The sequence below is a fragment of the Haliotis rufescens genome, unplaced genomic scaffold (genome assembly GCF_023055435.1).
Source record: "Haliotis rufescens isolate VD_foot unplaced genomic scaffold, xgHalRufe1.0.p SCAF_45, whole genome shotgun sequence".
Taxonomy (NCBI): domain Eukaryota; kingdom Metazoa; phylum Mollusca; class Gastropoda; order Lepetellida; family Haliotidae; genus Haliotis; species Haliotis rufescens.
The window spans coordinates 3,446,996-3,519,084 of record NW_025964168.1 but is presented as its reverse complement, the minus strand read 5'-3'; the positions used below and the strand labels follow the sequence as shown (position 1 = coordinate 3,519,084).

Below are 72,089 nucleotides of genomic sequence, written 5' to 3'. Positions count from 1 at the left end.
ATCTCAAAATTCCCAAATTCTATATAAGCAACCCCTAAAACCTCCCTCTTGGGTTGCACAGACCACTTTCGCCCCTTTCGGAAACACATTAAATGGCCTGGCCGGGCCCGTGTGCGAAATACGTATCAGTCGGAAAGCGCACGTTAAAACTCCAAAGTAAGTAAGGTTACGCAAAAATGCTATTGTGATACATGCCAAAAGCGTCATGGACATTTCTTGAATGAATTTTGAGATATTCTGATGAAACGACATGGTTAGATTGTGTCTGAGGGAGTGTTGATCACCATGCAATTTGTTGGCTAATCGCTGCTTTATATTCTTGTAGACCCTTCACACAGGCCCCAATTCTACAAAGCGATCTTAGCGCAACGATGGATCGTAACTCCCATACTCTTACACCGTCGTAGTTTTTCTTTCCTTGCCATAGCTTTACTGTAATTGTGACAACAGTGAGTCAATGGGCAACATATTCCGCCATTTCACGATTTTTTTTTAACTCAGTTTCTCCGCAAAACCAGGGAACATTATATATGGTCTCTGGCGAACTGTAGCAAGTCTATGAAACCCAAACCAGATTGGTAAACCGAAACTGGTTTTCACCGCTAGGTGGCGTGGAATCAACGGGATTTCCCCGTTTGACAAGTTCGGTTGCACAATCAACGAAAGAACAGTACGTCAGCTGAGGCACAGGAAGAGGAGCCTACACATTTCTCTGACTCAAAGATGTAAATATACCTCATAAATTGAACACTTACTTGTCATAAACTTACCGATCGAACTTTAATTTTGATGCGATCAGGGAAACGACTCCAGTGAAAGGCAACGACCACATGCTCGATTTTGATCGTTTGTGTATTGTTACACAACCAACAACAGTTAATTGATAATAAGTATGACTAAAATCACGTGACATTGACTTTATCTTAAAAATGTACAGTCTTCGTATCAATTTACACAGCCACTCACAGATACAGGCGTATGACTTAAAATTATGAATCCATTCAAATTCATATGGTTTCGTAACATGGAACCCATAATTCAGTGTTGAGGGTAAACAGCGACGAATAAGGATAGAAAACATTACGGATCCCGTGGCGTGTAGTTGCTCTTCTATATACTGTATAAATATTTAACCAACAGAAAGTAAACGAGAATTTATGGACACAAAAACATGTAAATACAGAAAGCAGTATTCGGATGTCCTACGAACATGATCAGCTATACATGTCAGTTTGTTTTTGTTACAGGGGCCTTTTCTAGAGACATATAGAAGCTAGGTAGCAGAAGAGAAAGCTTCAAATATGGGGAAATTCTCCTTCAAAGAACGACAACAGAGAGGGGAAGATTTCATTCGGTTTCTCAAAACTGAAAACATAACCATTCATGGCATGCACAAGAAAGAGGTTCGTAACATGTACAACACGCGATACAAAAACTACCTCTCTCAGTTAACACCAGGAGAGCATATACCAAGCTTCAGCAGTATTTTACAACCATTATATATCACAAAAACTCTCCATGTTCGAGCTGACAAATTCTATAATGGACCAGCCCCCCATAGCAGTGGCAAAGACCGCAGTGTTGATGATGTTGATAGTGATAGTGATGACAGCATTGTTTCGCTAGATGTCAGAGAAGAGGCATTTTCAAATCCTGTTCACAATATGCACGCAGCCAATCTTAACTCTGTTCGGGGGAACATAAGGTTTCAGAGAAAGTTTGCTGTAGACCAACACAGACATTTCAACAAAGCACCAATAGCAGAACAAACCATGTCCAAAAATGTTCCCAAGGCGGATTGTTTGCCCGAGTTTGTTCAGAAGAGCGGACATATATTCCGGTGTACACTGTGTGCCGCTCCATGTACGTCAGAAGCTGAAGTTACCAAGCATGTAGATGGTCGCAGGCATAGAGTCGCAGTCCTCATGAATGGTTTGCGGACAAAGAGGTATGTCATTTTTTTTTTTTGTTGTTGTTTAAAGCCACACACTTGTAGATAATCCAGTCTGGACCAGACAATCCAGTGAATTATTTCATGAGCATCCATCCACACAATTGGGATACAATGACATGCATCAACCAAGTCAGTGAGTCTGATCCTATTACTCGCCTCTTTTTCGACAAGCATGGGTTGCTGAAGACCTATTCTACCCCGGAGCTGCACGGGTTGTATATCAACATTGATTGAATGACAAGTATTCTATGAAAACTGTTTTTACACAATCAGGTACTCTCCAATAATTTTTTAATTTTTCATTTCTCATGCAGATTTCTTTCTAATGCTGATTATGTGGAATATAGTTAGCTGGAGAAGGGTTTTCATAAAGTAAATTTATTCCGAAATTTGCCTGTCAATGTGTCATGCTCCTGACTTGACCACGTCAACACTGAATGATAACCATAAACTGTTCAGAGAACATTAGTTATAAAATCATTGATGCATATTTTTTTATGATATGTCATATTTATCTCAAATCATCCTTTTGGATAAAATAAATAAATAAAATACCACTTAAATATATATACCATGTTTACTTACATACAACATGTACAATGCACATGTATTAGTTTCTTCAATGTTTGAACTGTTTATTTTTCTACCTCTCAATCTCTGAAAATAAAGTTAAACTAATTGTTTATAATTTTGATAAGTGCCCCAAATGTCAATTTTCTAAGTGCCCAGGCTACTTGGCACTACTTGGCTACTATAAATACGGCAGATACAATGTAATGTATTAGACTTGGTTGTTCTATGTCCATACATGACCGACAGCACACATGGTGTACAAACATTCAAAACAAGCATCCCAAATCTTTTCAGTACATCCAAGCAGAACATGCAGAGATAGGCATTTCAATATTTTGGAAATGATTTAACTGAAGAAACCTGTTATCAGCAAGATCAGTCATTTACTTATTCTAACATGATGTTTGAGAATTTACCAAATCAATCTTCAAATCTTCAACTGTTTTTGTTTGTTTTTTTCATTTCAGAGATGACCTCATCAAAGACAAGTTTGGAATCCAGTTATCAGCGACAGTGACGGGGGAAGGGGAGACATTTGTGATTCCGCTAATGGAGGGTGTGTCGGAGTCTGTGACACTGACTATCCATAATACCAACACTAGACACAGCGTGACGCTGCTCAGTTGTGAACTGCTGAAACGGATTCGTGTGTTCCAGCTGGATGATGCCAAGAAGGTGACGGAATCCCAGGGCCATGCCACGATCCCTCCTGGTAGGTTGAGCATGTCAAGTAACTATACCGTTTTCCACGTAATAGGCGCCCCGCTCTAGTAAGCGCCCACAGCGATATTTGCTAATGTATTGGCTTTTGAACAATCCCAATTTGCACCCTTTCCGTTTGAGCAATGTACACAAGACTTATTTATTTGTGTATAATAGGCACTTGTGTGTTATATGCACCCTTAATTATGGGCAATTAAACTCTGGAAAAATATATCTGTCGTATATAAACATTTCAGGCTGTCAGAATAAACCACGAAATTTCCGATCTTTCAACTTTTTTTTTTCACCGAAATAATTTTGTAATAAGAGCCCCCAATTTCTAATTTTGAGAGGGCCCTTGGCGCTTATTACGTCGAATGCGGTATGTTGTTTGAGCAAATTTCCAGTGAGCATGGTGATTGAGTTGGGTTTTACATCACTTTAGTATAAACAGTATCTCAGTCATAATTATCATTACATATCAGCTTTATCATGTGTTAACTCAAAAAAAAATCAAAATGACACAGGTAATAGATGTTTACCTTGATAGCAGACAAACAGCCATTATTATCTTGGACCATCAGCACATGGGTCAGTCGGTCCTAAGACATAGGAGAACTCCGTTCTGAAACGGGGGCCATGAGCTTTGAGAAACCGTGCTCGCCCTTCCTATAGGTGATCAGGTACTGACACAAGCTCCTCACAGCGATGTCACATACGCAGAGCTCTCTATACTATCGCTGCAACCAGTCAAAGCTCCCCGCTGTGATAGGTGGTCACAACCATGCTTGGAGTTGAACTTGCAATTGACTGACCATTATGTTCACAAACAAGTGATGACGGTGATGCCGAAAACTCTTACCCCAGCTAAATATTTTCTTTGTGTGTTGATTTGAATTTTTATTTCATTTCAACTATCATGTAATTGGTATAGTAAGAATGTAAGGGGGAAGTTGGGTGATATTCTGTTCGTCTGTAATCTCAAACCAATCTAAACAAATAAAAAGGAAAATTCATCTGTGAAATATGGTCAGTTGTAAGCCTTTTCAAAATACACTATAGCATTCCCAAGGGTATAAACATTACCACATTTGGGGTGAGAGGGCAAATTTCAAGCTTTTTGTAATAGCCTGGTGGCAGCGATGTTACCAAGAAGTGTTACGTAGGTGTCATTCGCTGGAAAGGAGCTTGGTCCTGACACAGCTAAGGGAGATAACCCACAATGAGATGTTGCATCTTAGACCATGAGTCACTTTTGTTTTTTTTCTGATATAATGCAACTTTTTTACGCAGTATGGACCATGTACATTATGTATGTTGTGCATTCTGATACAAATATTTGTATTTGAGACTTATTGTCATGACTCAAAGTCAGAGATTTAGGGAGCCCTAAATTCAAATACTATCATGACTATAGCACCAGGAACAAACCTCAAGGAACCCCCTTAATTTTAAACACTGTAAATAAACTGCCTGTTGACCGGCAAATAGGGGAACTTTAATTTGAAAAATCTTTAAGGTTGAACAAAACATTGGCGATATTCATATTAGAATCTTTTTAGAACAAAGTCTGCTTTTCTGTCACCATCAGGATTTGCCCTTGTTTATTTTTAGTGCAAGGAAATAACATTTTGCCTTGCTTCAAGGTTAAATATATATTTGTAGTGACCAAAAGATTCTTTAAAAAAAGAGAAAATTGTGACTGAACTTTGTGTGAATGACGTGTAGATCTAACTAAGTTACAGCAGAGATGACATCATTGCATTGAACATGATATTGAAGAAATTAAAACCAGGTATTTTTCATACATTTTTTTATTTGTTGAAAGTTGGGACTGACAAATATTAAGGGGGGCTGGTAGTTTTTAGAGTTGCCAGTCCACCAGGACTGTCAGTTTCACAAGCCCGCGGGAACACTGACAACTGGCTGTAATTTGCCTGTTCCTTTTGTGTTGCAGGGGAATCATATCACATAAAAATCAAGGTACAAGCTCGTAATGTCGGGAGCTTCCACTCCCCCCTGGCGCTGCTGTTCTGCTTGAGCCATGACAGTCATGTGATGTTCCACATTGTGCGGTATCTCCACGCCAAGTGCCGGAATGACATCATCGAGCAGATGAAACCAACACAGGGAACAAAGATGGACAAGAGACCGAAGACAAGGAAGCACGCTCGGGTTTCTAAAGTTGTGGATGGCCTGCCACTGCCCAGGTATAAGATGTAGTTCTTTGTTTAATGTCGCACTCAGCAGTATTCCGGCTGTGGAACATATGACATCAGCCTGTAAATAATAGAGCATGGTGAGAGTCTGGACCAGACAATTCAGTGATTGATATTGTGAGCAACAATTCAACTAAGTCAACGAGTGACTGATTGCACACAAATATTAAGAAACTGATATTTAGGCTCTTGTTTTAACTATTTAGTTGATGGAGTGTGTCCTCCAAAGCAAGGCACTGATAGGCATGACCGAGTTGGAGGTCAAAATGAACAAAAGCAAAGTTCACGTAAATATACAAAAAATGTTTATAACATGGATTCATCAATGAACACCTGTTTTAAACTTTTGGCGTGAAGTATTCTAGTTGATGGGTGATAAAAAACTGAATAAGTACGACTCTTGAAATCTTTAAAAAAAAATTTATTCAAAACATTATCTGAATATGTTGGTTATGCCAGTTTGTTTTTTCTTGCCAGTTTAGTTTGGACATTTATTTTGTATTGGGTGGAATGAAACACAGTGCTTTCTGAAAAATATACTCACTTTCATTTTTATAGGGTTGGCATAATGTAAACCAATGTTTGAAACAGTTTTAAGAAGTCAACTTGTCCAAGGTTGACGACGATTATTGTATGTGTGTTTTCCAGGGTGGGGAATGACCGTCTCGAGGTTAAGATACCACTTGGTCTCTACCGAATTCCTGACAGTCTGAGAAGAATCATCAACAACGGCCTCACGGACAAACAGGGTCTGAAAACATTCGAAGTGATAGAGATGACGACCCTCAAGTATGTACACAGAAACAAACAGCACATACACACTTCTTCTTGTGACGTGGGGCGGTTGGGTAGCCTAGTGGTTAAAGCGTTCGCTTGTCATGCCAAAGACCCGGGTTCCATTCCCAACATGGGTACATTGTGTGAAGCCTATTTCACGGCGGGTGACACCAGAAATGGGCTTCACACATTGTACCCATGTCGGGAATGAAACCTAGGTCTTCGGCATGATGAGCGAATGCTTTAACCACTAGGCTTACGGCTTAAGTCTACTGTAGTCAGGGGTGTTTAACTATTGAGACAAAATTACTACTCAAAATAAGTTACAGAACACCTGATTTTTTCATAATACTATAGTTAATATTTCATGGCATGACAGATTAATTATAGAAAACTGAAAGAATTGGGTATTCTTTAACTTAGAATATTTAAGAAATATATGTCAGAATTTTTGTTAAGAATTTATACATTTTTGTAAAAGTAATTAAATGAGAAATATTATACTGGGGTGTTTTCGAGTCTGATTTTATTTGAATCTGCTCAAGAAATCTTTTTCGAAAGGACCATTGCAATTCTGTAACATTGTAACATTGCCGTCAGGACGATGCTGGATCAGTCGATGATGATGTCGGAGTATGCCCGCCGACTGACAACACTGATGTATTTTGAAGAGATTCAGATGGAGGTGGACATTCGACAGTACGACATCCCAGACTCATCTATGACCAAATATTCTAATAACCCTCGCCTGCTCTTGCTCAAGGTAGTGTATTCTTTAAAACCCTGTGCCGGCTCTTGCTGTGAAAAAAAAGGGGAAAACCTGACAGATTGTTTCAAGTTCCTTTGCCAGATATTTGGGAAAAGACTGTAATGTCCATAATTTTAACAGTGTCTTATGGACATGTCATTCTATCGACGTTTTGTGGATCAGTGTGTGCACATCGGCTGCCTCATATAAGACTAGGTTATGCTTCTTCAGTGATATGGTCGAGATATAGCGTTAATAACTAGCACTCACAATTTCTCCTGATCTAAAGGTGCAGACAGACATACTAAGATTTGCTCTTGACTGTTTCATTAATGATTCACACTGTCAAAGATGTTGTGCTTGTTTGTATTTTAAGGATAAAACACGACTCTGAAGTTTTGGTTGAAACCGTGATCGAGGAAAAAGCCTGATGGCATTTCCCAAGCTAGAGGTTTTAATTTTTAACCAAAATGAGTGTTTTATCCGACAGCAAGAAATACCAGAAAAAATAAGAAAACATTGCGATACCTTATAGTGAAACAATACAGTATGTTGAGGTATAAAAGGAATTCGATGAAAGCATGTGAGAGAAAGACAACATGCATGAACATAAACTGAAGTTGTGACGAGTAAGATTGAACAACCTTTCATCACCTTCCCCGATGGCTAAGTGGAAAACAATCTCATTAAAATCAGATCTAAGTTCTCGCTGCCGCTCAACAAAGATTTGAGGACATCCCATTACGGGTCACGTCAGAACTACCTTTTGCGAATTGTGACCGACCACTGAAATGACTAACAAGAAGTCGACATCAGCCAATAAGAAAGCAGCTTTCTCGAGCTTTACGGCACTCGTTTCAACCTGGCGACTTCCATTACAGACTACGCTTGAAAAATATATATACACAGTTCTCGATTAAAATTTTGAAAACTGAACAAACGAACATTCCTGAATGTCTAAAACAGTAGAACACGGATATAACTAACTATTAGGGACCAGAGAAATCAGTTCGTTATACACGTTTTCGCTTGGAAATGTCCGCCATCTTGGATAAGACAAAACACAATACACACGTAACTGCGGCATTGAATTGTATTGGCAGTGATGATTCAATTGATATCAATTTACAACATTCATTTAATAACATTAAATTCATAACATTTTCTGAAGATTGTTATCAAATACATGTACAAAATTTAAACATATTCATCATTTTTCAATTTACATACGAGATGTGTAGTCTGTGATTTTACTTTGGCCTCGTTTCACTGACTGCAATCGGGGATTTTTTAACAGTTCGTTGTATCCGTTTGTTCGCTATATCCGTGTTCGTTATATCCGTGTTCTTATGTATATAGTTGAGATTGTATGGCAGGGCGTCCCACATAGTGTGCAACGCCTCCTCCGTTCAAATGTTTATCCCACGGAAGCGAGAGATAGGCGATTCGGGCCGTAACTGTCGTTCGGAATACACTGTTAACATTTTCGAGGTTGCATGATTAGAAAACACATTCCGACTGTCACTTTCATGATCTGGTAAGCGACGCTTTGATTGGTCAGATGAAAGGTCGTTCTAACGTGACCTGTAATGGGATGTCCTCAGATCTTTGTTTAGCGATAGCATTGGTTGGTTTGTTGTTTAACGCCGCACTCAGCAATATTCCAGCTATATGACGGCGGTCTGTAAATAATCGAGTCTGGACCAGACAATCCAGTGATTGATATCATGAGCATCGATCCACGCCATTGGGACTCGATGACATGCATCAACCAAGTCAGCAAGCCTGACCACCCGATCCTGTTAGTCACCTTTTACGACAAGCATAGTCACCATTTACGGCAAGCATGGGTTGCTGAAGACCTATTCTATCCCGGAATATTCACGGGTCTTTAGCGATAGCGAGAACTAAGATCTGATTTTAATGAGATTGAGTGGAAAACCATGGGTTACAAAATGTAACACAATGTGTGAGGTTGCAGGTTCGATTCCCATCAACCATAATCAAAACGTTTAAATTCTACTCTTCAATTTTAGAACACTAAACGTTTGAAACACCAAGTCGTATACCCAAAACTCATCAGGTCTTACCAGGTAAAAGTAAAACCTCATGCCAAGTCTTACCAGGAAAAAGTAAAACCTCATGCCAGGTCTTACCAGGAAAAAGTAAAACCCCATACCCAGGATAAGGTCTTACCAGGAAAAAGTAAAACCTCATGCCAGGTCTTACCAGGAAAAAGTAAAACCTCATGCCAAGTCTTACCAGGAAAAAGTAAAACCTCATGCCAAGTCTTACCAGGAAAAAGTAAAACCTCATGCCAAGTCTTACCAGGAAAAAGTAAAACCCCATACCCAGGATAAGGTCTTACTAGGAAAAGTAAAACCTCATGCCAGGTCTTACCAGGAAAAAGTAAAACCTCATGCCAGGTCTTACCAGGAAAAAGTAAAACCTCATACCAAGTCTTACCAGGAAAAAGTAAAACCTCATACCAAGGATAAGGTCTTACCAGGAAAAAGTAAAACCTCATGCCAAGTCTTACCAGGAAAAAGTAAAACCCCATACCCAGGATAAGGTCTTACTAGGAAAAGTAAAACCTCATGCCAGGTCTTACCAGGAAAAAGTAAAACCTCATGCCAGGTCTTACCAGGAAAAAGTAAAACCTCATACCAAGTCTTACCAGGAAAAAGTAAAACCCCATACCAAGGATAAGGTCTTACCAGGAAAAAGTAAAACCTCATGCCAGGTCTTACCAGGAAAAAGTAAAACCTCCCAAGAGGTTATTACTTAATAACAAGTACCGTCCAAAACAATGGTCTATATCAATTATAGGTTTATGAATGGCGAACATTCTCAAGATGTTGTGCTTGTTTGTATATGGGTGACTTTTTCAAAGATGTTGTGCTTGTTTGTATATGGCTGACTTTCTCAAAGATGTTGTGCTTGTTTGTATATGGCTGACACACTTGTTTCGTGGCCAGGTGCCGGGTCTAGCCGAGAACCGCCCATCCGTCCTGAAGGGGGACTGTCTGTACGTGCGGATACTGGACAGTGAGGGCGTGGCCGGAGACCATGAGTACCAGGGGTATGTCCATGAAGTGTTGCAGAACGAGGTCGCACTGGGATTCAGTGACAGGTACGTGTAACCAAGATCGTATGTACAGATACATGTAGGTGCAAAAAATATCTGATTCTACCAGCTAGAAATTATCTCTTGGTGTCATTTATTGTAGATTTTACAACATGACCCAAATTTAGCTGAGCGGACTTGACTAAACAGAATTTGACTAGACCATAGGTATGGATTAGTGGCTGAAGTTGCCAATTGTAGTACTAGCTTATATCATCAATTGTTCAATGGGTCCAAATTGAGATTGATAAATACTAATAATGAATGATAATAATTGTCAGATGTGACATCAGACATCACAGATGGAATATGTTGGTTTGTATTGGCCACTATATACAGATAAACAAAACACGGAGAAGAGGGTCAGTTATCTAAACCCCTCCAATCCCCAGCCAACAAATTAATCAATGAATACACAAGTGAATGAATGAATGAACCCACAGTTTAATTCATAAGACTGTGTGGAACATGATGAGTTTTCCTTTTCCTTGCAGTTTGATGAAATTCTTTGTTCCCAACATGAAGTTCAGCGTGCGGTTTGTGTTCAACCGGCTGCCCCTGCGTCTGCAGCACCGAGCCTGTGAGTTGGCGGAGGAGCTAAGTCTGGACAACCTGCTCTTCCCCAAGTCCGACCTCATCGGAAGTCTGGGCTTGATGCGGCCCCTGGACAAAGACTTCAAGTGAGTGCATCACAACACGCCTCCGGAAACCAAAATGTTTTTTGAGATGATAGACGTGCAGTTGTAAGATATAAAAACATTCAAGAGCCTCTAGGCAGCTCGGGTTGTATACTCCCCAGGGAGTTGAGAATGATAACTGTAATCCCTGGTCGGGGAACAAATAAAACCGCATTTGAGCAGATACGAGTACCTGGATACCTGGGGTATATAAATGTATAATTATAATATGATAATATAATGATTGTAAAGTTCTTTAGTTTATTGGGGCTATGACTGATTGACTGGTTAGTCATCCAATACTGATTCCCACTAGAGATCTTTCTGTTGTGAGAATGGCAATACCAGGGATGAGAATCTTCTGCGGATGGCAAATTTTAGTGAACACAATTTTTTTAAATTCTGATGAACCCCCTATAAACCCCCTCCCCCCCCCCTCCCCCCCCATCCCAAATTATGGACCACATTTCAGCTGAAACGGAAAATATCCATTCTCATCCCTGAATATTTCCAGAATGATCCACAAATCAAATGAAGGGAAGGGGAGGGGAGGGGATCTTTAAGTGTGAATAAAATTGAATCTGGTATTTATCATGCTTTGCACAAATGAGAAATTTGTTACCTATCACATTCACTATGGTTGGCTGTGATTGGTGAAAAAGATTTCTGGGTTTCAAATTCCGTTCATGAGTGTTTTTCAACCAATTGGATTGCGGCACACACTATATACTTTACAATCATTCTTTGAGTCAGAATATGTAATACACTTGGCTGTGATTATGACATTACACAACTATCTCACCGTCAGTGAATATGATTAGTACTAGAACCTGCTTCATGATGCAGTGAGTTGACACAAGTGAGCGAGTTTGTTGGAACAATGTTTTGAGCCCTATTCTATTTATATCATGACGAGGAGGAAAGCCCGAAGTAATGCAGGTCCCTTACCTCTTTGATGAGACCCATGAGAATGAACATGTTGTTGACAAAGCAAGAAACATTCAGGGCTGGGACTCAGACCCACTATCATAGGTTTCTGGCATACCTAAGGGACGCAACTCTGTATAGCATATGCAGCACCCTAGATGATTTGGCTACCCATGCCCTTGATTCAACACAGAAATAGCATGTCTACTTCATTCACTAATTTGTTTCAATCAATCCAACATCATGCATATGTTAACAATGGTTGAGTTGTCTAAAGTGTTGTTACCATGGTAACGCAGGTTCTTTGCCCATAACCCGTCCCTCAACCTGCAGCAGCAGATGGCAGTGAAGCACATCGTGGCGGGGTCATCCCGACCTGCCCCCTACCTGGTGTTTGGACCCCCGGGGACAGGCAAAACATTCACCATTGTGGAGGCAATGAAACAGGCAAGTCAACATGTCCACGCTCTGTTTATGTGGCAATGCTGAAATATAAGTAGTCCTTGAAACATGAAAAACATTTGGTTAGGTCCTATGTTGAGCATGGGGGCGGTGGGGGAGCCTAGTGGTAAAAGCGTTCCCTTGTCCCCCCGAAGACCCGGGTTCGATACCCCACATGGGTGCAATATGTGAAACCCATTTCTGGTGTCCCCCGCCGTGATATTGACGGAATATTGCTAAAAGCAACATAAAAACATAAGCACTCACTGTGATGTGCTTGACACTCACCAATTTAAGTCTACTGACACAGGTTTGAAACCTTTGATTCATATTTAAACAGACTCCGACGTTCACACAGTTTGGCCCTGACTCTATGAAGGTTTACACTCCAATGTCCCCACACAAAGTGAAAGTCAGTTCTTATAAATGTTTATATCACTATTTTTACCTCGAGGGATGTAGGTCTAGATCTATCCACAATTTTATTCAGTTTCTGGGGTGACTTATGTTTATACTGATTGCCGTATCGTGGAATAAAATAATTCCTCAAAAAAGAGTTGTGACGTGAGCGTATGTATTCTTGCTAGACAGTAACATCTGTTTGTAGTTTGTTTACAACAAATGTATTCAAATAATGTCATCATTTGATGAGAAAGGTGTGTCAGGAACTACCTCAGTAAGTCAGTCAGAATGTCAGCATTTCGGAATACATTTACATCAAGTAAAAGACATCAAAATGGCCGACACGATAACCTTGACAGGAGAGATTTCTTGGTTGTTAATGAACTTGTGACGGTTACATGTGTTGGTCATCATTGATCAGTTCAAACTCTGATATTTCTCAATGTATGCTAAATCGCTAAGTTCAAGGTTAAAGGGTCTAAATGATCAAAAACAACGCTCCTGTATGTATTCGTACATGGAATTCCCAGGGGTTCCCCTTAGAATGTGGAAGTAGTCCGTCAGTGTTTACGTCATTTCAAGAACACAGTCTCGTGCAAAATACTATGAACATCAATTTCGCTGTCATGTAACCGAGCTCTCGTCCAATGGAAAAGTTTTATATTGTTTAAACTTCACATTAAAATATTCTATATCGTTATAGTGTAGGCCTGTCTCTAGATATGATGACAGAAGATATGCATTCAGATGGGTCAGTTACAACTTTATTAATGACACTGGTTGTTGGCATCTATTGTTCCTCATGTCATGGACCCGTGAAGATCCGGGGTAGAATTGGTCTTGCCGTAAAAGGCGACTTGCTTGTCATAAGATGCGACTAACAGGATCGGGTGGTCAGGCTCGCTGACTTGGTTGATGCATGTCATCGATCCCTATTGTGTGGATCAATGTTCATGATGTCAATCACTGGATTGCCTGGTTCAGACTCGATTATTTACACACCGCTGTCATATAGCGAGAATATTGCTGAGTGCAGCATTAAACAACAAACAAACAAACAAACAAAACCTAATGTAGTGCTTGTGACTGATTATGCATGTCAAAGATATTTTTTACATCACAATTCACAAAATATTTGATTAACTTACACAAAATTATTTGAACTTACGTTGAGAAGTTGTCAATAACTTACGGAACAGTGTGCAACTTCAGCTACGAGTCTGAAGCGTGGCTCTAGTGTATTATCATTCAGTCAAAAGGTCACCTACCAAGTCTTTATTTCCTTTATGTGGACACTAAGACCTACTGAAGTGCCTGAAGACATGTTAGAGCTGGTGAACACTGAAGTTATTGGTGCATACAGCATGTAAAGATTGATATAACATGTGATTGTCAGTATAAAATGTTGTGTTCTGTGACAGATATGGAAACACATCACATCATCCCACATCCTGGCGTGTGCCCCCTCCAATAGTGCCGCCGACCTCATCACCGAGCGCCTCTTAGATCATGTGTCCAAGTCGGAAATACTCCGAGTTAATGCAACCAACCGTGCCTGGGTCACGATCCCGGAGAAAATCAGGGTGAGTAGAAGCATGTTCATGTAAGTTTGTTTGTTTGTTGTTTAACGCTGCACTCAGCAATATTCCAGCTATATTACGGCGGTTTGTAAATAATCGAGTCTGGACCAGACAATCCAGTGATTGGCATCATGAGCATTGATCCACACAATTGGGATACGATGACATGCATCAACCAAGTCAGCGAGCCTGATCACCCAATCCTGCTAGTCACCTCTTATGACAAGCTTAGTCATCTTTTACGGCAAGCATGGGTTGCTGAAGACCTATTCTAACCTGGATTTTCACGGGCCTCATGTAAGTACTTGCTGTTATCATGTCTCGCATTTTGCCTGAACTGTGACACTCTAGCTGTTTTCTATCTTGGTAAGTGCAATTATGTGAATCCCTGTGTTAATGACTGAGTGAGTTGGATTTAGCGCCGCTTTGAACAGTATTCCAGTTACATCACGGCGTGTCAGCTTAATGTGGGAAGAAAGCCCTCAGTGATGCAGGTCCCAGACGTTTACCATCTCGGTGAAACCCACAAGCAAGGAATCTCAATATTAGTGCATATGCTTGTTAATTGAAGGCACAAGGTATGGTAACCATAGCTTCTAGTCAGTCACAATCACAGTATCTCTTTGTAATAAATGACTTTTTTATCAATTACTAAATCTCTTATCCAATCACCTCAAACATATACATTAGTAAAAATTTGAATGTTGAATTCAACTGAAACATATGCAGAGCAATAAAATTTCAATGGAAATTCATGACAAGTGACACATATTTAACTTGTGGTTGTGCTCCTGTATGTTGCTATTGGAAGGCTAGCTGTGTCAAAGACACAATTTATGGATAACAACTTCTTTATTTACTGTAAAGGCAACGCTTCAGTATAGATCCTTTTACCGTTGTCAAGCAAGCCTTTGTTATCCATCAATTGTGTCTGCTTTGTCATCTGTCTGTCAAAGTAATGCCTATCAAAGGATTCTGCTGGCTGTGTGTTGTGGATGGGATGATTTGTCACTGTTGTGTTGTCCCGGCAGGATGTGTGCAACTACGACCGCCAGACTGGACACTACTACTACCCCAAGAAGGAGGATCTCATGTCCTGCAGGATCATTGTGTCCACGCTGGTCACTGCCGGCAGGTCAGTCCCCTCACCCAGCACTGTCAGGGTTCCTATGGTTCAGGGTTCAGGGTTCGGGGTTCATACAGGATCATTGTGTCCACGCTGGTCACTGCCGGCAGGTCAGTCCCCTCACCCAGCACTGTCAGGGTTCCTATGGGTTCAGGGTTCGGGGGTTCATACAGGATCGTTGTGTCCACGCTGGTCACTGCCTGCAGGTCAGTCCCCTCACCCAGCACTGTCAGGGTTCCTATGGTTCAGGGTTCAGGGTTCGGGGTTCATACAGGATCATTGTGTCCACGCTGGTCACTGCCGGCAGGTCAGTCCCCTCACCCAGCACTGTCAGGGTTCCTATGGTTCAGGGTTCAGGGTTCGGGGTTCATACAGGATCGTTGTGTCCACGCTGGTCACTGCCGGCAGGTCAGTCCCCTCACCCAGCACTGTCAGGGTTCCTATGGTTCAGGGTTCAGGGTTCGGGGTTCATACAGGATCATTGTGTCCACGCTGGTCACTGCCCGCAGGTCAGTCGCCTCACCCAGCACTGTCAGGGTTCCTATGGGTTCAGGGTTCGGGGGTTCATACAGGATCGTTGTGTCCACGCTGGTCACTGCCCGCAGGTCAGTCCCCTCACCCAGCACTGTCAGGGTTCCTACGGGTCAGGGTTCCTATGGGTCAGGGTTCTTACGGGTCAGGATTCCTATGCCTCAGGGTTCCTACGGGTCAGGGTTCATATGGGTCAGGGTTTCTACGGGTCAGGGTTCCTATGGGTCAGGGTTCCTACCGGTCAGGGTTCCTACCGGTCAGGGTTCCTACTAAGTCAGGGTTCCTACTGGTCAGGGTTCCTATTGGTCAGGGTTCCTCTGGGTCAGGGTTCCTATGGATCAGGGTTCCTCTGGGTCAGGGTTCCTCTGGGTCAGGGATCCTCTGGGTCAGGGATCCTCTGGGTCAGGGTTCCTATGGGTCAGGGTTCCTACGGGTCAGGGTTCCTACGCGTCAGGGTTCCTCTGGGTCAGGGTTCCTATGGGTCAGGGATATCCTGAAAAGTCATGGAATTTAAGTTTGAGTTTCCAAGGCCTGCGCCCCATTCCACAAACCGATCATAGCACTACGACTGTCATGTGTCTATGTTAAAGTATGGGAGTTACGATCATCTTAGCGTTAAGTACGTCCGGCCCTGGAATAGTTTTGGGAAAAAGAAATGAACATAATAGAGTTACATGCTGATAATCTTTTTGCCATATATACTACATGCTATTCTTATACTTTCATTGCTTGTTGTCGAGGGGTATGTTACTTAATGAAAGTACAAACAGCTCTACACCATGAGCACATGGTAACTACTGAAAGCCAGTGGCATTTACAATCCACAAGTATACATTTATATTAACTGAGCACTATAAAGGAACTATAATCTAAACTGAAGAACAAGATAACAATCCGAAAGTACCTGACATATTGATCAGTGTCAGTACACTGAACATGCATAAGTGTGTAATGGCTGACTGCTGTTGTTACATACAATGTAACCAGACTGGTCCAGTCCTATGCAGTCACTTTGATATGCCGATAAAGTACCCAGGCAGTGTTTATGTCATTTCTGGAATACAGTCTCACGGGGGGGGGAAAAATTAACATCAAATTGTGTCGTTTATAAACTTTGGAACATCTTTTTTCTTGCCATATGACCAGTCCCTCTCTCGTCAACCTGCCTTTTATTGTGTATCCCTCAAATTATACATGTAATTGTTGAGTAAGAAAATTTATAAGGACAAAAATAGATGTCTTTAGTCAATTGTGTGGTCTTTACTCAAACGTGTGGTCCTTTAGCCAATGTGGAATAGTACATGTTCCGATTGATGTCCTGTCATCCTCCATGTCTTGTCTATTCCCACCAGACTGTCGTCGGCCAATTTCCCTGCGGACCACTTCACCCATGTCTTCATCGACGAGGCCGGTTATGCCGTGGAGCCTGAGTGTGTCATCGCCATTGCCGGGATCCTTGACTGTAACCCCCTTGTCAGGAACGGAGGTCAGCTGGTGCTGGCAGGAGATCCCAAACAGCTGGGACCAATTCTGAGGTCGCCATTTGCCATGCAGTATGGTCTAGGTGAGGTCACACCCTGGGGTAACCAGTCAATGGCCGGAATTGCCAGTTCACAAGTTTGTAATCGTACCACAAAATAATCAGAACACAATAATAAAAACATAAAACCTTTGTGGCTACACTATATTGTGTCATGATTTTATGGTGAACATCGCTTTGTGTAACATGGCCCATAACACTAACTTAGCGCAAACATCACTTTGTGGAATAGGGCCTATAACATTAACTTAGCGCGAACATCACTTTGTGTAACAGGGCCCATAACACTAACTTAGCGCAAACATCACTTTGTGTAACAGGGCCCATAACACTAACTTAGCGCAAACATCACTTTGTGGAACAGGGCCTATAACATTAACTTAGCGCAAACATGACTTTGTGGAATAGGGCCTATAACATTAACTTAGCGCAAACATGACTTTGTGGAACAGGGCCTATAACATTAACTTAGCGCAAACATCACTTTGTGGAACAGGGCCTATAACATTAACTTAGCGCAAACATCACTTTGTGGAATAGGGCCTACAACATTAACTTAGCGCAAACATCACTTTGTGGAATAGGGCCTACAACATTAACTTAGCGCAAACATCACTTTGTGTAACAGGGCCTATGACATTAACTTAGCGCAAACATCACTTTGTGTAACAGGGCCTATGACATTAACTTAGCGCAAACATCACTTTGTGGAACAAGGCCTATAACATTAACTTAGCGCAAACATCACTTTGTGGAACAGGGCCTATAACATTAACAAGTGTTCATTGACAAGTGTTCTCAAAAACTATTTGAGGTAGAGAAATGAAATTTTGTACACCTGTGTTACTGGTCATGATCTCAAATGAGTTTGAAAATTGATGTTCTCAATTAATTTTTGACAGAGTTAGGGCCCTTCCCCGTGTTTTTCGACTTTGCGCATATTGTGTGCAATGGTGACAAGTTTTCTCAGAAGAAACTACTGAAGTTACAAGAAGAAACTTTGCACGCTTATCTATGAGATACTTTTCAAGACTGTTCGAAAATTGGTCCTGTAAATTACTTCCCTTGCTACGTGTTTTAAGATTTTGAGCATACAGTTACAGCCCTTGATCCATGTTAATTTACAAAGTACATTTTTCCCAGAGAAGGGGCCTTTTGTGTATTAATTTCACATTTAATCATTTTTTTCTAATGACATAAAGCAGCCCTAGTGCCTAACTTTTCTTAAGGCTTTATTGGACTCTTTTGTATAGTTTATGTTCTCTACTATATGAATAAACATTTAAAAATTCTATTGTGCCCCATGGCGGGGGATAGTGATAGTGGTTTTTTTGGTTGTCCTTAACACAAACACTCACTCATCCATGAGAACTTTTTGTGGTGTCGCCTCACATCAACAACAGCTATCGATCAGTGGTTTGATCAAAAGAGAAAATCATCTAAAAATTTCTTATCGTTGTTTTAGTCTCCTTTCTATTTTGTTTTAACACACTACAAGGTATTGAGCACGATATTTCTTGGCAATATTTAATCCTGCATAATAACTCAATCTCATATCTCTACCAGCCAAATTATTAACACAATAAATAACAAGACCTTTTTTGTTCTTTAGATGTGTTGACTTATATACCACTCAACATTTGATAGGGATGTGTACTTTCTTTAGATATGTCCTTGCTTGAACGCTACATGACACAACACCCAATCTACGCCAGACGAGAGGATGCCAGGACGCCAGAAGATGCATACGACAAACGGGTCCTAACGAAACTGCTCAACAACTACAGGTCTCACAAGGCTATCCTGCAGATGCCCAATGAGATGTTCTATGACAGCGAGCTGCGGGTGCACGCGCCCGAGATCAGGGATCTGATGTGTGATTGGGAAGAGCTACCAATCGCCAACTACCCTGTCATATTCCACGCCGTGATGGGCGAGGACATGCGGGAGGAACGCAGTCCGTCATTCTTCAACCCGGAGGAAGCTGTGACGGTCATCAACTACGTCAAACAGATCCTCAGCACCAGGATCAGAGGAAAACAGATCAAGGGGGAGGAGATAGGGATTATCTCCCCTTACAGGAAGCAGGTGGGAAGAAAGATTTGTGACACGTGACTGTTTTTTGTGAATGGTTGTTTATCATGGGTAAATAAATATACACTGACTTAAACCTTCATGTAGATGTGTGTACATGGTAGATATACTTGAACCATTTTTAAGTTTACTATAAAGTTACTGTTTAAACAAAAGTTTACCCTAAGGCCATAATAATTTAATTGCTAGATTATCATCCCCGCCAAACTCACGACTAAACCCTCCCCCGACAAATTAATTGTATTTGCTCGAGTGTTTAGAACGTTTAGAGTATTGAAACGACCGCCGCTGTCAAACAGCCATTTCATGTTTACGACATGCTGTAAACTGGTCTACAACTGACGCTCAGTGCGAACATGCCTATTGTCTGCTTGCTGTTGGCTGTCAAGATGGTGCTCGCTCTTTTGAAAATACGAGAGGGTGTGCAGACCATTAAGACTGGTATCCCTGTCCTTTGCCAGAGTCTATGACTCATGGAAATCTTCAACAAGTTTGATTGTGGGGAACTTGACTGGTTAACGTCAATTGAGGATAAATTTATTAATGCACAAGTACAAATTGGGGCAGGGAAAACGAAAATGACACAGATACATCTGACTGCTACTGTTGAAATCAACGTTTATTTATTATCTTTGTTATTTCAGTCATCTATTATTCCTACCAAGATGTCCAGTCTTCAACTTGACCACTTTAATAGAAAATAAAAAATATAAAGCATCCCCACTTTTTAAAAAAAAAGTGGATGATAATCTAGCAATTAATTTATGATGACCTAATGATAAGTATCCCACCATATGCATCTTCCCGAGGCAAGGGAGTTAACTGACTATAAAAGTCCAGTTTCCACCCTTGCCGAACTAGGCTGGAATTATGTAGATATAATTTGGCTGGCTAATGAGTCTATGCATGGTCCAATTAAAATCGCATAACAACACTTTTTCCCTTTTAAGTTCCTTCAAAATCTGTAAAATGGGACTGGCCATTTTTTAACAAGTAAAACTGACACAACTATGGGTCATCATGCAATATTATTGAGAAATTATGTATCAACCATAACATGGTTTGAGTAGGAGACATCACTTGAATCTGCTGATGTTAGAGGCAGAACCCAAAGATTCTCATGATGTCTCCATTCCTGTTGTCAGGTCCAGAAGATACGTCAGCAGCTCCAGAAGCACCGGGTGGACACCCAGAAGCTGAAGGTGGGGTCGGTGGAGGAGTTCCAGGGAGCCGAGCGACTCATCATCATCGTCTCCACCGTCCGCAGCAATCCCAAATACCTCTCACAAGATGTCAAGTTCAACCTTGGCTTTCTCAAGAATCCAAAGGTAGGAGGACATCCCAGTGCCCATGTCCAACGGTGAAACGACCCTCCTGCCCTGAGTTCCTTGTTCCAACATAGAACCTCTGCCTCAGGCCAGCGCCATGTGACGATTCGTCACCTCCAACACAGTCCATTCAAGATATTGCATATGGTTTTCATCAGTTTCATTTTTGACAAGTCAAAACATTTAGATAAACATGTCATAGAATGGTTAACTTCCATTGAGCAAATATCCTCAAACGTGGAAAACTATTTCCATTTGCCAAGTTATCCTGGTTTACATTGATTGTATCGAAGCCCGACGAAGAGCTGGCGATATGGTCACTTTCATGTATAAATATATACTCTTCAAAAAAAGAAACTTGACATAGATGTAAAACCACTTTTTGCCAAATATCTAAAATAATTACATTAAATGAGAACCAAATAAGTCAAACAGAAAGAAGATGTGTCTATAATTCGCGAAAACACATGCAAAGCACATAAACATAGTGTTTTACAGCTTCATCCAAACGCAACCGCCTGTAAAAAAGGTGCAGCACAGGATCCTGCATTTAGGCATGCAGGCCCCCCTGCTGAATGGGTATAAAAATCCACATCAACGGCTGTTCATACAGTCCTTATAACGGCAGTAGAGGCGGCTGAATGCAGCTCAATGGAACAACGCCATTGGGAGATTACAAGCTGGAGCAACTCAGCAAGAAGTGGCCAGGCACTTTGGCGTATCCAGACAGACAATTTCCGCACTGTGGACCCGATACAACAACACCAACAGAGTTGACGACAGACAAAGGGTGACAACCCAAGCACAAGATCGATACATCCGTCTGCGACACCTGCGAGACCACAATACCACAGCCACGTCTACAACCACACACATCCCTGGGGTACGCAGAATATCAGATCAAACGGTACGCAACAGACTGAGGGAGGCTGGACTTTTTGAACGAAGACCTGTTCGACGTCATGTATTGACCCCACGTCATCTGACGGACCGTCTGCTTTAATGCCAACAGAGGGTTAGATGGGCACGTGCAAGATGGAGAAATGTACTGTTTACTGACGAGTCCCGTTTCCTACTCACACGTGCTGATGGGCGTGCACGTGTCTACAGACGTCGGGGTGAATGTTACGCCCCCAACTGTGTGCAGCAGGTTGTCCCATTTTGCGGCGGGAGTGTCATGGTAAGGGCCGGAATTCATCACGGTGGTAGGACGCCTCTCGTGCATGTGCATTGACAGGTTTGCGTTACAGAGACTTGATCCTACAGCCTTACGTTCTTCCTCACGTCAACGTTCATGGCGGACAGTTCCAGCAGGACAACGCTCGACCGCATTTTGCATGTGTTTGTCAGGACTTCTTACACCACGGTCACCAGATTTGTCCCCGATTGAGCATCTGTGGGACGAGTTGGATCGACGCGTTCGCAGAAGGAATCCACCGCCCCAAACACTTCCCGCGCTTCTTGATGCACTTAAGCATAAATGGCAGCACATCCAACAGCGTGTTATTGACAACTTGATTGCATCTATGGGTTGTCGGTGTCAAGCGGTGATTGATGCACGTGGTGGGCACAACCGATACTGACATTTTCTGTACCCCTGTGACATTAACTGTATCGTGTACGTGTGTCTGTCTAGGTAACACGATTAATGTTTTGAACATTGTGTACATTGATCTTAAAACAGTGTTTCAATTATGGTTTCTGTGTCCTATTTTTAAACAATCGCATTATATTACATTTTGAAAGTCAGTGTCAAGTTTCTTTTTTTGAAGAGTATATATTGTCATGCGCCTCACTGTCACAGTTGTAGTACAAATGTATGTGTAAATCACACTGAAAGGCTTGCATTTGACCAGTCTGTTCTGATATCATGTTACTTAGCCTGTATGGAGTGTCAGAAGAGCCTTCAGCTCAGAAGGGAGGCCCACTGAGCAGGTGTAGATTACATAGTGTGTGTTTTGTTGTCACATGGTGACTGAAGGAGGGTCACAGGTTTTCTCGTACCCGACATTGCCATCTTTCCAGTGATTTAATTATGTTAAATACTATTTTTTTTTTTTTTTTTTTTTTCAGAGATTTAATGTGACTGTGACAAGACCAAAGGCATTGTTGATCGTCATCGGGAACCCTCACACCCTCCTGATGGACGAACACTGGGGAAGGTGGGTGCAGCCGTGTCATGCTGATTTGGTGGGAGGGGGGGGCAGGATTAACATTGCAGCATGTATAGCACACTAGTCAACAGTATCATGTGATGTGACGGCAACATGTAAACACAACAAGCCACAGTTGAGGACATAATCATTAAGTCAGCAGTCAATCCAGAGTGTTGGTATCAAATTGTGGTTCATATTTAACAGTTGTCACCCTCTGCTTGGGATCTGTTTGTTTGTTATTTAACACCACACTCAGCAATATTCCATCTATATGACGTACCAGTGATTGACATCATGAGCAGTGATCGACGCTATTGGGATATGATGACATGCATCAACCAAGTCAGCAACCCTGACCACCCAATCCCGTTAGTCGCCTTTGATGGCAAGCATGGGTTGCTGAAGACCTATTCTACCCCGGAACTTCACTGGTCACTTGGGATCTGTTCTGCCTTGAATCTCAGAGTTCAGAGACCAGCGTGATGCATCAACATCCTGTATTCAAGGGCTTTTGCTCTTCCTAAAGAGAAGGGTGGCCCAGTCATCTAAGGTGCCACGATTCGCTGTGCAGAGTTGCATCCCTTGGGCATGCCAGAAACCTATGATTGTGGGTTCGAATCCCGGTTGACCCCGATTATGTTTCTAGGTTTGTCAGCACCATACCCATGTTTGTGGGTTTCACCGAAGTGGTTAACGTCTGAGACCTGCATTACGCTGCCACGCCGCGATATAACTGGAATATTGTTTAAAGCAGCGTTAAACCCAACTCACTCTTTCAGATTTTTTTGTGTTTCCAAAAACTAATTGTCAAAATTGTCAATGGGTGCTCATTGCTTATTGGAGATCATCACAACACATTGCAGCAGGAAATAAACCAGATGCACAATGTTTCACAACAACCCTTATCTTTTGGAATGTAATTTAATGTAGGACTAGGTTCCACAGTCTGCTGCTGTTTTTCAGTGTCAGTCGCACATTGTGTGAAATGTTGACATTCTTAATGTATAGTGTATATATATAGTGTTTGTTTGTTGTCTTATTGCCGCACACAGCAATATTACAGCTATATGACAGTGATCTATAAATCACAGAGTCTGGACCAGACCATCCAGTGATTGACATCAACGACGTCAATCCATGCAACTGAGATACAATGACATGCATCAACCAAGTCACAGAGTCTGACCACCCGATCTATTAAGTCACCTCTGACAACCAGCATAGGTTACTGGGGCCCATATTCTTGCCCAGAAACTCCAGGGGTCTTTTTCAGTGAAATGTGTACATCATTTATCCGTCAAGATCCTGGTTAGAATACGTCTTCAGCAACCCATGCTTGCTGTAAAAGGCGACTTTGCTTGTCGTAAGAGGCGATCAGGCTCACTGACTTGGTTGAAGCATGTCATCGTATCCCAATTGCGTGGATTGATGCTCTTGATGTCAATCACTAGATTGTCTGGTCCAGCCTCGATATTTACATACCGCCGTCACATAGCTGGATTATTGCTGAGTGAGGCGTAAAACAACAAACAAACAAAAATCATCTTGATCATTAAAGTGAGCAGCAGATAATATGTTTTTGAATAACATATATAGGACAGCCAGGAGAGTTGAATTTACTCAGCCAAGCATCCTTTTAAGTGTTGCATTCAAACTGACATGATGTCAAGATATAAAGGTGGGGTGAGGTGAAATTGTTTTAATGTTGCATTCAAGATCATTGCACTTATGTAGCGATGTGCATGCACATGTGTGTGTGTGTGGCTGCTTGTACAAGTCCGGACTGATGCTGATTTTATAGTGCTAGACAACTGAGATACCATGCCACGGTTTAACATAAATACCCCACTCAGACACAGTATACTGACTCTGAACCGACCAGTCCTTGTTTTAGCCCCTTAATGCCGAGCACCAGGCAGGGTAACAACAAGTACCCCATTTTAATGTCTTTTAGTATGACGCACACAGGGATTGAACCCCAGATCTCTGCTCTCCGGGAGACGCTCTACTACTAGACTACGGAGGCGGTCCGAGATATAAAGAAAATCTAACCTGAGGGTCTTTTGATACAAAAATATCAACACGAGTCAATAAAAAATTTAAAAGCTTATCGATGTGTTTTAACTTATTATCGACGAGTGTTGATATATTTCATATCAAGAGACAAGAGTGAGATTCTGTATAACATCCAAAATCATTTTTCAAACTTTTACACTTTGTAAACAGCAATAAAGTGTCTTAGATGTAAAAAGTACATCAGGCCAGCTTCATAGGCATTTAGATTAGTGATGTCATTTCTTTGATCTGCCAGGCATTGTGATGCAATTTCATTGCATCTCCTGTGGAAGCCAGTTTTTGGTGATGAACAGTTCCACAATCTGAAGTTGGAAACTCGTGTGCCATGATGTGTCACCAGTTTAGACATATTCTCTGCTTCAACCCCCTCTTCAGAAGTATTGCATATTAAGGCATTTTTACAAACTTTCCAGGTTTATCCGGAACTGCAAAAACTGTGGAGCCGTTGCCGGAGAGGACTTTTCCACAGAAACAGAACAGGAGTTGGATGATGTCATGCAGAGACTTGCTGCTGTCAACTTGGATGTCATAGGTAATACAGGTTACTATGGCAACACTTCATTTGCCGCTCTCATGGTAATGCTAAGACAGTCAATAAATGTCTAAATTTTACAAATGTCACAGTACCTATTTAGGCGTAATTGATGAGGATAAACTCATTAGTTTTTCAAATCTTCTTGTCCAAGTAATTATTTTCTGCCTGTTTTAGATTCCAACCCTGATTCGGAAGAAGGACTGGTTGTCAACTTTGAACAGCCATGGAGGAAAGACATCTGATGGAACCAGAAGAGCCAATCTCAATGCTAGCCTGTCCATTCCAGCCAATCAGATTGCAGCATCAGTATTTATGAGTCATATGCAGACCTGTTTGCTCCTAACTTGCCATACCAGTTTCACTAAGAATCTGTCCGTAGTTTTATTTGTCAGTAGCCTTTCCTACCAGTGTGCGAGCGGGCGATGTCGACCTCATACATGTTACAATGAACGAATGAATGAATCGCCGTGATGATTTAACATGTAGTTTTACAGCATAGCCTCAGTTGAAATCAACAGACCAAGGTCACAGCTTTGATTTTTATTACCCCTAATGCAACAGGTTTATTTCCGTCGCGCACACATGGTTCAAAGATGCCGGAGCCCATGGTAAAACTGATACCAGTTTGAATTTTTTTTTATAAAATTTTGTATGCGTTTTAGCACACATCTACTGTATTTCATTCTAATTTGGAAGTAATATTATTTCATCAGTTAGGAACGTAAAATCCTAAATGTTTTCACCTGTATTCGATGGCTGTGGGGGTTTTCAAAATCAGCAGGAACTATAAAGAAGTAGTAGGAGTGAACATGTCTGCATATGTTCCGATAAGCCAGGATATGACTGAGAGATTGACACATTCCTTTACTGTGGCAGCTACAAGAAGGCTGAATGTAGTTTGGTTTTCTTCACAATTCATCATACTGCCATTGTTGTAATCAGGGCAAGGGTCAAATAAGGCTGCTGTGGTGAGCAAAAGGAATGTTTTTTTATATTGAGAACATTGATCTTGTATGAAAGGCCACACACCATTACCTCCCTGGGGAACTAAATTTAGTGAAATCTTAAGATCATAATGAAATAATTATTAGATTTTTATCCAAATTTGAAAAAAATTGTCAGGAGGCTTTTTATTTTAATTTTTTCCAACAAGTTGGTTGACTGTCCTGTGTACATGAAGCATTATTGATTAGTTGTGCTATGTACATGGTATGTTTTCATCTGTTTCATCAAGGGATGAAGAAAGCAACACAGAGATTTTCTTCTGTTTGTAAGTACCTGGGAGCAATATATTGATGTAATGTGAGGTGTATGGTACTGAGACAGGCAGGGATGAAAATCCATTAATTAACATATTTTGACCTAAGGCATGTTCGTGGTTGATATGTTGAATATGATCTTGGGAAATCAGTAAGACTCACAAACGTCGGCTGAAGGAGAATGGTTGTTTGTACTTATTACGTTTCCGAACTTAGTCGTCATCTCTCTCCTTCCTTCGACAAACATTAACTGTTTTGTTGTGGCCTTAGTCAGTGGAATTGCAACAGTTCCATTTAGTAAAAGGAAATCTACAGTTAATGGTGTGTCTGACGTTTTTCATCGTACCACATGCCCTGGGGGTGTATGGATTGCAACAGATCGGAGACATTGCTGGTTACATGAAGGAATTTTATCATCAATGAATGAATGTGATATCTGTAGTATTGTTATAATGCAGTCTTTTAGTCTATGATTTTAGCCTTCATTTACAATGCATAAAACCTGTTTTTCATTAAGTTTTAATCTGCTTTTCCATACAAATAGCTTTTACATATTATTTTTATCAGTATAATAGATATATCTGCAGTGTGATAGAGACGCACTACTCCAATGCTTGCTTTGCTATGATGAAAGCACAGACACTAATATTTTCTGTTCTTGTAGATGGCAATGAAGGAAAGAATATTTTGTGAGAACATATTGATGCTTGAAGTCCCATCTTAATCTGAACCTCGGTCAGAATAATTAATATTCACATTAAATGGAGTAGATGTGTTCATTTAAATCTTATTATATCGGTTTGAAAACTGAGGCAGTTTAATCATTGATATTGTCGACTATACTACAATAAGAATAACACAGTAGTAGTATAAATTATGGAAATTAATAACGAATAGCACTATGAAATCTTTCTCTTGATAGTAAGTACTGGACAGGAAGTAAAAACTCTACCGTATTTGCCATATTAAGCGCCCTGCTCTAGTAAGGGACCCTGATCAAGTTTTAGACCAAATCTTTTTAGCGCCCCCTTCTGGTACCAAAATGTACAAAACACTCCATGTTGACTTGTGTAAACGACAGACGTTTACATTAAGCAGCAGTGCAGGAGGGGTATGTAACAACTATCAGTTGTAGTTTCATCGATATTTGAACTCCCCCCGGTAAGCTTCTTCACTTAACTTGTGTGTGGTTTCAATACGTGACCCCATTTGTCTAATTTCTCCAAGAGCACTTATTACGGTGAACATGGTTATATATACACAAGTTGTATTGAAGAAAAAAGATATTGATGTAAAAAATGGTTATGATTGCTATGAATATCGTGTTCCTACACAAAAACTAGGTCTTAAAGAAATTTCTTTGAAATGTAATAATTGATGTGTGCAAGAATGTTGAAAATTGATTTAAATGGACTAAATATGTTTAACAATTTAACAATTCATATTGAGTATTTATATGGATGATTCCAATACTGAAATAGAGAGATTCAAAATTTGGTCTTGTCATGTTCGTACTGCCAGAATTCTTCCCTTGCACTATTTACCACATCAGCATGATTAAGTTCATTAGAATCTGGGTTTTTTTAATTTTCAGTTGTTGCTTGCAATACCTAGTTTTCTTGTTGTAGAAAGGTTGTGAGAGAATAGGGAGTCAGGATCGATGTGTTCATGTGTTCATGTTCATTCCATGATGTGTTCTGTTTTTGAGTGTAGAGTGAATATCATACAAGCAACTCGTAATGGAAAGTGCAGATGTTCACAATTTTCATACAATTACCATATTTTACATCTGTTTGTTGATGTGTATTGCAAATGTTTTTGTTTGATGGAATACAACATTAAATTCTTTTTAATCTTTGAAATGTCTTAATGTTGTTCCTGATGAGGATTTGCTCTATATGACAATTGACCTCTACCTATTACCACATCTGCAATCAACCAACAAGAAATTGTGGATTAGGATCTATTTAGTCTGTAGACCAGGGCCCACTTCAACAAGGCAAAAGGCCAACAACAATCGTAACCCCCATACTCTAACATGGACTTAAGATCGTCGTAGCGCTAAGATCGTCGTACTGCTAAGATCGCTTTGTGCAAGTAGACTCTGGGCTTATAATGTCCACCAGACTCTGATGGAGCCAAGTTCCTCGTGAGGATGCTGGGTTAGAGCTGATCCCCAGCATCCTTTGCTTGTGGAGGCAACATGGATTGGATGGTCAGGCATGGTTGATCTTTGTTCCTGAGGATGTGGGATGTAACTCAAAATATCAATCACGGGTTTGTCAGACATGGACTTAATTATTTACAAGCTGCAGTCAGTCATTCTGCCAAGACAACAATAGGTACACGGTACACTTCAGCTGTAACTCCAGTCAGCAATATTCCACTTATATCACTCCTGCCTGTAAATAATGGAATCAGGATTTGATGACCCACAATCAACGGGAAATCGTTCCTGCTGATTTTGAAAACCCCCACAGCCATCGAATACAGGTGAACATTTATGATTTTACGTTCCTAACTGAAGCCTCCCAATCCTCGGTCAACTTTCAGGACAAACATTGTGTACATTGTATACTTGTTGACTGTATTCTGGAATCAACATTTGAGACTGATTCTTCCTTGAATCCTCTCTGGGATCATAGCCTGGTTCCTGACACCATTTGATGCACACACGTCGTGTGATGAGGGAGGAAGAGGATTCGCATCAGATGAGTGAGTGAGTTGGGTTTAACCCCGTTTTTAACAGTATTCCAGTTATATCACAGTGTGTCAGCTTAATGTGGGAGGAAAGCCTGAGGTGATGCAGGTCTCAGACGTTTACCACTTCGGTGAAACCCACGAGCACGGTATGGTGCTGTCAAACCTAGAAACATAATCGGGGCGAACCGGGTTTCGATCCCACAGTCATAGGATTCTGGCGTGCCCAAGGGACGCAACTCTGCACAGCAAATTGCGGCGCCTAAGACGACTGGGCCACCGGTGCCCCCTCGCATCAGATGACCTGGCACAGTCTTACAGACATTTCCCAGGGGCTGTATGATCAAGTCAAACAACACACAGACACTCTGAGGTTAACCAATTTCATCTAAACAATGTTATGTTTGGGATAACACTTTTTTAGTAGGACAGATTCTAGTACTTTTGGGGGGTGGAGTCCCGTCACAAAGTCAGAGCACACAAAGTCAGCCATCTAACCCACTCAGCCACTGAGGACCTCACAGAATGAAAGTCTGACAACTGGTAGACTAGATCATTTCTATAATTCCTTAGGTATGTACATTGAGTACAGCGTACTATATCAGTGGTAGGGAATTATATGCAGGTTAAAAGCATTTGCCGTTTGATACATTATTCTATAAACAATCATATATCTACAATGACTTTCCTTATTCTTATTTCACCGAAGTGGTAAACATCTGAGACCTGCATCACTTGGAGCTTTCCTCACACATTAAGCTGACACGCCCTGCCATAATTGGAATACTGTTAAAAGCAGCGTAAACCCGACTCACTTACTCACTCCTTATTCTTATCTCCCCTATATTACATATATTCCATTACCTTTTAGAAACTATGGTTCAGTAGTTGAGAAACGGTTCCGAGGAATTTTTTCATATGCATCGTTCATTATTCAAACAAAGTATATTTTTGTGACAAGCACTTTCTCTCTTTCTTATTTGCGATGGGTAAATATCGTTACTTAATGATTGACTATACATGTTTTGGGCATAATATAATTGGGCTTCTATTGCAACACACATAAGTAGTATTAGTACTCTTGAAAATCACATGCGTGTAACCGGTTGAGTAAATTATACAGCTCATCTTTGGACTTTATATATATTTACGAATATATTGCAGTGCTTAATATGACTAATGAATTTAGGTGAGCTCTCGTAATTTTGTGATTGCAGTTTAACTGTAGTTTGTTTGAAATCTATATAATTATATATATATAGAGAGAGAGAGAGAGAGAGAGAGATTAGTCATATTAAGCACTGCAATATTTTCGTAAATGCATAAAGTTCCAGAAGATAGAAAATGAAGCTACTGCATTTGACAGTAATGAACATACGAACCATGCTTGGTAGAAAGTCCCATCACGGAATAACAGATGACTTCCGTTTGAGATGCATATGGCCGTGAATGCTTCTGTATATAGTTCTGTCTCTAGTCCTGCATCCATATTATCAATGGGTCACCTTCTAATCCCACATCTGATATATATCAATGTCAGTTGGATGCTTGTGACGAATTTCTGTTTGCTCTTCTTGCAACTGTACAGCCACGTGTATGATTCTGTTACCTTAACAAGAAGTCGTTAGACTTGGATAAACAAACGTCTCAGCTGCACGTGAGGACCGTGCGTTGCCCGTACAAGTCGTGCTTCACGCACCTGCATCGTGAGTGACTGTATACACAGAGTGATGCGTGCTTGAACACACGAATGAGAGTAAGTGCATATGGAAGCTATCTGTCTTTTCAAGTCAAATAAGTTGTTTATCCCATCGAATGACCCAACAAAGTTGCTATTTTTATGAGAGCAACCTTTTCGTGTTTATGTCTCATCTCACGTTATTTAACAGCAAAAACATATGTTAGGTCTTTGAATGGCATTTAGAAGTGATACAGGAGTAAGTATATACTCCGAAACGCTGTGTTGCTCAGAATAAAGAAGTTGACATCTATTAATTCACCTCCTTAGTGAGTGAGTATGGTTTTACGCCGCTTTTAGCAATATTCCAGCAATATCACGGCGGGGGACACCAGAAATGGGCTTCACACATTGTACCCTTGTCGGGTATCGAACCCGGGTCTTCGGCGTGACGAGCGGACGCTTTAACCACTAGGCTACACGACCGCCCCAATTCACCTCCTTATAACATATACATGTATGTACTAGAATTCTATTTGTGAAGCATTTTCTGGCTTGATCTTCATGATTTTACTCTGAAAAATGTCGTGTTATTGAAGCAGACTGAAAGCATGGAGTTCCGGTAGAAAGTATTTTTTCGCTCGAGTTAATTATTGATTATATATATTTTTATATGAATATTGCACATTTCGTAACCAAAAACATAACGTTCCAGCTATATTAAACCTGTTGTATAAAGGCACGATCCACAGCCTAACTGTCCCACCCGAGTTCACTATAGATATAGGTGAGCACTAATATATTGTTATTGTTATATTCCGATATTGTGGTCATTAAACTCAATGTTTACAGCTATCCCAGGGTGGTCCTTAGGTCAGATAAACCATTGACTGATGGAACAGGTTTCTATGTCCCTAAGCATCATACCGGCGCTTGTGGATTTCACCAAAGTGGTAAACGTCTGAGACCGGCATCACTTTGGTCTTTCCTCCCACATTAAGCTGACACGAGTGATATCACTGTAATACTGTTAAAAGCGGCGTAAAACCAAAACTCACTCACTCACACACTGTAACTGAACGATTCCTAATTTTGGTTGACAAGCGCTTGATGTATTTTATGTACCGAGTCTGGAATTCTCAAGTGTCAAAACAATGGGTGTTTGTGAACTTGCCGGTAACATTTGGAACAGCAGTCAAAGGGATTATTTGTCCTTCAGATTTTTCCCAAAATATTTGAAAAAAGATTTATGTTTTTAAACTGACAAATTATTTCAAAGTTAAGACATTTCTTCTCTGTACATTATCTATACTACTAAAACAAAGTAAAGGACCACCCAATCCTTTAAATTAGTATAATAAATGTGTCATGCCATGACAGGTTAACTGTAGTAATAAGAAAGGATCGGATGATCCTTAACATTTTTTAATACAGTAAACTACGTTTATAACGAACACGCTTATACCGGACTGACGGATATTACGAACTGTTTTGGGGTCCCGTGTATGTGCTGAATATAGGCTGTATATGTGCCTATAACGAACTACGGTTATAACGAACTAAACTTAGTGGTCCCATTTAGTTCGTTATAACCGTAGCTTACTGTAGTATAGATATGACATAAACAGATGGACTTTTCAGACCAGACAGCAGATGGGTTCAGTTGGATCCAGCGAATGTGTAACACAACTATGAAGCCAGTTATTTACAGAACACTACTACAACAATGTATTTGTAAAAGAAAAAGAAACGAAGAGATGATGCCGGATGACAAATAATCAATTTAGATGTGTTTTTGTTTTGGCAAGAAATTGAAATTATTCTCAAGTTTGTTTTTAAATACTCCTAAATTATGGCATGTCCAACAACAAAGACAGTACATCCAGCTCAGCTCCATTCAACACCATACATCTCCATACATATGTTATAGATTGAAGACTGGCGAGCAAAAGACCAACCCTAGGACCACCCCATTGGATATTCGGCAAGATCCAATCTTGTTCTCCCGGATATAGGTGAAGAAATATTCCACGTTGCATCGATATTATTTCATTTACGAGAACAAATTGTACATTCAAAATAAGCATGTATACATTAAAACAGTAAGACAAATATCCTTGATTCCGATTTTTTTTATGAGACATGAACATAAATTAAGTGTGTGTGTGTGTGTGTGTGTGTGTGTGTGTGTGTGTGTGAGAGTGAGTGAGAGTCTGTCTGTGTGTGTGTGTCGTTTTTTAAGTCGGTGCCGTTAAAGGATTCTTTGTAAAGTCAATAATAATTACGAAAGGCTCGAAAAACGTCCAAAGTCAAATTATTATCTAAATTTATTTAATTCTAGGGAGGTGATGTGAGGTGAAATGGGATTAAAGTTTTATGTCATGTTAAAGATTATTGCACTCATATACCGACTTGCATGCACGTGTTCGTGTGGCTGCCTTGGATTTAGGCCGGTACTATAGTGTCAGCCCACCAACATTTCAAACATGATTACCCCACTCAGACACAGTAAACTGACTCCGAGATGGCCACTCCTTGTTTCACCCCTTTAATGTCAAGCGCCAGGCAGGATTGGTTGGTTGGTTTGTTGTTTAACGCCGCACAATTCCAGCTATATGACGGCGGTCGGTTAATAATCGAGTCTGGACCAGACAATCAAGTGATTGATATCATGAGCATCGACCCACGCAATTGGGATACGATGACATGCATCGACCAAGTCAGCGAGCCTGGCCACCCGATCCCGTTAGTCGCCTCTTACGACAAGCATGGGTTGCTGAAGACCTATTCTACCCCGGATCTTCACGGGGCTACAATATAGCAGACACACATGGGGATCGGGTGGTCTGGTTTGGTGAGTTGGCTGATTGTGTATCATCGTGCCCCCAATAGTTGACCATGGCTTCGACCACTGGTTTGTCTGTCCCAGACTGTAGCGTAAAACAGCAGTCATCCACTCACTCGGTGAATCACTACATTAATTATTATGCCTGGACAATAAATATATCACATTCCAGTGTGTAATACAGTGATATTATGAAACATTACCCACTCTTGTCAGGCCTAGATTATATTATTTACATGTCTCCGTCATATAGGCGGAACATTGCTGACTGGGGCGTTAAACAACAAACAAATAAAACACACGTAATGATCTCTTTATATTACACTGGTGTACCTGGGCGATGCTTGATTCAACTCACTCACTCACTCTAGCATCAGACGTGAATTTTATCTAAAACAATAATTGCTTATTTATTAAATGTATTATTCAATCGGTGACTATAACTTGTTTTTTTTAATATAATCATCAACATATATATATTTTTTAATCTGACTTAATTTTATTTGTTCGAGAACTCGACATATGTAAGCCTATCAAACAACTGCGAAAGGGATGAAGAGAGGTTTGTGTTCCATAACAAATTCTATTTGATTACCCTTGAAATCAGCGTCTTTAAAACCGAATATTTACAGCAATCTGTTACCTGCAATGACATAGATTTACACTTCCTGTACCGAACTGTTTGAGGTTATCCGACTATCAAAGCACGTGTTTGAAAACAGAGTGACAGATTTAGTGTTTTGAAGGAGTGTTTACATCTGAAGACCAAAACAAACGCATGTCAGCCGGTACGAATTCAGGATGGGCGCGAAAACCACCTTATTAATATTCATAAATCGATGACCAATGAAAAAATCGCAAGAAAACCTCACGATAATTCGCAGCCAATCAGCGAAATGTTGTCGTCACCCACCAGCCCAGATAAAATGGCGTCAGAAAGCGTGAGTAGTCTCATTACAAATTTACTATAACGGTTTCAACTCTGACTGATTGTTATGTAGCCATTAAAAGTACTTGAGATTTACTGAATTGGAAGTGAGACCGTGGCTGTATACGCTAGTTCATTTATGCTCATTGCAACTGTCACTTTTTGAAAGTCTGGCTGTTCGCCAAACGACCCGATTAGTTTTACTACGCTTTTCAAACTTTTTACTACAAAGCGTGTCGGCTCACCTGTCCCAACTTCTACATAGCTGTGGTCGATTTAGCTCACCGACACATAACAACTGACCGTTTTCAAGTCCTGTTAGCTGCATAACGGTGATTATAGTTGATCCACGGTTATTTTGACCTGATTTAAAGCGCGCAAGCTTGATTTAAACGCCTGTCTCACTTAGGTTGTATTTGACCGGCTAGGCTTTGGGTCAGTGCATCTCAGTGCGACGGACTAGCCGAGTTTGAATATATGGTTAGACGCTTCTCTTCGCGCTCAAACAATGAGCGTAGGTTACGGGATATACCAAGTATACTTACACCATATACTCGTGATGTAGGTTATAGTTTGGAGTTACCGCCGAGACAGAACGCACGTTTTCCCCTCCAAGATTTAGTTGAGCGATCAGCTGGTCAGTCTATAAATAAAGTTTAACATATGAGCGAAACCGTGGTTTTGGGTAGTTATGCAACGCAGATATCGAGATGTAATAATATGTATTTCGCCGATCAGTCCGCACTTAGTACATGTTTATCACGTGGTGTATACACTCCTGGGCATACATACAACGAATGAGTCATCTGAAAAAGTAACGAAGTTTGACCAAACGGCGTTACATCATACCCACATATATTTAACCTGGCGAACACGAAATATGACAATTTGCATCAACACTCCGATCATGACTAATGAATGGAAATTAAATAAATAATTATTATTTTCCATTGTGTATGAAATTTTCGAGCTTGTTGATAATTTGATTGATATACATGTATGTACATTATGATTAACACTGAATCATTTTATCTGTGTCATTTAACCACGGATAACGATGCATCTAGCCATTGTGTGATGTGAGCAATATTGTAATAGCGCCAGTGTGTTATCCGACACCAACACACTGGATATTTTATCATGTAACAATGTTAATAACCTTTGGTACAAAGTAGGGTGCATATCGTGATAACAGTGTTGTTTTCTGTTGATATTGTTCATTTCTGCTCAATCCTACAATTTTGGTCTATCAGTGTATATGTCGTCACTCTCAAATCCTTTTACATTGTTTTAAATTCCGTGTGATATATTGAATAGATTCCAGTATTCTAGATTGCCAATATATTTGGTATATCCACCCGTATCAGCTTTAAGTTTAACCGTTTCGGTTAACATATCACCACAGCAACTGATATTGAATATTAAGTCAGTACTCTTCGACCTAACAACAATATATTTATACTTAAACGAAACGATTGTACTTAATAACGGTCAATAAATATAGGCCTCTTGACCAAAGATTGGAGATTAAATTTACTGTTCATAGTTTTCAAGTTCGTAATATAGTCACTTATTTATTTTGACAAATGTTGCCTTCAAACTTTAATTTAAAATGACAATGCATGTCCTATCATGTATAATATACTGAACAGAAAATGCTAGGGGTCATGAATATTTGGGGGGATATTTATGAAATTGTGTGCTCAGTCGTCTACTACTAAAATATCCCTCAGAATTTTCAATATTCCTCACTGTTTTCTTCAGTTATTTATATATGGTTAACTTTTCTGACTAGAATATAATCTTGGGCGAAAGTTCATAAAACAAATCTCTCACATCTTGAAGGCACACGTATATCTCTGCCTTTGTGTTGATGTAAGACATACACGCTTCTCATCCTTTGTTTCGAGTTCTCCATGTAAAATCTCTCTATATATGTATTATGTATTACGATACATACTCGAATGACATTACACTATTCCCGAACCACTTTCAGTCTGCGTCAGAATATTTTGGAGTAAGATAATGAACATCATGCAAGAAAATACAGGTTGTCAGAACAGTTGTCTTTTCTTGACATGTGCAATGTTTATCTCATCCCGTGACCCGACAAAGTTGACATTTCACTCAGAGCAGCGCCACTCACGAAAATATATCTCAGCTTCCTCGGTCACTCAATGAGATTAGCATAACATTTGACTGGAAAAGACAACTATCAGCTTATAGCATGGTGTATACGGAGAAGGGACAAATATACACGGCTTACACTGTACCCTGCTAAAATGGGGTAAATTCGATAATAATATATGTTATATGTTAATTAGATTAAATTAAAGTTCATAATTTAACTCACACACTGAATATATATTCAGTGCTGGTTCGATTGATTATATTTTGTCGTTTAGTGGTCGAAATGTGATGACTATTTATAGTTGTGATGGTACCAGTACAGTATGGAAAAAAATTCTGTTTACTAGGATTTAATTATGCAAATATCCTGTAAACTAGGAATTATTTATGCAAATTTCCTGTATACAAGGAATTAATTATGCAAATAATGTTTCTCCAGGTACAGAGATGTGTGCACCTCTGTGGATAAATTCTAAAAAAATATTAATCTGCTAACAGCTAACTATTCGTTTCTCATATTTTCAATTTTGAAATGATACCATATTTGATTAATTGTCACATTTCGAACTAACCATGTTAACTTGATATGATTCACGCACTTTGCTCGTGTTACTTGAAGAGCTGCTTAGTTCTGCTTGATAATATAGGTTTGTCAAGTGTGGTTCACTCTATATAATTTACATCTCTATTTCGTGCCAACTGTAGCGTATAACCAATGGCAGATGAATGCAATATCTACCTTTATCAAATAAGCTTACACGATTTCCATGAATATATAACAGAACTACACAGTAACCCTTTGTAGGAGGGCTTTTCAAGTTAATTTTCTAAATAATTATAACTATATATTTGTGACTTAATTATTTAGCGAAGGATTCAGAAATTTAAGAAAAATATGATTAGACGGTCACATTAGTCACTTTCAAAGGATTGTGTTTATTTTAATCAAATCCACGTGGTTTAAGAGACGTATTAATCCCCTGCTTTTGTGCATAACATGTGTGTTCAGTTATTTTAAATATTTTTTAATTTGTTTGTTCTCTGTTTCTATTTATGCACATTTTTTTAAAGGGACTGATTTTAACGGTTTCCGGTCATATAATATGGTTTCAAATTCAAAATGCTTTCAGTTTTGAATATTTTAAAATGTGTAAAATGCAAATTTGTGTTATCCTGTGACCTATTCGTTTTTAAATCACACTTTATTACCAAATGTTGCCACGGGTTATACATTAGAGGTCTATTCAAATGTGGAATGGCAGGGCAGGTGAGTGCATGCACAAACGAACATACATGTATAAGGATAGCTAAATTAAACAAAATAGGAATAATGAATTGCTCAAGGAAACAATAAATCTGATAACATCTTTCCATGCAGGTCCGTGCAGCAACACTGTCATTTCCACAAACCGGTTTTATAATCACGTGTGGTGCCACTGGCAATACGATACGATGGGATTTGCATTGATCACACGACTTGGTATATTCTCTGACGAGGACATTTTTCGATTAACCAGCGAATAAATTAATTAATTGTTGTCTGCTATACTTGAATATGCAGCATGTAGTTGTGATGAATCCCAATACAGATAGACAGACAGACATGCAATGTTATCAACAACAGGCCAACGATCCACAAGGCTGTAGTGCCTTAAGGAATAAAAATGACGTACACCTCTGAAATAAATAATTTTACGACTGTTTTGTTTAATGTATTTATATATCATAGAAAGGAGAACATGGATCCACTATATTTTCACAACTGAAACTGAAGAAATCTAGACTTGCCAAACTATTATAGACTTGCTAGAGTTATTTGGATATTTTTGGTTCAGGTCGGTACGAGGGGCTCACTTTTAGAAATTAAATTGAATTAAGAATTTAAAAAAATAAATATTTCGAAATGTCTACCAAAACACAAGCAAAAAGCAAATGGTCAGCGTGACAGATTGGAACAGGCTCGCCGCTCTAATACTCACACAGCCACGTGCAGTTTGTGATGTAAAAGTGCAGGGAACAAAATAACCGTCTATACAGGTCACACTGACCTGGCTACTGAAATGAATACTCTTTATGGAATTAGTTGAAATTGTTTATATAGACTTGTTATAACCGATCTTTGTACCCGTACATCCAGTAACAAGGAGACATTTTTTAATGGTTTTTTTTTACTTTTATTAAATCATTTTTTTTCACATCTTGTCTTTATCAGGATGGAGGGGTGGAGTTGGGGAAACGCCCCCACGTGAAGACGCATCGGATGCAAGAGTTCCTCACAACCCAGCGGCAGGGTGACGGGGGGAGTCACAAGGTGCGATACTGTACGGAACCGGGATGCAAAAAGACGTTCACCAGTGCCCCGGGGCTCAGATACCACATCAAATCGCACAATAAGGATGTCAAAACATTTCTGTGCTCCAGATGCAAGAAAACATTTAAAAGGTGAGCTTGACCCCATTATTATATTCAGAAATAGAATACCTGTATAGGTATCCTGTAAATTAAAAAAATAATAATAATAATAATTTTTAGATTAACCATTCAGACGTAGAATATTTGTATAGGTATCCCAGAATTTTATTTAAAACATAATTCATTTTTTATCCCACCGGTATTTAATGCGGGAGGTTATAGTCCATATTCTTGTCTGTCTGTCTGTCTGTCTGTATTTCGTTTCAGAGAATAACTTGAAAACCGTGAAAGAATTTTCATCCAAATTTGATACATGTATTAACCGGGACCTGAAGTGGTGCCTTTTTCTATTGAAGTATATTTCGAAATTGTAATTTTCCCTGTTTCCATGGAAACAAGTTCGACTAAGATGAAACGGAGGAAGGTGTCGTTTCCGGAGCAGAAATAAAAAAAACCTATTCAACATTTGTTATTCCAATTTGGTACATGTATTAATCGGGAGCTGAAGAGGTGCCTTTTGTTGTTTAGGAAAATATTTAAAATTGCACACACAAAGACCAGGTTGTTAGCTGGTGCCTTTTGCTGATTAAAGATTTTTAGAATTTATATTTTTCCGTTTCTATGGCAACAGGTTTGAATTTGACCCTGTTCATATTGGTGTGTTTGTCGGGACCATATCTCTAAACCTATATAGGCTTTCTTTCATGAACGTTTGCACACACAAAGATCAGGTTGTCAAATATTGCCTTTTGTTATTTAGGGGCGTTTAGAATTTTTTGATTTTTTTTGTTCTTAGTGGTGTTTGTCTGAAGCATATCTCCAAAACTAATAGGTACTCTTCCTTGAAACACACAAAGACCAAATTAACCTTTGCTATTTACGGATTTTTAGAATTTATATTTTTTCCGTTTCTATGGCAACAAGTTTGATTTGACTGTGTTCATAGTGGTATGTTTGTCATCTGGTGCCTTGTGCTACATATTTACTGATTTTTAGAATTTATATTTTTCGGTTTCCATGGCAACAAGTTTGACTTTGACTCTGTTCATATTGGTATGTTTGTCGGGACCATATCTCTAATACTAATAGGCATTCTTTCATGAAGGTTTGCCTTTTGCTATCTAAATAGGGATTTTTAAAATTCATATTTTAATCCACTGACTCTGTTGATATCGGTGTGTACCTGACATAGAAATACACACAGTTCCGAATCTCTATTCCATGGTATTATCTTGATAGCTCAATAACTGCTCTTGTATGCGGACAGACAGATTAGATAGAAATTATCGCATCAAGTTGAATTCAAAGTAACAGTCAGATTATTTGTTCTTTCGAATCTTTTGGGGCCGGGAGATTTGTCATCTTGTTAAATTAACCATTCAGACGTAGAATATATGTACAGGTATCCTGGAAGGGAAAGTGTAAAAAGAAATTAATTTTTAAATTAACCGTGTATTATTATATAGCATGCTGAGATGCTGCACTTTATCATAAATTATGCATACAATAATTGTCAGAACACTGTTCTCTTTATGCATGTGGGATCTTAATGCAGAATATAGCAGAGAACTAATGAGCTGAAGGCTAGAGGTTAGAGGTAGTGTTTCACGCCAGGGACAGGTCATGGTGGTGGTTTTAACGATGACTTATATGTACATATATGATATCCGTCTGTCAGTGGAGCTTTCTGCCAGGAGTCGCCAAGTAGACCCCCATTTCATCCACAGGGAACCCCGTTAATCAGGACTCTGACGTTTCCGACGAAATCGTCCGGATTAACAAACAGTAGCTAATATGGAGTAATGTCCCTTTGTTGCCGTAAACAACAGTGATCGTCCGATAGATGGGATTTCCTGACTAACGGGACCCGGAATTTATTTATTTATATATTTATCTATCTATCTATCTATCTATCTATCTATCTATCTATCTATATATATATATATATTTATATTTATTTATTTATATATTGATTTATTTAGATATATACTCAGTTATATACACACTCAGTTCCATCATTGATGTAGTCAAATTATGAAAGTATTTCACACGTGACATTAACATTCTGTAATAATAACAGGCTAATTGATCCTCGTGTGTTGTTAGATTAAGTAGAATCTAAATAAGACTGTATGTATTTACGTGGGTCAAGGCCGGAAATGAACTATTTAACAATTGAAACCGCCGGTGATGGTGGATAGGTTCTTCAGGACTATACATCTGCTCTTTATTCAGCAATTAACTTCGTTGCCTGTCATATAAAACTCTCCCCCAAGTGAAAACGAGCACCTGCTCTGTTGTAAAAAATAGGGGCAGACAGGTGAAACGTTATTGGTCCTAATTATAGCCATCGTATAGAGTGGTGATTCAGTAACAGATGACCTGGGGGTGAGAGTTACAGGACGGATAAGGGCACAGAACTCACAGTGTTGTACACAGCTAATTCCAAACTACAACAAGAAATAAAGTTTATATCATCCATTGTTTTGCAATTCTTGTTCACTTAACATAACCTACTAATGTTTTCCTATATTCAAATAAAACTATCAGTTCATATATACGTAATAAGTATGGTTTATATTTTTTTATTCATTATCTATTAATGTTACAATTGAAAATATATTGATACAAAAGAAATTGTTTGATAGGCATTACTTAGTAGTTGACGGATGACAAGGTAGAGATAATTTATGGATAACAACTTCTTTATTTACTGTAAAGGCATAAATATTTAGGCCATTATTTCAAGTAAATAAAGAAATTGTTACACATAAATTATCTCTACTTTGTGACACAAAGTAGTCAATTAATAAAAACGCCAGGCAATCGTTTTTGTTTAATGGAACAGATATTTGCACGAATAAATAATAATAATATCAAACGTTGTCTGACCAGACATTTACTTAATGTAAGATATGAGCTGTATTTAAAGTATAGCTCCTATTTGGGACATCAGTTTCAAATGAACTCCGACAGGATAGTTTGGTATTGTATGGCTTCCTGCTACTATGAAAGAGGAAAACCGGCATGACATGAGTGGGGTGATATTAATTTGTGCTGTTTCAGCAACAACGGTCTCAAGTACCACCAGAAGAACACCAAGTGCGAGGAGTCCTCAGAATGCCACACCAGCGAGACTGACGATCAAGACGAACCTGGTAATACTTTGTCAGTATATCGTTTGTCCTGCCATTGAGTGAGTGAGAGAGTGTTTGTTTGTTTGTTAGTTAACGCCACAGTCAGCAATATTCCAGCAAAATAATCCACTATGGACCAGACTATCCAGTGATTGATACCATGAGCATCGATCCATGCAATTGGGATACGATGACATGCATCAACCAAGTCAACGAGCCTGGCCACCCGATCCCGTTAGTCGCCTCTTAGGACAAGCATAGTCGTCTTTTACGGCAGGCATGGGTTGCTGAAGACCTATTCTAACCCAGGTCTTCACAGGTCGAGAGTAAGTGAGTGAGTAGATTTTACAGCGCTTTTAGCAACATGGCACGACGTGGACAACGGGAATTGAATTTATGGCCTTCGGTGCGACCAGCTAACCCTTTAACCACCAGGTTCCCCGCCTCCCCGGATTGAATATATGTAGTAAAACCTAACGGTATTTATTTGGAATAACAACAGCTTACAAAGCGTGTATAACACCGATATACACCCAGAACCCTTACTCAAAGAATTGGAACACTGATATATTTAATTTTTTTTAATTTTTTTTTTTTTTTTTTTTTTTGGGGGGGGTCCATGGGTGGCCTTGTCGCACGAGTTGCGTCCCTTAGTCTTGCCACAAATGAATGAGGCCGTGGGTTCGAATCCCAGGTTCGCCCTTCTTATGTTTCTAGGTTCTCGGCACCATACCCTGCATCACCTCGGGCTTTCCTCAAACATCAAACTGCCACGAAATACACTGTTCAAAGCGGCGTTAAACCTCACTCACACACATATGGGATTATAAAAAAAATACCTATTCATTCCTTGGGTGAACGTCATTCCTGAAAGACAAAACATGCTAACTGTACTAGTCCAACATGCAAATCTTGCTTTTACTACACATTTATATACATGGCACGACACTTATAACTGGCTCGTGACATGAATACTTGAAGGAAACAACTTGGCTGGCAGCCATACAGGTAGTCACGTGACCTGTTTTCTTCCCATTCACGTTCCGTATCATTCACACTGTTATAGCCATACGTCTTCCCCGAGTTTTCCTGAATGGACTGAGTCCGCTGGAAAGTTACATCGTTGTTTTCAGCTGTCTGATTTCATATGGGTGTATTACTTATATAATGTTTATTTGTTTTGTTTGTTTGTTTGATGTTTAACACCGCACTCTGCAATATTACAGCTATATGACGGCGGTCTGTAAATAATCGAATCTGGACCAGACAATCCAGTGATTGACATCGTGAGCATCGATCCATGCAATTAGGATACGATGACATGCATCAACTAAGTAAGCGAGCCTGACCACCCGATCCCATTAGTCGCCTGTTACAACTAGAAAAGGTGACATCTATACTGGATTACTTCTTGATGAGGCGGGAAATCTGATGAGTGACAGGGCCTTGGTAGGGTATGGTGATTCCGATGGGCGATGGGGCTGGGATCAGAGTTCTTGAGGGTCTTGCGGATGGTTCTGGAGGCAGGGTAACTGTTGAGGGACGTGAAGGTTTCCTTGAGATGGTCCAGTTCACTGCTGAAGGCATCAGGGTGGCAAATGGATTTGGCACGTCGGGTGAGGGTGGCGATGATGGCTTGTTTTATCTGGGATGGTGACAGGAGTTGTAGGGGATGTAATGATCTATGTGGGGGCTTGCGGTACACTGATGTTCTCAGTCCATCATCTGTGGTTTTGAGGGACATGTCTAGGAAAGGAAGGTGTAGATTGGTTTCGGTCTCCATGGTGAACTGGATTCTCTGGTGCTTGGCGTTGAGGTGGTTAAGGAACTCTGTGGGGTCGTTCTGTCGGGCCATGGTGGTGAATGTGTCGTCTACTTTCCTGTACCAGCACACGGGTTGGAATGGTGATGTGGAGGGGGCTGATTCTTCGAAGGATGTCATGAAGGTTTCAGTGATGAGTCTGGACCAGACAATCCAGTGATTAATATCATGAGCATCGATCCACGCGATTGGGATACGATGACATGCATCAACCAAGTCAGCGAGCCTGACCACCCGATCCCGTTAGTCGCCTTTTAAAAAGCATAGTCGCCTTTTACGGCAGGCATGGGTTGCTGAAGACCTATTCTAACCCGGATTCTTCACGGGCCTGCTGTCTATGGTGAGTCTGATGTCTAGGTCGTCGATTCTATTCTGTAGCTTTTGGCGAAGAGGTTGATTACGTCATAGCTGACCATGGTGCCTGTGAGGTTAGCTTCTTTCAGCTGGTTGGCGAAAGAGGAGGGGTCGCTGATGTAGTCCAGTTGTCCATAACCATCAGCGCTAATTACTGTAAAGTGTTGGCTTCCATTGTCTATTGCTAATCACCTATCAGCGGCAATCATCTGTTGGCCTCCCTTGTTAGTTTCCACCTTTTGTTATGTACATATATCTGCTCCCTGCCTGATAGCATTCATTCACCTGATGAAGGGCATGGATCGATGCTCATGATGTCAATCACTGGATTATCTGGTCCAGACTCGATTATTTACAGACCGCCGTCATATAGCTGGAACATTGCTGATCGCAAAACAACAAACAAACAAACACACAAGCAAAAACCTGACGAAGTAGTAAGCGTATACGCAGCTTACCAGGGGGTCTGGTCAATGTTTAACGGATACTTTACCCTCGTCGTTTCCCTGCCTGCGTACAATGTGTGAAGTCTGGTGGGTTTTGCTGGAATATTGTTTGAGGCCTCTCATATGCATATATCATAAATATTATTTTGTATCAATGGGAAAACTTTTAAAAAGCTCCCTACAGACATTCCGGTAGTTGACATCATGAGCATCGATCTACGTAATGGGGATACGATGACTTGCATCAACCGAATCAGCGAGCCGGACGACCCTTTCCCATCAGTCGCCTCTTACGACAAGCGTTGTCGCCTTTTAAAGCAAGCATGGGTTGCTGAAGACCCATTCTTACCCGGATCTTCAAGGGTCTGTTATAGTAAGACTACAGAAGTGTGAAGAAACGGGTGAACTCACGAGTACTGAATTTCAATTGACATGTTGGTGTTGAAACAGATGGAAGGTGTGATACTGTCCAGCCACAACTGCTACCGGACCCGCACAGTCGTCTGGACCCGGAGTTTGATGGGATGGACAACCTCAGGGAGCTGGCCATCATCGCTACCGGACCGCAGAGCCCCCTGCTGAGGAAGAGCGCCCCTATGCCCTGGGATAAACCCACGTGAGTTGAGATAGCCTATTGTCATATATAAGCTCCATAAGCCCCGATACAGAACCCTGCTGAGGAAGAGCGCCCCTATGCCCTGGGATAAACCCACGTGAGTTGAGATAGCCTATTGTCATATATAAGCTCCATAAGCCCCGATACAGAACCCTGCTGAGGAAGAGCGCCCCTATGCCCTGGGATAAACCCACGTGAGTTGAGATAGCCTATTGTCATATATAAGCTCCATAAGCCCCGATACAGAACCCTGCTGAGGAAGAGCGCCCCTATGCCCTGGGATAAACCCACGTGAGTTGAGATAGCCTATTGTCATATATAAGCTCCATAAGCCCCGATACAGAACCCTGCTGAGGAAGAGCATCCTGATGCCCTGGGATAAACCCACGTGAGTTGAGATAGCCTATTGTCATATATAAGCTCCATAAGCCCCGATACAGAACCCTGCTGAGGAAGAGCATCCTGATGCCCTGGGATAAACCCACGTGAGTTGAGATAGCCTATTGTCATATATAAGCTCCATAAGCCCCGATACAGAACCCTGCTGAGGAAGAGCATCCTGATGCCCTGGGATAAACCCACGTGAGTTGAGATAGCCTATTGTCATATATAAGCTCCATAAGCCCCGATACAGAACCCTGCTGAGGAAGAGCGCCCCTATGCCCTGGGATAAACCCACGTGAGTTGAGATAGCCTATTGTCATATATAAGCTGCATAAGCCCCGATACAGAACCCTGCTGAGGAAGAGCGCCCCTATGCCCTGGGATAAACCCACGTGAGTTGAGATAGCCTATTGTCATATATAAGCTGCATAAGCCCCGATACAGAACCCTGCTGAGGAAGAGCATCCTGATGCCCTGGGATAAACCCACGTGAGTTGAGATAGCCTATTGTCATATATAAGCTCCATAAGCCCCGATACAGAACCCTTCTGAGGAAGAGCGCCCCTATGCCCTGGGATAAACCCACGTGAGTTGAGATAGCCTATTGTCATATATAAGCTCCATAAGCCCCGATACAGAACCCTGCTGAGGAAGAGCGCCCCTATGCCCTGGGATAAACCCACGTGAGTTGAGATAGCCTATTGTCATATATAAGCTCCATAAGCCCCGATACAGAGCCCTGCTGAGGAAGAGCGCCCCTATGCCCTGGGATAAACCCACGTGAGTTGAGATAGCCTATTGTCATATATAAGCTCCATAAGCCCCGATACAGAACCCTGCTGAGGAAGAGCGCCCCTATGCCCTGGGATAAACCCACGTGAGTTGAGATAGCCTATTGTCATATATAAGCTCCATAAGCCCCGATACAGAACCCTGCTGAGGAAGAGCGCCCCTATGCCCTGGGATAAACCCACGTGAGTTGAGATAGCCTATTGTCATATATAAGCTGCATAAGCCCCGATACAGAGCCCTTCTGAGGAAGAGCGCCCCTATGCCCTGGGATAAACCCACGTGAGTTGAGATAGCCTATTGTCATATATAAGCTCCATAAGCCCCGATACAGAGCCCTTCTGAGGAAGAGCATCCTGATGCCCTGGGATAAACCCACGTGAGTTGAGATAGCCTATTGTCATATATAAGCTCCATAAGCCCCGATACAGAGCCCTGCTGAGGAAGAGCGCCCCTATGCCCTGGGATAAACCCACGTGAGTTGAGATAGCCTATTGTCATATATAAGCTCCATAAGCCCCGATACAGAGCCCTGCTGAGGAAGAGCACCCCTATGCCCTGGGATAAACCCACGTGAGTTGAGATAGCCTATTGTCATATATAAGCTCCATAAGCCCCGATACAGAGCCCTTCTGAGGAAGAGCATCCTGATGCCCTGGGATAAACCCACGTGAGTTGAGATAGCCTATTGTCATATATAAGCTCCATAAGCCCCGATACAGAGCCCTGCTGAGGAAGAGCGCCCCTATGCCCTGGGATAAACCCACGTGAGTTGAGATAGCCTATTGTCATATATAAGCTGCATAAGCCCCGATACAGAACCCTTCTGAGGAAGAGCGCCCCTATGCCCTGGGATAAACCCACGTGAGTTGAGATAGCCTATTGTCATATATAAGCTGCATAAGCCCCGATACAGAACCCTTCTGAGGAAGAGCGCCCCTATGCCCTGGGATAAACCCACGTGAGTTGAGATAGCCTATTGTCATATATAAGCTCCATAAGCCCCGATACAGAACCCTGCTGAGGAAGAGCACCCCTATGCCCTGGGATAAACCCACGTGAGTTGAGATAGCCTATTGTCATATATAAGCTCCATAAGCCCCGATACAGAGCCCTTCTGAGGAAGAGCATCCTGATGCCCTGGGATAAACCCACGTGAGTTGAGATAGCCTATTGTCATATATAAGCTCCATAAGCCCCGATACAGAACCCTGCTGAGGAAGAGCGCCCCTATGCCCTGGGATAAACCCACGTGAGTTGAGATAGCCTATTGTCATATATAAGCTCCATAAGCCCCGATACAGAGCCCTTCTGAGGAAGAGCGCCCCTATGCCCTGGGATAAACCCACGTGAGTTGAGATAGCCTATTGTCATATATAAGCTCCATAAGCCCCGATACAGAACCCTGCTGAGGAAGAGCGCCCCTATGCCCTGGGATAAACCCACGTGAGTTGAGATAGCCTATTGTCATATATAAGCTCCATAAGCCCCGATACAGAACCCTGCTGAGGAAGAGCACCCCTATGCCCTGGGATAAACCCACGTGAGTTGAGATAGCCTATTGTCATATATAAGCTCCATAAGCCCCGATACAGAACCCTGCTGAGGAAGAGCGCCCCTATGCCCTGGGATAAACCCACGTGAGTTGAGATAGCCTATTGTCATATATAAGCTCCATAAGCCCCGATACAGAACCCTTCTGAGGAAGAGCGCCCCTATGCCCTGGGATAAACCCACGTGAGTTGAGATAGCCTATTGTCATATATAAGCTCCATAAGCCCCGATACAGAACCCTGCTGAGGAAGAGCGCCCCTATGCCCTGGGATAAACCCACGTGAGTTGAGATAGCCTATTGTCATATATAAGCTGCATAAGCCCCGATACAGAACCCTGCTGAGGAAGAGCGCCCCTATGCCCTGGGATAAACCCACGTGAGTTGAGATAGCCTATTGTCATATATAAGCTCCATAAGCCCCGATACAGAGCCCTTCTGAGGAAGAGCGCCCCTATGCCCTGGGATAAACCCACGTGAGTTGAGATAGCCTATTGTCATATATAAGCTCCATAAGCCCCGATACAGAACCCTGCTGAGGAAGAGCGCCCCTATGCCCTGGGATAAACCCACGTGAGTTGAGATAGCCTATTGTCATATATAAGCTGCATAAGCCCCGATACAGAACCCTTCTGAGGAAGAGCGCCCCTATGCCCTGGGATAAACCCACGTGAGTTGAGATAGCCTATTGTCATATATAAGCTCCATAAGCCCCGATACAGAACCCTGCTGAGGAAGAGCGCCCCTATGCCCTGGGATAAACCCACGTGAGTTGAGATAGCCTATTGTCATATATAAGCTCCATAAGCCCCGATACAGAACCCTGCTGAGGAAGAGCGCCCCTATGCCCTGGGATAAACCCACGTGAGTTGAGATAGCCTATTGTCATATATAAGCTCCATAAGCCCCGATACAGAGCCCTGCTGAGGAAGAGCGCCCCTATGCCCTGGGATAAACCCACGTGAGTTGAGATAGCCTATTGTCATATATAAGCTCCATAAGCCCCGATACAGAGCCCTTCTGAGGAAGAGCGCCCCTATGCCCTGGGATAAACCCACGTGAGTTGAGATAGCCTATTGTCATATATAAGCTCCATAAGCCCCGATACAGAACCCTGCTGAGGAAGAGCGCCCCTATGCCCTGGGATAAACCCACGTGAGTTGAGATAGCCTATTGTCATATATAAGCTCCATAAGCCCCGATACAGAACCCTGCTGAGGAAGAGCGCCCCTATGCCCTGGGATAAACCCACGTGAGTTGAGATAGCCTATTGTCATATATAAGCTCCATAAGCCCCGATACAGAGCCCTGCTGAGGAAGAGCGCCCCTATGCCCTGGGATAAACCCACGTGAGTTGAGATAGCCTATTGTCATATATAAGCTCCATAAGCCCCGATACAGAACCCTGCTGAGGAAGAGCGCCCCTATGCCCTGGGATAAACCCACGTGAGTTGAGATAGCCTATTGTCATATATAAGCTCCATAAGCCCCGATACAGAACCCTGCTGAGGAAGAGCGCCCCTATGCCCTGGGATAAACCCACGTGAGTTGAGATAGCCTATTGTCATATATAAGCTCCATAAGCCCCGATACAGAGCCCTGCTGAGGAAGAGCGCCCCTATGCCCTGGGATAAACCCACGTGAGTTGAGATAGCCTATTGTCATATATAAGCTCCATAAGCCCCGATACAGAACCCTGCTGAGGAAGAGCGCCCCTATGCCCTGGGATAAACCCACGTGAGTTGAGATAGCCTATTGTCATATATAAGCTCCATAAGCCCCGATACAGAACCCTGCTGAGGAAGAGCGCCCCTATGCCCTGGGATAAACCCACGTGAGTTGAGATAGCCTATTGTCATATATAAGCTCCATAAGCCCCGATACAGAGCCCTTCTGAGGAAGAGCGCCCCTATGCCCTGGGATAAACCCACGTGAGTTGAGATAGCCTATTGTCATATATAAGCTCCATAAGCCCCGATACAGAACCCTGCTGAGGAAGAGCGCCCCTATGCCCTGGGATAAACCCACGTGAGTTGAGATAGCCTATTGTCATATATAAGCTCCATAAGCCCCGATACAGAGCCCTGCTGAGGAAGAGCGCCCCTATGCCCTGGGATAAACCCACGTGAGTTGAGATAGCCTATTGTCATATATAAGCTCCATAAGCCCCGATACAGAACCCTGCTGAGGAAGAGCGCCCCTATGCCCTGGGATAAACCCACGTGAGTTGAGATAGCCTATTGTCATATATAAGCTCCATAAGCCCCGATACAGAACCCTGCTGAGGAAGAGCGCCCCTATGCCCTGGGATAAACCCACGTGAGTTGAGATAGCCTATTGTCATATATAAGCTCCATAAGCCCCGATACAGAGCCCTGCTGAGGAAGAGCGCCCCTATGCCCTGGGATAAACCCACGTGAGTTGAGATAGCCTATTGTCATATATAAGCTCCATAAGCCCCGATACAGAACCCTGCTGAGGAAGAGCGCCCCTATGCCCTGGGATAAACCCACGTGAGTTGAGATAGCCTATTGTCATATATAAGCTGCATAAGCCCCGATACAGAACCCTGCTGAGGAAGAGCGCCCCTATGCCCTGGGATAAACCCACGTGAGTTGAGATAGCCTATTGTCATATATAAGCTCCATAAGCCCCGATACAGAGCCCTTCTGAGGAAGAGCGCCCCTATGCCCTGGGATAAACCCACGTGAGTTGAGATAGCCTATTGTCATATATAAGCTCCATAAGCCCCGATACAGAACCCTGCTGAGGAAGAGCGCCCCTATGCCCTGGGATAAACCCACGTGAGTTGAGATAGCCTATTGTCATATATAAGCTGCATAAGCCCCGATACAGAACCCTGCTGAGGAAGAGCGCCCCTATGCCCTGGGATAAACCCACGTGAGTTGAGATAGCCTATTGTCATATATAAGCTCCATAAGCCCCGATACAGAACCCTGCTGAGGAAGAGCGCCCCTATGCCCTGGGATAAACCCACGTGAGTTGAGATAGCCTATTGTCATATATAAGCTCCATAAGCCCCGATACAGAACCCTGCTGAGGAAGAGCGCCCCTATGCCCTGGGATAAACCCACGTGAGTTGAGATAGCCTATTGTCATATATAAGCTCCATAAGCCCCGATACAGAACCCTGCTGAGGAAGAGCGCCCCTATGCCCTGGGATAAACCCACGTGAGTTGAGATAGCCTATTGTCATATATAAGCTGCATAAGCCCCGATACAGAACCCTGCTGAGGAAGAGCGCCCCTATGCCCTGGGATAAACCCACGTGAGTTGAGATAGCCTATTGTCATATATAAGCTGCATAAGCCCCGATACAGAGCCCTGCTGAGGAAGAGCGCCCCTATGCCCTGGGATAAACCCACGTGAGTTGAGATAGCCTATTGTCATATATAAGCTGCATAAGCCCCGATACAGAACCCTGCTGAGGAAGAGCATCCTGATGCCCTGGGATAAACCCACGTGAGTTGAGATAGCCTATTGTCATATATAAGCTCCATAAGCCCCGATACAGAACCCTGCTGAGGAAGAGCGCCCCTATGCCCTGGGATAAACCCACGTGAGTTGAGATAGCCTATTGTCATATATAAGCTCCATAAGCCCCGATACAGAACCCTGCTGAGGAAGAGCATCCTGGTGCCCTGGAATAAGCCCAGGTGAGTTGAGATAGCCTATTGTCATATATAAGCTGCATAAGCCCCGATACAGAGCCCTGCTGAGGAAGAGCATCCTGATGCCCTGGAATAAGCCCAGGTGAGTTGAGATAGCCTATTGTCATATATAAGCTGCATAAGCCCCGATACAGAACCCTGCTGAGGAAGAGCGCCCCTATGCCCTGGGATAAACCCACGTGAGTTGAGATAGCCTATTGTCATATATAAGCTGCATAAGCCCCGATACAGAACCCTTCTGAGGAAGAGCGCCCCTATGCCCTGGGATAAACCCACGTGAGTTGAGATAGCCTATTGTCATATATAAGCTCCATAAGCCCCGATACAGAACCCTGCTGAGGAAGAGCGCCCCTATGCCCTGGGATAAACCCACGTGAGTTGAGATAGCCTATTGTCATATATAAGCTCCATAAGCCCCGATACAGAGCCCTGCTGAGGAAGAGCGCCCCTATGCCCTGGGATAAACCCACGTGAGTTGAGATAGCCTATTGTCATATATAAGCTGCATAAGCCCCGATACAGAACCCTGCTGAGGAAGAGCATCCTGATGCCCTGGAATAAGCCCAGGTGAGTTGAGATAGCCTATTGTCATATATAAGCTCCATAAGCCCCGATACAGAACCCTGCTGAGGAAGAGCATCCTGATGCCCTGGGATAAACCCACGTGAGTTGAGATAGCCTATTGTCATATATAAGCTCCATAAGCCCCGATACAGAGCCCTGCTGAGGAAGAGCGCCCCTATGCCCTGGAATAAGCCCACGTGAGTTGAGATAGCCTATTGTCATATACAAGCTACATAAACCCCGATTCAGAGTCTTCTTCAGAGGAATAGCACCCTTATACCCCGGAATAAGCCGAGGTGAGTTGAGATAGCCTATTGTCATATATAAGCTACATAAACCCCGATTCAGAGCCTTCAGGGGAATAGCATCCTTATGCCCTGGAATAAGCCCACGTGAGTTGAGATAGCCTATTGTCATATTCAAGCTACATAAGCCCAAATTCAGAGCCTTCTGCAGAGGAATAGCACCCTTATGCCCTGGTATAAGCCCACGTGTGTTGAGATAGCCTATTGTCATATACAAGCTACATGAGCCCCGATTCAGAGCCTTCTTCAGAGGAACAGCACCCTTATGCCCTAGTATAAGCCCAGGTGAGTTGAGAAAGTGTCATATATAAGCTACATAAGCCCCGATATAGAGCCCTGCTGAGGAAGAGCGCCCCTATGCCCTGGGATAAACCCAGGTGAGTTGGGAGGATATACTGTCATATATAAGCTATATAACCCTCGATACAGTGCCACTCTCTGGGGAAGAGCGCCCATATACCCTGAGATAAGCCAAGGTGAGTTGAGAGATTATGTTGCCATGTATCATATATAGGCCTCGACACAGCCTGTTAATGGTGACGAGTTTCCTGTGCGTTGAGATTACCAAGGTGCGTTAAGTAAGTTTGCTGAAATATATCATAAGGTTCCCATGCATAGGCCCTTCCTGTGAAGGGCTTTGTTCCCTTGCGTGAGTTAGCTCATCATCCACCCAACATCAGGTCTCAAAATTGTGGTAAAAATCTGTGCTCTGGGGTTTACTGTCATAGCTACTGTTTCCAAATAACATTATCAATGCAAAGAGCCCCTGTGCCCTCTGATAAAGTCTAGTCAGATGGTCATCTTAGCTGGAGAACCTCAAAACCAGCTCCCGAATAAGTATGTTAACCGATGCCATCGGATGCTCCATCAGAATTGGCCATCGTAGTTGTGTCAGTTGACACAGGAATAGCAGGACCCTCGCGCCAGTAGATTTAGTGCGTTTACTGCATTGTGGAGGTCTTTGAAGACAGATGGTTGGGGTGACCTCGTCATGTCTGCCGGGTTCTTCAGCAACCCATGCTTGTTGTAAAAGGCGACTTTGCCTGTCGTAAGAGGCGACTAACAGGATTGGGTGGTCAGGCTCGCTGACTTGGTTGATACATGTCATCGATCCCAATCGCGTGGATCGATGCTCATGATGTCAATCATTGGATCGTCTGGTCCAGACTCGATTATTTACAGCCTGCCGTCAAAAAGCTGGAATATTGCTGAGTTCGGCGTTAAACAACAAACAAACAAACAAAAATCATGTCTGCTGTTTCAGTGGTCCCGTGGTGCGGACCTTAGACCTGGAATGCCCTGAGGCCTGTATATGTGGACGGGCAATCAAGCCCGAGAACACATCTAAACCTGTTGCTTCACCTAGGTAAGGGCTTTGCATGTAGGAGGCAGTAAAACAAGGAAGGCAGTAAAGCAATAGTCAACATTACAGCATTCTTTAACCTTGTGCAGAGCATGCTGCTTCTGCCATTTATAACACCATACCCGTGGGTTTCACCAAAGTAGTAAACGCCTAAGGCCTACATCACTTAGGGCTTTTCTCCCTCATCAATCTGACACGCCGCGATATTCTAAAATACTGTTCAAGGCGGCGTAAAACATATCTCACTCAAGTCTAAAGATAATTTCTAACGAAACTGATACCTTCTAAAGAGTAGGGCGATGTGCAGTCGGGGAGCCTAGTGGTTAAAGCGTTCCCTCGTCACGCCGAATACCCGGGTTCGATTCCCCACACGGGTATAATGCGTGAACGTCATTTCTGGTGTCCCCGACGAGATATTGCTGGAATATTGCTACAATCGGCGTGACACTCACTCACTCACACACTCAGAGTACTGCGCATTGGTGAAACTATACCATAGGCATGTTCAGTTGTCCTGAGTGATGTAAATTGTAAATAAAATATTTAATCTTGTATGATATCAACTCAAATACTGGTCATTAATATCAAGACATATTTATTGACAGCGTTAGTCTGGAGAGTGACCCCAAGGTGACGTCATCTTCCCCCTTCCCGTCATCCCCCAAGGACACGGAGTCCTCAGAGGCTCTGTGGTCTCACCCCTGGCCTACTGCAGTGTGGCAGTGCTTCATGAGGGGTGAGTTCACCGTCGACTACGGTCCTGCAACATGACAGGAATACCAGTCCTGCATCTGTTAGTTCACGAAGCTTGTCTAGCTTGTTAAAATAAGAAAGGGCCCGTGAAGATCAGGGTTAGAAAAGGTCTTCAGCAACCTATGCTTTTCGTAACAGGCGACTAAGAGGCGACTAACGGGATCGGGTGGTCAGACTCGCTGAATTGGTTGATGCATGTCTTTGATCCCAAATGTGTGGATCGATGCTCATGATGTCAACCACTGGTTTGTCTGGTCCAGACTCGATTATTTACAGACCGCCATATGGCTGGAATATTGCGGAGTGCGGCGTTAAACAACAAGCAAACAAACAAATAAAATAAGAAAGGTAATATTTTATTTGGTATGGAATCAGCTGTTGGGGGAAAAGGTTTTTATGGAAAGATTTCGATGGAAGGAATTAATGACATGGGGATGTCTGCATCTTTGTAAATGCTACCTCACTTAGCAAGTGTAGGCGAGACTAAATTGTTGTGCTGTGGCGGTGTAATCCACATTTGGGGTAAGGTATTTGTTGTAAGATCTCGTTAAAGGAAATCAGTCAATGAGTTCATGGACTGATATTAATTAGTCTTGACCACCGATTCCACACCTATGCCGACAGCAGAAATAGTTGTATAGTTTACTAACTTCGCTTGTGAATTTCACAGTCCACTCACCAAAGTAGTAGACTTTACTAGCCATTAAATAAATGTTTGCTAATTAGACTAGTAGGTGACTACCATGATTGGTACAATTTACTAATCAGTTAGTAGAGATTATTCTTTCAAAGAACTACTACTTTAAGTAGTTTAAGAATTCTACTAATTTTATCATACCTGCTGAAGTATAATTACTAAGCTTGTAGTAAGTTTTACTCGTCACTCTGTGCTAGAAGTAAACAGCTGCTGAATACAGTTTGCAAAAAGTCAGTAAAGGTTCAAATGACACAAACAATGCCGGGGAAAGATAACATAGAATTACTTGCAGTGATCAAAGTGAAAATCTGAAAGATCTCATTTCCCGTGTCAGCGGGCATTTTCTTATCAGCTATTTGAAATAAATTGGTCTGTAAAATACATTTTAAATATGTATGTGAATAAATAAATGCTTGTTTTTACATATGGCATGATGCTATTATCAACTGACATTATTGAAGGCTCTGTCCAGGAGGTTGTCCCCCTGTGTAACACGCAATCCTATCATACTCGATGTAACTATCATCAACCAGTGTTTTAAGCCAACTCTTTGCTGAGTATTTTTTAATATTGGCTAGTATTGTGCACAAACACCAGTAGCTAAGGTGATGATGTAATTCCTGCTGGGGTATCATGCAGGATGCCGAGGTACTGTAAGTCCCCATGATCCCCAGCGAGGTGGACTAGCTTTGGTTATTGGTGGCCTATAGCCCGTGTTTTAAAACTGTATATATAATATTGTTATGTTCAAATATGTTTCATAAATTGTTTCTATATATAGTATGCTCAAATATGTTTCACAACTTGTTTTTAAATAAAACTTTGCATAAAAAACTAAATTGTAAATATATTAACTTGGTCTCGTCGCTATATAGCTGAAATAATGCCGATGCGACGTTAGATTTTAACTCACTCACTCACTACTTGCGGTGACATTTTAAGTATAGGTTAGACCACTCGGATCCGTTTTTATACTACTTGTTGAAATGGACATTTAAACCGGAGCAGTTTGCTCGGAGCGCCGAGGGGTTTAACTGACCATTTCAACGATTGATTTTAAACCTTGGGCTAACCTGTTTAAATCACGGCAAACATTCATTCAAAGAACCCTTGCACCTAAAACGTTGACACAACATTGTTTTGATAACCGTACTTTAAAAATATTCAAGGTTTCTGTGCTGTGAGAGCACTGTGTGAGTCACCATGCGTGATGCACGTGAAATGTGTTCCCGAGCCTTTGGCACGTGCACCTCGCTCTATCGCGACTCGGGTTATGACACTCGGACCACACACACACACACACATTAATGGACATACGGAAAGGTTTATGAATAAATAACATTCAAAACGTTATAATGTATTGTATTGTTTGTTGTTTAACGCCACACTCAGCAATTTTCCAGTTATATAACGGCGGTCTGTAAAACAATCGAGTCTGGGCCAGACAAATCAGTCATTGACATCATGCATCATGAGCATCGACTATGATTGTGGGTTCGAATCCCGGTTCGCCCCTATTATGTTTCTAGGTTTGTCAGCACCATACCCGTGCTCGTGGGTTTCACCGAAGTGGTAAATGTCTGAGACCTGCATCACTTCGGGCTTTCCTCCCACATTAAGCTGACACGCCGCGATATAACTGGGATATTGTTAAAAGCGGCGTTAAGCCCAACTCACTCACTCATGAGCATCGATCCACGCAATTGGGATACGATGACATACGATAGCCTGACCACCTACACAACGTTATGAAGCCAATTTATAGCTAACCCAGCGTTGGGCTGAAGGTGTCTGTGTCGGCACGGGTACTCCAGACAAGTACACCAGGTACGTTTCTGTATACAGAAATGTACCCTAGTCAGAAACAGAATACAGAAAGGTACCCCGGGATCAGTGACTCTGAGCACCGACTATTTTCTTCAGTTTCGGAACTGTCATACTATTGTATGAGATGCATTACAGCATGCAACATGAAAACGAGCATACACGGTGACATACGCACATTGACGCCGAATACAGGCCCGTGACGTTTCTCTGCCAATTATGATCGAAACTTTAAAATTTGGACTTCATGTAAACGTTTCATTCTTTGAGAATTATTCTTCAACGAAATATCCATTGTTGATCGTATGTGTCCCGGACATCGGGATGAGGAAGATAGATTGTTTGTTCTGACGTTCTTTGGCATATTCTGTACGATTAATATCGTATTATCTCTTGGGATAATAAATAATGATATGTCAAAGACAGGATATTGAGTTTCGACCTTGTTCGTTTCCTCCCGATGTTTTAAAGATAAGAGGTTGTTTTGCCCACACACATTTTGTCCAGACATTAAGTTTGGGTAAGATCGTTATTCGGGTAACGATGTCATATGTAAAGTACTAGCCTTTTACTGATCAGAAAACAACCACCAACACCAAACTATTCATGGAATCAGTTTTGGAATCATGATGAAGAAATAGAAGATTAGTTGGGTTTTATGTATTCACCTAGGTCTTCTTGTCAATATAAGGCGAACACTGTTCCCTTGCTGGATGTGCCAAGTGTAACTATATATGGATGTATATTTTGATTTTTAACAAGGTATTGTTGCATCGAGTTTTGCATTGGATATATGATTTTTGTAGATTCCTTTAAATAACAATTTATTGGAAATCTTCTATTCCGAAATATGTGTTTTGGGGCCGCATTAGATTCGGTAAGGGCGATTGTGTTTGTGAAGTAAATAATATGAAAACAAGCTCATTTGTCTTCAGACTAGTGGTAGAGCGGAAGGTCCGGGGTTCGATCCCTGGCCGCGTCATACCGAAAGACCTTAAAAGATGGTACTTGTTGTTTTCCTGTCTGGCGCTCGGCATTAAGGGGCTTAAACAAGGACTGGTCGGCTGGGAGTCAGTATACTGTGTCTGAGTGGAGTATTCATGTTAAACTGCGGCATGGTATCTCAGTGAGCTAGCACTATAAATCGCTATCAGTCCAGACCAGCACAAGCAGCTACACACACACACACACACACACACACTCACACGTGCATGTACGTCACTGTGTGAGTGCAATAATTTTGGACGCAACGTTAAACCCATTTGTCTTCAAACGTTTGTGTTATTTCAGGGTCCATCATTAAGTTCCTGTCGTCCTCTGTTCCGCCATTGTTTAACGACTGGCACTCTGCCGAGGAACTGTCGGACCATCAGTCTCTCCGTGAAGTCACACAGTCGGCCGAGCAGAAGAAATCACACATATTGTAAGTCTTGCACATTTTCCACCTCAGAAATAAGAACTGACACACGACATTACATTTCTTGTAAGTCTCGTACAATTTCAACCTTAAAAATTACATCGGACAGACGACATGCGAGCAGACGACAGCCCAGGATGTCGGGCCATTTTCGTTCATGTCCTTTAATACGATTGTCTAAAGATCCAAATGACATACATTTTCACATTATGGGTAAACGTAATCTAACAGTTCTGAAAACATGGCAGCATAAAGCCCCTAAACCCGTAGCCCTTATTGGTATACAGTGACCATATTACGAGAGCTTTAGTTCAAGGTACTTCGAGAATACCATTGCTCTCATAAGTACACTAATGAAGAGTTATGGCCATCGCCATTATAAAAAGGCAGTTTCTGTTTGATTATAATGTATATTTGTTGTTTTACGGCGCACTCAGCAATATTCCAGCTATATGCCGATGGCCTGTAAACAAATGATAGACAATATGAACATCGTCCAACTTGAACCAACCACCGGAACGGCCAAACCATAATCTGAGAGATTACGACCAGCATAGGTTGCTGGACCTTTCCTAACCCCGAATCGCCACCTGGCGGTTTGATTAACACGTTAGGTTAGCAAAATATAATGTTATCAATTTGTGTGATGCGTTACCCAATATATGACCAGCACCTGTTAATATTGTCGTAAGAGGCGACTAACGGGATCGGGTGGTCAGGCTCACTGACTTGGTTGGTGAATGTCATTGTATCCAAATTGCGTGGATCGATGCTCATGATGTCAATCACTGGATTGTCTGGTCCAGACTCGATTACATACAGACCGCCAGCATATAGCAGGAATGTTGCTGAATTTGGCGTTAAACAACAAACAAACAAGCACCAACACCCGTCGTGCTGTTGCAGCAGTGGGCCCGTCGGCTTCCTCCTGACGAAGAAGGAGACCACTGACCTCGGGGACACGGGCAAGTTAGACCTGTACTTCATGACTCACACCGTTCAGGGAGACGCCGACTCCATCCACCTTGTGGCACAGTGCGCTCAAGACCATCCCTTCTTTGTCAAAGACAAGGGTAATCATTTTTCTGCTGTAAATTCTCAGGGTTAATGGTTCCTTTAGACCGGAGTGCCGTTGTACAAAACAACTTTAGGGCGACGACTGTCGAAAGTCTATGTTAAGGTATGGGAATTACGATCACCTTAAGTAGCGCTAAGATAGCTTTGCGCAACGGCACCCTGGGCCGACTTGCTAAGTTCGCAATGTGAAAGTCGGCCCAGATCTCCCTTAAAACTTCTGTCAGAGAGACGTTTAAAAGATTGATGTCGGATAAAATCTTCATTCTTTTAGTAAGGGTTTTGGATGTTTCACGTTTCCCGTCCGCAATATGCTTTCCAAAATCAATTTTCTTCAGGGGATATACATGTCAAGTATAGACATAACAATCGTATTAGATTGATTATGTAAAAGGTAAGGACAGGTCCACCGTGGGTTTATAACCAGAGTCTAAAGCAGTCAACGTGAAACACTCGAAAGCTCTGCAGCAAAACTACTAACGTCATTGCGAAGTAGGATTTGGATTTGACTCTCCCTAAGTCAAATGTCATGATAGCCTATATAAAGTGGACCCATGAAGATCCGGGGTAGAATAGGTCTTCAGCAACCCATGCTTGCCGTAAAAGGCGACTATGCTTGTTGTAAAAGGCGACTAGCGGGATCGGGTGGTCAGGCTCGCTGACTTGGTTGATGCATGTCATCGATCCCAATTGCGTGGACCGATGCTCATGATATTAATCACTGGATTGTCTCGTCCGGACTCGATTAATTACAGACCGCCGTCATATAGCTGGAATATTGCTGAGTGCGGCGTTAAACAACAAACAAACAAACTATACAAAGTGCAAAGACGTCCTGTCGTATATGATCTGGATTCTGGAAAACCTGTCCTACCAAAGCTTATTTCACCGAAACATATTAACCGGACACTTCGCCGACATGACTTATGCACAAGCCTAACACCTATAGTAATATATTGTGACTACTTCCGGTCTGTAACATCAAGTCATCATGTACCGATGACGTCACTCCTTCATGGGGCGGTGGGGTAGCTTTGTACGCTCGTCACGACGAAGGCTCGGTTCGATTACATGGTAACAATGTGTGAAGCCCATTTCTGATGACCCCTGCCGTGATATTGCTGGAATCTTACTAAAGCTGCGTAAAACAATACTCACTCACTCTCCCAATTCAGGCTGGTCGTCGTGCGCTCCCCAGAAGACTGTCACAGAGTTCGGCATACCCTGCCAGGAGCTGGCAGAACAGGACCTGTGTCTGCCCCCAACACACCCAGACGCAACGTTCTATGGGAGGTAATGTAGGATTTCACAATAGACGCTCGTATCTTAATGGCTGATCATTTTGGTGTCCATGGTGTATGTATTATACTCTTACTGTATTGACCGTGAAGATCGGGCAGAGAATAGGTCTTCTGCAACCCATGCCTGTAAGAGGCGACTAACGGGATCGGGTGGTCAGGATCGCTGACTTGGTTGATGCATGTAATCGTATCCCAATTGTGTAGATCGATGGTCGTGGTGTCAATCACTGGATTGTCTGGTCCAGACTCGATTAATTACAGACCGCCGTCATATAGCTGGAATATTGCTGAGTGCGGCGTTAAACAACAAACAAACACATCTTAACACTGTATTCGACGTAATAAGCGCCCAGGGCGCTCTCAAAATTAGAAATAGGGGGCTGTTATTAGAATATTATTTTGGTGGAAAAAAGACAGAGATGAAAGATAAATTTCGTGGTTCATGGTGACAGCCTGAAATGTTTATGTACGACATATATATTTCCCCAGAATTTTATTGCCCATAATTAAGGGTGCATATAACACACGAGTGTGTATTATAATATCACCAGCCAATATATCAGCAAATATCTCCATGGGCGCTTATTAGAGCGGGGCGCTTATTACGTCGAATACGGTAGTGCTATCACTGCTCTGTGCATGACTGTTAGAGTACATGTGGTCTATATGTTATCGTTGTCCAGTGCATGGCAATTGAATGATATATCATAAGTATTTGTTACCCTTGGTCAGTGCATGACAACTGGAGTGAGTATATGGATCATATATGTTGTTATAGTTCAATGGTGATACATAGTTAAATCATATTATTCATCCCGAGAGTGGGAATAACACACGGAGGAATGACACAGACAGACACTTAAGGTGTATGCGATCCGCCGTGGGTTGCAATGACACATGATATGGCCACATGTCAGATTCACTGCCAGCTGTGCAATGTCTTGACTGCTTGTGTTTTCAGTTACCAGTTGTCTGCCCTTGACTCCACTGCCGTGATGGCTCTGAGCTCTATGGCACAAGTAGGTTACTTCAAACTGACTGGATGGCTTATGATTTGTTGTGGTAGTTCAAAAGAGTGAGAAAACATAGCTTTGTAAAGGGTTCTGTTTTGCGTGCATTTTAAATTTAAGGCTAAATAAAATAAACAGATTTGTTCTCAATCAGCTTTATAGAAAAGTTATGCATGAAATTTCCAGGTATTCATCACATTTTTTTAGAAAGTTACTTCAAATTCATTTTTTGTTCTATTTTTTACACCCATAATGAGAATACAGAGTATTAGTTTCTACATAGCTTTTGTTTGGAAAGCATATAGTTTTCATTTGAAGATTGAGCATTTTCTATAATTTCAGCTAAGTTATCAGAATTGTGTTGATTTTATGTTATCAGAATATTATTGATTTTTTGTTGTCAGAATATTTTTGATTTTTTTGGTCAGTATATTATTGATTTTTTTTGGTCAGAATATTATTGATTTATATTTCAATTTTAGAAATCAGATAATCACTACACAAATGTTTTCTTTTTTTAAAGAAAATGACAAGAAAATCAAATTGTTGTGACCTGAATAGAATTAAATACTCACTCACTAACTCCACTCTTGCAGCAAAAGAAGAACCAGGAGCGCCAGTCACTCTCGTCCCCCGACTCCCCATCTAAGGAGGACACCTTTAAGTTTGATCTGCCCAAGGCCAAGAGACCAATGAATGCATTCATGTTGTTTGCCAAAGAAAACAGAATTCAGTACACACAGAAGTACCCTGGCAAAGATAACAGGTGAGGATGATGCTTTAAAACATATTCATACAAGGGCAGATACAGCATCTCTAAAAGGAAATATCAAAATCCTCTCTCACTCAATTTTACTGCCTACAACATACTACATTTGGTTTTCAAAAGGAGGGGTCCGGACCCCTGGGCCCCCCTCTGGATCCACCTATGTCATGTGGATTCCTAAAATTTGGATGGCCCAGTTGTCTAAGGTGCATCTATTAACTGTGCAGAGTTGTAGCCCTTAGGCATGCCAGGAACCTATTTTAATGATGTCCCCAAAATGGTAAATGTCTTGGAGCTACATCTCTTTGGGTCTTTGGATACTTTTCAAGGAGCCGCTAAACCAAACTCTCTCTATTACTCCTGAGAAATTGTAGAAGACTTGTAGAGGAGAAACATGATAAATTGACTTGTATATGCAATGTATTGGTATGGTGTTTTACACCAAGTGTCAAATCCCTGATTGGTTAATGTCATTAGTTTCTTGTGTTACTTTGCACTCAGCCACCTGTATGATGGCCACTTTTAAACAAGTCTCCCAGACAAGAGAATCAATTACAAATGAATGTAGCTCAAGATTTGGCAAGTCTAGATTACCTCAGTTCTAGGCCTTGATTAATATGGGCTCCATTTCGGTTACATATTTTTATTTCGTTGACATATATTTTTGAATACGATATTTCTTGGACTAAATGTTAGTCTTAAGGCAATCCAGTGATCGATATTATGAGCAATGACCCACTTCATCGTGGTATGACATACAATCATCCTGACCACTAAGCCTGACACATGATTTTCTAAGATATGGACATTTTCTAATACTGAAAACGCTCACATAAGAACACACACAAACACACACACGCAGGCATGCACGCACACACCCTTTTTCATCCCTGCCCTTACATAATTATATCCCCAAGGTACATTCGACTGATAATGAGGCTTGTCTGTGTCCCAGACCATATAAAAGAGAATAAATTAAAAAATGAATTCAGCTCATGTCTAGAATGATTTGGCAAGTCTAGATTGCCTCTGAAATTATGCATTCTTCTGGGCTCCATTTGGATTTTCTTAATATTTTGTAGACATGTATTTTTAAATAAGATAAGTTGATTTCTGAGACTAAATGTTGGTCTAAGTGAAGCTTGTACACTACTTGCACATTATACCTGGGTAGTCCTTTTCTGTGGAACATAAATACTTCTTCAGTTGTGGAAAGGGGCAAGGTTGGCAAAAGGCTCGTACAAATTAAGTGATGATGTCACATGATTGCTAATACTAAACAGGTCATAGTCAAGCTATCTGGACATTACATGTACCTGCAGAGGAGGAAAATCACCATGTGTGTTCCTTGTGTGTACTTTCCATGGTCCTGCAACATGACAGGAATACCAGCCCGGCATCTGTTAGTTCACCCAACTTGTCTAGGTTGTTAAAATTAAAATGGACCTGTGAAGATTGGGGTCAGAATAGGTCTTCAGCAACCTATGCTTGCCGTAAAAGGTGACTTTGCTTGTCGTAAGAGGCGACTAACGTGATCGGGTGGTTAGACTCGCTGACTTGGTTGATGCGTGTCATCGTATCCCAATTGCTTGGATCGATGCTCATGATGTCAATCACTGGATTATCTGGTCCAGACTCGATTATTTGAAGACCACGGTTATATAACTGGAATATTGCGGAGTGAGGCGTTAAACAACAAAAAGCAAACAAACAAACAAGATACTTTGTAATGTTTATTAAAAAACATGTCCCACAATTCACATTTTATATATACTAGCCACATAAAGAAACCGTGCACGGAGAAAATATATTCTGGATTGAAATACAACACAGCAAGAACAAAATGATGCAGACGCTGTAGCAGCTGAATGATCGGACAATAAGAAAATGTCAACGGGACCTGAACAACATCTGTTACGATGACGTCAGAAGATCAAAATGGAGTAGGGGGTCAAACGACAAAGTCACAAAGTCAATAACGGGTATGACCACCCTGTGCGTGAATCACAGCAGTGCATCGGTGACGCATGGAGTCCACCAAATCGGCATGGAAGGCCTGGGGAATGGCCTGCCATATCCTCCTCAAATCCTGTGCCAAGTCACGGACGTTATCTGGAGGATGTGGAAGACGACGCAGACGGCGCTCCATTTCATCCCACACATGCTCTATTGGGGAGAGATCTGGAGAAATTGCAGGCCATGGCAGTAACATGACATTGTTATGGTGAAGGTAATCCATTGCTACCCTAGCCGTGTGAGGACGAGCGTTGTCCTGTTAAAATGTCAATCCCGGGCCATGACGTTGCAGGAAAGGAATGACCACAGGCCTCAGAATCTGATCTCTGTAGCCAACACCGGTGAGATTGCCCTGAACAACCACCAAAGGGGTTCGGTGCCGTGCTGTTATCCCACCCCAAATCATCACAGAGCCACCTCCAAAACGATTCCTCTCCACAATACAGTTGCGTGCATAACGTTCTCCCAAACACCGGTAGACACGTTGGCGCCCGTCACTGTGGGAAATGTTGAACCTCGATTCATCTTTAAAGACAACATTTCTCCACCATATTCAAGGTTGGCGAACATGATTTCGACACCATCTTAGACGGTTGACTCGATGACGGTGTGTCAGGATGGGACGTATGGCAGGGCGTCGTGGTCGAATCCCGTACTGACGTAAACGATTCCTGACAGTGTTGGGATGGATACGGCGCAGTCCAAGAATTGTCTGGGACGTCGTTACTGCCGTTTGGAACCTGTGTCGGAGATGTGTAACTCGAATCCATCTGTCCTGTCTTGGCGTCGTTACTCGGGGACGTCCTGAACGTGGGTGGTCGGCAACGTTATTTGTGTTCTGATAACGCCTCACCAATGCCGATATCGTGTTACGATGGCATTGGAAATGTGTTGCCACCTGTTGTTGCCTCATTCCCGCTCGGATCATTCCAATGGCTTCATGACGCTGTGCAGCTGTCAATCTTGGCATGATTTGCTTGTGATATGCTTGTGTCTGCGCCTGAGAAGTTTTGAATTTTTGAATGACCACAGATCATGCTTTCCAAAGTGACAGCGAAGTTTGAGTTGCACATGCTGTGTACAGCTGCACAGGATGCACGTGCAGTAACACGTCCATAGGCCCCCATCAATGACATCATATCGCATGGCACGTGCATGAGCGTTTAAATGTCTCCAATAATTGCTGTGTTCAAACCTATCTTTCATATATGGACGGTGTGCCCTTATATCTATATTTTCTCCGTGCACAGTTTCTTTATGTGGCTAGTATATATGGATGAACATTTTTCATTTATTTATTTTTTGTGGGAAAAGGGTATATCTCCATTATGAGGACAAACTAGTGAAATGAGTGATTAAATTAGGTGATAAACCTCCTGTGTTTTGAAATTTCAGGTCATCTCACTACAGAGTCAATAGCTCTTATTCTGAACCGAGCGCTTTATCTCATTTTAACGAATCAGAATCAAGCATTCTTCAATGTCATGGTAGAATCTTTTTAATGCTACAGTGGGTAATATTCCAGGTATGTAAGCAAACCTGGTTAGTGAAAGTCTGATCCCCAGTCAACACCACTGCATTGTCAGTTTGCATCTTTAGTCACGAGGTCAAAGACTGTGTGTGGTAAAAATCTGTTTGGTCTTGTAAGCTCCACCTTATGTCTATATAGTAACACTAGAATCTACGGAAAATGATGTTAAGAGCCATGTTTGGGCTTGTAGATTTAAAAGTCACTGGCACAGAATGCTCTAGATTCCTTCAGGCGTTTAACGTTTTTTTGCTGGTGTACAGATTTTTCCTGAAAAAATTCAGTTCAGAAGGGGGAAAATAATATAAATAAAAACAATGTGGCATGACAAGGCAAGGTATAGTCTGGAAGTTAATTTAAGGTACCAACGTTTACTACAATATCTGAAAAACTATCGGACTATTTAGCTATCACTATATTTCATCAACAACAAGACCTGTTCGTCACGGGTGGAACAAGCATTCATTGAAACAGCCATCTGCATAATGCTACCCCTGCGTCACAGGGCCATATGACACAGTTGAACCAATCAACTCAACTCGAAAGGCTGCACGGGAATCACGCACGTTGAGACGCCCAACGCTAACACCGTATTCGTGCATCAGTAGCCAGTAGAGGAAAACTGACTTTTATACATTGTTTAGTTTATTAACATGTTTGAATGTTTCAGAGCAATCAGTGTGTTGCTAGGAGATGAATGGAAGAAGCTAACCCCTGAGGATAAAAAGAAATTCAAGGAAAAATCAGAAGCTTTGGCAAAAGAGCAGAAACAACTTCATCCGGACTGCTGGAAGAGAAAGAAATAGGTAGAGGAGAGAGTGGAGTGAGTGAGTGAGTGAGTGAGTGAGTGAGTGATTGTATATAAGATTATTCTATTTTGGGACTGCTCATTTATTAGGTTTGGGGAGAGTGGTGGGGGGAGAGATTGGGGGGGGTGGCAAAATTTATCATCACAACTATATTGTGTGTGTGTGTGTGTGTGTGTGTGTGTGTGTGTGATGCATGGACATAAAATGGTTCTATTTATTTTTTAAATGAAAAAGTTATAGATTTGAACATTAATTCGGGACTGGTCATTTATTATAGGTAGGATATCCTGGCACATCTAAGGGAAGTAATCATTAGACCACAGGCCACCCTTGCTTGCACTGATAGGACAAATGTTTCGGGCCAGATCCCCAAAGCATGTAGAATGCATGCATGTAACATTAACCATTCTTTCATTTGCTGCAGGTGTATTTAGGCAATCCAAATTAATTATGTGATGATCATGTCATTCAATTAATGGGCTTTTTTCAGACTACCTTCCTGAATATCTTTGGTATTAGCCAATCTGTGATCTCAGCTACGACCACTGCCATTTGATTGGACGAAGCCATGAAACCAGTTTCAATTTCATTGGACGAAATTGATATTCTTATTCCATTTTGATTGGATGATTGTGAATGAGTTTTTGGTGAGTTTTTTTGTGATTGATGTAGATTATTTGGGGATTACACCACAACATACACTACTATAACCAGAACGTTGTTGAGACATTCATACCTGTTTTTGCACGCATTTTGGTGCTGCTGGAACTACATATTCCAATGTTTTATGTAGAGTCACCATTCATATGATCATGTTGAAGTTTCATATTTTTTGTCGAGGCTATTCCCATCAATAGTGTTTTTAATGAACAGTTACATGCGTACTATATATTTATCCTGTTAAGTGTACACATTCATGCACTGCCAGCTGGTATACAGTTTGGTTTTAACAAGCTTGTTTCTTTGTAGATAGTACAGTTTACATTAGATTAGGTGTGTCCATTTGGAGGATTATTTTATTTACCATAGGCCAGACCATTTTGATTACTTGTTTTACAGGAAATAGGTTTTTAAATGTCTAGTTGCACAGGTAAAAAGCAGAAAGAAAAAAGGAATTTGTTCAAATGCTCATGGGAAACAGTCTAGATTTTTTTGGTTCAACACCACACTCAGCAATATTTCACCTATTTGATGGTGGTCTGTAAATAAATGCATCTGGACCAGACAATCCAGTGATTGACTTCATTAGCATTTGTGATACGATGACATACATCAACCAATCCCGTTAGTTGCCTCATACGGCAAGCATAGTCACCTTTCACTGCAAGCATGGGTTGCTGAAGACTGATTCTAGCCAGGATCATTATAAGGGAAGCAATCTTTTTAAAAAATGCAGTTATTCTTTGAATTGTTTTCTATCAAATTTTTAAATTTTATAAAAGATGCTTTGTGTCTTATTTCAGACATTCAAACTATTTTTATTCCAACAAGGGTACTGTGCAGGACAGTCATAACAATTATACTCATTGACAAGGTGGGAAAACCTTTCACAATTTTCACTCTTAAAGAAGAAATGGCAAATAGAACTTTCAAAATGTGTAAAGCCATCTTGATTTTCGTTCTCTTGGTCCACTGCCAGAAGGAGAATTTCTGCAATGGGCTCAGGAAACAAACAATGATTGGTTGTTTGTAGAGAATTAATCAATGGCTATCAGGCTTACATATAAGATTCAACAATGAAACAAATTTAGATTAGCCTCCATAGCTTGAAATACAACATCTGGGCAAATTGTGTTAGTTATTTATTCAGCAGGAATATAAATTGTGGTGTTTTCTTTTGCAGTTTGGTAAAAGATTTGATCGTAACACAAGTAAATAATTTGATCTGGCCTTAGAAAACTTATTTATTATGACTAAGTGCTATTCAAATGTTTGCAATATCTGGTGCAGATTTGCTCTTACATTTCTTGTTTTTATTCTGGGTTGTTTTATGAAAGTTGTTTGAGTTTGTTATATTTTAGCAACTGGTAATAATCCAACAAGTCTGTTTTTTGTGTAGACCAAAAAGATGTAAATAAAAGATGGGTCAAAGATAGTCAAACCTTTATTCTGGGTAGCCTATTAATACTGATATGATGATATAAGCACAATCTTAATAACATCACATCTTGAACTCGGATATGGTACATCTGTTTGAAGATCTGATGACACCTCCAGATGACAATATGAGTGAGCAAAGCATTCAAACAAGCATATTTGACCTCTGATGTCAAAGATGAATATGATTTGGAAGTTCTGAATGCAAAAAAGTAAAGCTGGACTATTAAATTGCTGTAGATATTTTATTCATCCTGTCGTTTTTTAGTGCCATGGAATCTACAACCAAAGGGTGTACTATCGGGAGCATATTTGTGTTCTGTGGCGGTTATATTCTTCTACTTGAGGAGGTAAAGAAATATAGCTGAATTGTTTTCCAAAGCTGACATTTGATTGGCTCAAAAACTCACGCCTCCTTCATACAGATTGGAGTTCAAAGTTTGGTCAGGGTTCACTTGATTCAATATCCTATGGTGATGTCCACAGATCTTCACGCAGAAAGGTATTTTATCAGAATAAAAGGTCTGATTTGGATGAGATTTGCAATTCAACTGATTTAAAGGGGGTCTTCCTTCTAGTAATCTGATGCTTGGTTTCTGAAAGTATATAGTTTGGACAGAAACAAACAACTCTGTTTAAATTGAAAAGGTTCCCCAGTGAGAAAAGGTTCCCCAGTGAGATGGGAGCCTCAGAATCTGAACCTGTGGAAAATCTAGACTTACTTTATTTAGTGCTATAGCGTGACAGTGAGGGCTGGGCAGAATGGAAAATAATATGGTTCAGGGACTGTGAGACAGACTACAGTTCAGGTGTAGGCATTGTTTGAGCTGTGTTTGACATTGTCTTTGTAAAATGGGGGTAATAATTACGATTTGAGCTATCTAACGAACTGAGACTGCTAATTGAACTGAGAGTCCCCCTTTTAGAAAGCTAAGTGGGAAAGCTGGTTCACATGTCAAACATGCAATGATTATAGCGTTTGCGATAGATTAAACTGAACAGTATTAATACTTCTGAACTATTGTAAACACCAGCAGAACCTTTGCTACTATTTCACTGCCAACTAATTACATTATGAATATCCAGTAGTTCACAACCAACTGGTTTCAGTATAGACTGATAGGAAACAGCAAATTCATAAATTTATTGTAAACATACTTATTTCATGACATTGAAAAGACAATACACCATATTTGAAATATTATTAAGTGCCAGGACATGAAAGGTTATGAAAGGCCGGTGCCTTTTAAACATGATGTGTCCCAATTTATTTCAACAAGGCTAAACTTTGAAATGAATCATTACGTTATGCGAACACAACAAACAACAAAGACAACATTTTTAGTAATCTCAGTGGGTTATCTTATTATAGAACTCTAGGAATTTATATTGAAGGATGTCTGCTTGTTTTTATTCAGAGTATTTATCTTTTTTCTTCATGTAATAAGATGATTTAATTGTCCAAATGAACAAATACTGGGTGCATTCTTTCCCACAGGGCGCACTTATAAACTACCACACTTTACTGTAGTGTCATATGGGGAAATCACTCACCACGTGTCATAAAATTACAATTAATATATTTTTTATATTTGTAAAATATTTTAACTATATTCGGATAAAATGTACATCTTGAAAAAACAGAACAATTTCTAGTTTGCTTATTTTAAAAAAGTGAAAAAAAACAGCGCATTTATGTATTTCTGTCAATTTCTAAGGTGAAGAGACAGTCTATTGATGACACGACTTCGTCATATTGTTTAAAGAACGTTACAATGCTACACCCATTTACCTTTACCATAAGCACTGACCCTTGTAACATTACAATGTATTCACTTCTTGTTTGTCCTTGATAAAATTGACTTTAAATCAATATTATCAGCTCCACCAATTCCTGTCAGCGCTATATTGGTATATTGACCCCGATACATTACTGAAAGTGGTCAGTCCACACACAAACACTAGCAGACATCCTGAAGTAGGTGGGCTTCCTTAACTGGGCACTAAATGCGTCTAATGTAGTACAGCAGTATTACAATGTATTACAGTACAAGTCAAGTACCATTGTATGTTGCATGCTGTAACCTGTGTGTGCTTGTTCTGAAGGCAGGATAGGTGCAAAACTGCTGATGTGGCATTAAGCTATCACTCACTCCCTCGTTCTGAAATTGACACAAATAAAACTCTTGTATGCCAGCTTTGAAAAAAAATTTTTTTTAAACTTGGTGCTGTGCAACTAAACTTCAAAGTCCACTATCTTGCATATTGAAATGCATTCATCCTTCCAAAGTCATACATTCCATTAACA

At 41.3% G+C, this 72,089-nt stretch overlaps 2 protein-coding genes and 1 long non-coding RNA gene across 3 annotated transcripts; 2 read left to right on the top strand and 1 right to left on the bottom strand.

Annotated features, from left to right (window-relative positions):
* The first annotated feature begins 611 nt into the window (after positions 1 to 611).
* On the top strand, positions 612 to 28,634 carry LOC124125726 (putative helicase MOV-10). Its single transcript, XM_048383154.1, has 17 exons — positions 612 to 725; positions 1,248 to 1,948; positions 2,995 to 3,239; positions 5,187 to 5,439; positions 6,097 to 6,237; positions 6,826 to 6,988; positions 9,952 to 10,106; positions 10,595 to 10,780; positions 12,004 to 12,151; positions 13,969 to 14,130; positions 15,159 to 15,262; positions 17,137 to 17,348; positions 18,991 to 19,412; positions 20,564 to 20,746; positions 22,820 to 22,908; positions 25,392 to 25,510; positions 25,688 to 28,634. Exons 2-17 carry the CDS (start codon positions 1,302 to 1,304, stop codon positions 25,753 to 25,755), a joined length of 3,297 nt encoding a protein of 1,098 aa, XP_048239111.1. The 5' UTR covers positions 612 to 725; positions 1,248 to 1,301; the 3' UTR covers positions 25,756 to 28,634.
* Positions 5,028 to 31,171, bottom strand: LOC124125727. Its single transcript, XR_006859684.2, has 3 exons — positions 30,855 to 31,171; positions 5,993 to 6,199; positions 5,028 to 5,509 (listed from the first exon to the last, which is right to left on the bottom strand). It is a non-coding gene; the product is annotated as an uncharacterized LOC124125727 (long non-coding RNA).
* A 3,732-nt stretch (positions 31,172 to 34,903) lies between these two features.
* Positions 34,904 to 68,960, top strand: LOC124125723 (HMG box-containing protein 1-like). Its single transcript, XM_046489088.2, has 13 exons — positions 34,904 to 34,936; positions 39,266 to 39,495; positions 42,532 to 42,623; positions 45,675 to 45,840; positions 54,391 to 54,492; positions 55,095 to 55,225; positions 59,054 to 59,186; positions 60,087 to 60,253; positions 61,430 to 61,547; positions 62,517 to 62,574; positions 63,162 to 63,331; positions 67,546 to 67,681; positions 68,175 to 68,960. Exons 1-12 carry the CDS (start codon positions 34,922 to 34,924, stop codon positions 67,679 to 67,681), a joined length of 1,518 nt encoding a protein of 505 aa, XP_046345044.2. The 5' UTR covers positions 34,904 to 34,921; the 3' UTR covers positions 68,175 to 68,960.
* Positions 68,961 to 72,089: the final 3,129 nt, after the last annotated feature.

Coding starts and splice junctions, on each gene's coding strand:
- LOC124125723 (XM_046489088.2), top strand. Junction 54,493..55,094: donor AAACCTGTTGCTTCACCTAG/GTAAGGGCTTTG, acceptor ATTTATTGACAG/CGTTAGTCTGGAGAGTGACC. Junction 55,226..59,053: donor GTGGCAGTGCTTCATGAGGG/GTGAGTTCACCG, acceptor GTGTTATTTCAG/GGTCCATCATTAAGTTCCTG.
- LOC124125726 (XM_048383154.1), top strand. CDS start 1,302: ATGGGGAAATTCTCCTTCAAAGAACGACAACAGAGAGGGGAAGATTTC. Junction 10,107..10,594: donor GCACTGGGATTCAGTGACAG/GTACGTGTAACC, acceptor TTTTCCTTGCAG/TTTGATGAAATTCTTTGTTC. Junction 10,781..12,003: donor CCCCTGGACAAAGACTTCAA/GTGAGTGCATCA, acceptor ATGGTAACGCAG/GTTCTTTGCCCATAACCCGT.